Source organism: Cydia amplana, chromosome 19 (genome assembly GCF_948474715.1).
Source record: "Cydia amplana chromosome 19, ilCydAmpl1.1, whole genome shotgun sequence".
NCBI classification, from domain to species: Eukaryota; Metazoa; Arthropoda; class Insecta; order Lepidoptera; family Tortricidae; genus Cydia; species Cydia amplana.
This window is the reverse complement of record NC_086087.1, coordinates 514,520-586,608: the sequence shown is the minus strand read 5'-3', so window position 1 is coordinate 586,608 and position 72,089 is coordinate 514,520. Positions and strand designations below refer to the sequence as shown.

The 72,089-nt window shown below is 40.0% G+C and overlaps 3 protein-coding genes across 4 annotated transcripts; 2 read left to right on the top strand and 1 right to left on the bottom strand.

The window, feature by feature from the left end:
- The first annotated feature begins 31,585 nt into the window (after window positions 1–31,585).
- On the top strand, window positions 31,586–36,215 carry LOC134656771 (poxin-like). Its single transcript, XM_063512296.1, has 4 exons — window positions 31,586–31,731; window positions 32,440–32,553; window positions 34,878–35,069; window positions 35,946–36,215. Exons 1-4 carry the CDS (start codon window positions 31,588–31,590, stop codon window positions 36,213–36,215), a joined length of 720 nt encoding a protein of 239 aa, XP_063368366.1. The 5' UTR covers window positions 31,586–31,587.
- A 1,864-nt stretch (window positions 36,216–38,079) lies between these two features.
- Window positions 38,080–48,647, bottom strand: LOC134657295 (peroxisome assembly protein 12). Its single transcript, XM_063512878.1, has 7 exons — window positions 48,403–48,647; window positions 48,098–48,206; window positions 46,654–46,856; window positions 45,678–45,901; window positions 42,620–42,761; window positions 39,597–39,682; window positions 38,080–38,201 (listed from the first exon to the last, which is right to left on the bottom strand). Exons 1-7 carry the CDS (start codon window positions 48,520–48,522, stop codon window positions 38,090–38,092), a joined length of 996 nt encoding a protein of 331 aa, XP_063368948.1. The 5' UTR covers window positions 48,523–48,647; the 3' UTR covers window positions 38,080–38,089.
- A 567-nt stretch (window positions 48,648–49,214) lies between these two features.
- Window positions 49,215–71,413, top strand: LOC134657234 (uncharacterized). 2 transcript variants are annotated; one of them, XM_063512805.1, is made up of 12 exons: window positions 49,215–49,506; window positions 59,213–59,275; window positions 60,642–60,808; window positions 61,073–61,196; window positions 61,464–61,585; window positions 61,678–61,895; window positions 63,726–63,752; window positions 65,330–65,462; window positions 66,181–66,309; window positions 67,408–67,579; window positions 67,838–67,924; window positions 71,321–71,413. In XM_063512805.1, exons 1-12 carry the CDS (start codon window positions 49,318–49,320, stop codon window positions 71,411–71,413), a joined length of 1,524 nt encoding a protein of 507 aa, XP_063368875.1. In that variant the 5' UTR covers window positions 49,215–49,317. The 2 variants fall into 2 exon arrangements, with proteins under 2 accessions (XP_063368875.1, XP_063368876.1); XM_063512806.1 differs by lacking the exon at window positions 63,726–63,752.
- Window positions 71,414–72,089: the final 676 nt, after the last annotated feature.

The window sequence follows — 72,089 nt, the reverse complement described above, 5'->3', positions numbered from 1 at the left end:
TCGGCAGTTCAATATCAACCGAAGTCCTCCTCCGTTGGACTCGTTCTAGTTATGTTCGCCCTTTGTTAATAACGTAAGAATATCGACGAAGAGTCGGCAATCAAGGAGTAATATTTCAATAAACAGTTTTTATAACGTAAAAAATGTATCGAAATAAATAAAATCAACCGAAAACGTGAATACTATTATAAATTTCAAAGTTTTTAAGATAGTTTTCTTAAAATTTGTAGTATGATATATATATAAAGCTGCAACACGACTGACTGATGATCAATTGATCTCCCGGAAGGGGGTTCGGGGGGTATTTTACTATGGTACGGTCGTATAGAGGGCGGCTCGGTGACCTCCAGAAAAATCTGACATTTGGTCTACCGCTCTCGGTCAGAAAAATGTTTGACGGCCTGGCCAAACGGTCAGACCTAGGTGGGGGGTGCTCGACCAAATGTCATAGAGGGACCCTCGCAGTTTTCGAAGTCGCCATTTTTTTTCCAAACGGGCCGACTTTTTTTTTTTAATTTTTTCAAGTTTGTCCTAGCGCGCTGAAATTTTGCTCCCGGAAACTCGGGGTCCCCTAGATTCCTATGAAGAAAAAAATTTTTGAAAAATGTTTCAATTGTGGAAAATCTGGCCACTTTTATTTTGTATGGCAACTTTTAAACGGTGCCAGATAGGTGGGGGGTGCTCGACCAAATGTCATAGAGGGCCTCGAGGGAAATAAAACTGCATTTAAAAAAATTCAAAATGGCCGACTTTTTTTTTTTAATTTTTTCAAGTTGGTCCGAGCGCGCCGAGATTTGGCACGGCGGGAGATAGAGGCCTCTAGATTCTTATGAAAAAAAAAAATTTTTGGAAAAATCCCAAGATGGCGGAGAAAACGGCAATTTTTATTTTGTATGGCAGCTCTTAAACGGTGCGAGATGGGTAGGGGGTGCTCGACCAAATGTCATAGAGGGCCCCGAGACAAAATAAACTGCATTTAAAGAAAATCAAAATGGCCGACTTTTTTTTGTTTTTTTTTTCAAGTTGGTCCGAGCGCGCTGAGATTTGGCATGCGGTGAGTCTGGGGCCCCAAGATTACTATGTAAAAAAATTTTTTTGGAAAAAGTCCAAAACGGCGCGGACAGGGGCAAAAGTCAAATTTCCAAGTAGGTTAAGCGAGCCCGAAGGGCGAGCTTCAGCCTGGGAGGCCGAAGGCCGACCCCGCGGAGGGCCGTCAGGCCCGGAGCTTCACCCCGAACGTGCAAGCGTGCCTCACCCCCAGTAATTTTGGGCGAGGCCGAAGGCCGAGCTGCGGGAATGACGAACCAAGCAAAATCCTATACAAAAAGTGTGTTAAGCGAGCCCGTAGGGCGAGCTTCAGGCCGGGAGGCCGAAGTCCAAAAGAGTGGAAAAAGTCCAAAACGGCGCGGACACTGGCAAAAGTCAAATTTCCAAGTAGGTTAAGCGAGCCCGAAGGGCGAGCTTCAGGCCGGGAGGCCGAAAGACGACCCCGCGGAGGGCCGTCAAGCCCGGAGCTTCACCCCGAACTTCCAAGCGTGCCTCACCCCCAGTAATTTTGGGCGAGGCCGAAGGCCGAGCTGCGGGAATGACGAACAAAGCAAAATCCTATACAAAAAGTGTGTTAAGCGAGCCCGAAGGGCGAGCTTCAGGCCGGGAGGCCGAAGGCCGACCCCGGCGGAGGGCCGAAGGCCCGGAGCCTTCACCCAGACCCCCAAGCGTGCGACCCCCAGTAATTTAAAGCGAGGCCGAAGGCCGAGCTGCGTGAATGAAGTGCTTCCAAGCGTTCTACCAAGTCAACTGTGTTGATAAGCGAGCCGTCGGGCCGAAGGCCCGGCGGCGAAGCGTCGAGGCTCGCGAAGGCCGAAGGCCGAGCTCCGCGTAGGGCCGAAGGCCCGAAGCGTCACACGAGAGGGGGAAGTTGGAGCTCAAACACGACCCAATAGTAAAAGTGGCTTAGACAAGCGAAACGGCGGGCCGAAGGCCGAAGGCCGTAGGCCCGACGTAAGCTTGTCAAGACACTTTTACTATTGGGTCGTGTTTGAGCTCCAACTTCCCGCTTACGCTCCCAAGCAAAACCAACCATCCCCAAGTGTTTTAATAAGCGAAGCGGCGGGCCGAAGGCCCGACGCTGAGCTTCGAAACCCAGCGAAGGCCGAAGGCCGAGCTCCGCGTAGGGCCGAAGGCCCGGAGCGTCCCTTGCGAGTCCCCAAGCACGCGAGGCCGAAGGCCGAGCTGCGGGAATGAAGTGCTCGCATGCGGACCTTTTCTTTCTAGCAAAAGTACAACTTTATTTCTTTTTCCCTTTGGAAAACAAAACTACAGCACAAACAACAACACATCAACAACAGCACCAACAACACAACAACAACACGCACACCGCGGGGCCCTCGGGCCCCGCGCACAGGGCAAAATCTAGTCTATATTATATAAAGCTGCAACACGACTGACTGATGATCAATTGATCTCCCGGAAGGGGGTTCGGGGGGTATTTGACTATGGTACGGTCGTATAGAGGGCGGCTCGGTGACCTCCAGAAAAATCTGACATTTGGTCTACCGCTCTCGGTTAGAAAAATGTTTGACGGCCCGGCCAAACGGTGAGACCTAGGTGGGGGGTGCTCGACCAAATGTCATAGAGGGACCCTGGCAGTTTTTGAAGCCGCCATTTTTTTTTTCAAACGGGCCGACTTTTTTTTTTTAATTTTTTCAAGTTTGTCCTAGCGCGCTAAAATTTTGCGCCCGGAAACTCGGGGTCCCCTAGATTCCTATGAAGAAAAAAAATTTTGAAAAATGTTTCAATTGCGGAAAATCTGGTCACTTTTATTTTGTATGGCAACTTTTAAACGGTGCCAGATAGGTGGGGGGTGCTCGACCAAATGTCATAGAGGGCCTCGAGGGAAATAAAACTGCATTTAAAAAAAATCAAAACGGCCGACTTTTTTTTTTTTATTTTTTCAAGTTGGTCCGAGCGCGCCGACATTTGGCATGCCGAAAGATAGAGACCTCTAGATTCCTATGAAAAAAAATTTTTTTGGAAAAAGCCCAACATGGCGGAAAAAACGGCAATTTTTATTTTGTATGGCAGCTCTTAAACGGTGCGAGATGGGTGGGGGGTGCTCGACCAAATGTCATAGAGGGCCCCGAGACAAAACAAACTGCATTTAAAAAAATTCAAAATGGTCGACTTTTTTTTTTTTTTTTCAAGTTGGTCCGAGCGCGCCGAGATTTGGCACGGCGGGAGATAGAGGCCTCTAGATTCCTATGAAAAAAAATTTTTTTCGAAAAGTCCCAAGATGGCGGAAAAAATGGTAATTATTTTTTTGTATGGCAGCTCTTAAACGGTGCGAGATGGGTGGGGGGTGCTCGACCAAATGTCATAGAGGGCCCCGAGACAAAACAAACTGCATTTAAAAAAATTCAAAATGGTCGACTTTTTTTTTTTTTTTTTTTTCAAGTTGGTCCGAGCGCGCTGAGATTTAGCATGCGGCGAGCCTGGGGGCCCAAGATTACTATGTAAAAAATTTTTTTTGGAAAAAGTCCAAAACGGCGCGGACACTGGCAAAAGTCAAATTTCCAAGTAGGTTAAGCGAGCCCGAAGGGCGAGCTTCAGGCCGGGAGGCCGAAAGACGACCCCGCGGAGGGCCGTCAAGCCCGGAGCTTCACCCCGAACTTCCAAGCGTGCCTCACCCCCAGTAATTTTGGGCGAGGCCGAAGGCCGAGCTGCGGGAATGACGAACAAAGCAAAATCCTATACAAAAAGTGTGTTAAGCGAGCCCGAAGGGCGAGCTTCAGGCCGGGAGGCCGAAGGCCGACCCCGGCGGAGGGCCGAAGGCCCGGAGCCTTCACCCAGACCCCCAAGCGTGCGACCCCCAGTAATTTAAAGCGAGGCCGAAGGCCGAGCTGCGTGAATGAAGTGCTTCCAAGCGTTCTACCAAGTCAACTGTGTTGATAAGCGAGCCGTCGGGCCGAAGGCCCGGCGGCGAAGCGTCGAGGCTCGCGAAGGCCGAAGGCCGAGCTCCGCGTAGGGCCGAAGGCCCGAAGCGTCACACGAGAGGGGGAAGTTGGAGCTCAAACACGACCCAATAGTAAAAGTGGCTTAGACAAGCGAAACGGCGGGCCGAAGGCCGAAGGCCGTAGGCCCGACGTAAGCTTGTCAAGACACTTTTACTATTGGGTCGTGTTTGAGCTCCAACTTCCCGCTTACGCTCCCAAGCAAAACCAACCATCCCCAAGTGTTTTAATAAGCGAAGCGGCGGGCCGAAGGCCCGACGCTGAGCTTCGAAACCCAGCGAAGGCCGAAGGCCGAGCTCCGCGTAGGGCCGAAGGCCCGGAGCGTCCCTTACGGTTTCCCAAGCACGCGAGGCCGTAGGCCGAGCTGCGGGAATGAAGTGCTCGCATGCGGATCTTTTCTTTCTAGCAAAAGTACAACTTTATTTCTTTTTCCCTTTGGAAAACAAATTACTACAGCACCAACAACAGCACCAACTACACAACAACAACAACAACAAACAGTACGCACACCGCGGGGCCCTCGGGCCCCGCGCACAGGGCAAAATCTAGTTACTTAATCTAAATACGGATATTAAATTGGACGGATATCCGGATATCCGGATTGTAAGCCCTAACTCAGACATAATCAAGCGAATTCATCAACTAGTAGCGACATTTATCGCGCCACTCAAGTAATAATACCGCCCGGTTGCCAGCACTCGGCTGCTTTCACCTCGGTACCATATAAGCCGGCAAGGCCCTTAGCGGTGGTTCAAGCTTCGGCAGGAACCTAAATATCCGTTTTTTACCCTTCGGGGGAAAACGGTTCTATTTAGGTCTCCGTGCCTTCGTTTGAACCACTTATACGTGTTTAAACCTCTGCCGGCGCGGGCCCGGGCGTACTGTGACTGTTAATATTTATGCAAAAATCACATAATGAGAATATGGGCCTGAAATCTATTCCGTATTGACATAATAAAGGATTGTTTGCGTCAACCTTTAAGTAGATTTTCATCATATGAATTTACCGATAGATGAGACAATTCTTAGCACTGACTTGCCACATAAGTTAAAAAATTAAAAAATTCTTCTGTGTAAAAAAATCAATAATCTCATACAGAAAGAACAAAATCATATATATCTAGTCAATGTCAAGAAAACTCAATTCAAAATTAGTACGGCGATCAGCGGCCAGCACCGCATGAAGGTAGCACCATGGAGGCGCTAACATACTCCCCCCCTCGAGGAGGTAGAGCCTCGAGGACGAAGAAAGCTTCTTCCGGTTTGGGTAGTGGACATAGACGATGAACTGCTCTTCGTATTATGCCACGTGCCGTGCTAACATCCGCCACTCTGGATACGTTGTCTTGTCCGGGGTACAACTTAACTATTCGACCCATTCTCCATTTCATTGGAGGGACGTTTGTCTCTTTAACGACAACCACGTCGTTAACTTGAAGTTGTTTTGTGTCGACCTTCCACTTAATCCGTTCCTGTAATTCGGCCAGAAACTCCTTATGCCAGCGATTCCAAAATTGCTGCCGCATTTGCTCGATGTGCTCGTATCTGCTTAGCCGATTTGGGTTTATGTCCAACACGTTGGGAGAAGGTAAAGACATCAGTGATTGTCCGATCAGAAAATGACCTGGCGTTAATGGCTCCAGGTCGTTGGGATCTGTCGATAAATAGGTCATCGGTCGAGAATTCAAGATGGCTTCAATTTGAGTGAAAAGCGTTGACAGTTCTTCAAACGTCATGTGGGTATTGCCAAGGATCCGCGCCATATGGAATTTGGCTGACTTGACTCCGGCTTCCCATATCCCTCCAAAATGTGTAGAATAAGCCGGCCAGAATACGAATTTTATACCCTCATTAGCCCCCCACGAAGCTACAGAATTATTGCTAGACTTCAGAAAGGAAGCAAGTTCGTTACTCGCACCCACAAAATTTGAACCGTTATCGCAATGAATCTCGGATGGATAACCACGACGAGATATAAACCGTCGGAGACATTGAATAAAAGCGTCAGTCGAAAGACTACTTACGAGTTCTAAATGTAAAGCCCTTGTCGAAAAACAAACGAAAAGAGCTAAGTAAGCCTTGGTTATCTTACAGCCTCGTCCTTTACGATCTGTAATCAAGAAGGGTCCCGCAAAGTCAACTCCACAAACCTTAAAGGGCAGACTTGGCGTAACTCGGGTTTCAGGTAAGTTCCCCATTATAGGATGTACGGTTTTTGCTTTCATAATCCAACACCTTTTACATTTATTAACCGTACTCCTAGCTAAACCTCTCCCACGTATAGGCCAAAATTCATTGCGTAGATTAGTTAGTATTAGCTTAACAGATCCGTGCAAAGTTCTATTATGCTCATGTTGAAAAAGCAGCTTCGTAAATGTGTGTTTAGCATCTAACAATGCGGGGTGCTTTTGCGTGTAACTGACTGAAGAATTCTGAATACGACCACCAACACGTAGTAGTCCGTCCTCATCTATAAATGGTGTAAGCTTAAGTATTCGAGACTTTAAAGGTAAAGTTTTACCTTTTTGCAGTGTGCAAAGATCATCACCGAAAGACTCTAGTTGAGATTGCTTTGTCAGATATTTTAAAGATGAATTCAATTCCTCTGTAGTTAAATAACTACAACGTTTAGACGCAGGATTTCTTAAATTGTAGATATATCTTTGCACATATGCAAAGACTCTTTGCAAAGTCGTCAGCTTTGAATATCTTTCAAAGTCTACGACACCGTAGTTTTTATCTAAGTTATTATCGATAAGAGTAAACGTTTTCATTTCGGGTATGCAACTTGTATCGCTGATGGACTGATTCAGTTGTGGCCAGTTTGACATATGGTCATTAAGAAAAGAGGGACCCTGCCACCAAAGGTCGGCGGTACAAAAATTTTGAGGGTCAACCCCCCTTGATGCCAAATCAGCAGGGTTCATCTCTCCTGGCACGTGTCTCCATGAACTATTTTGAGACAATTCGTGAATCTCACCAACCCGATTTGCTACGAACGTCTAATACCCTCGTCCTCAATACCCAGCGACTGTGACATACCAAGGTATTTATAGGTTTCTGATACAGAGATAGATCTGAAAGCCATTGTCTCAGAGAGTTGTAAATTTTTAACCGCACATTTATCGACACCAAACTCCATGTTGATGGCACTACTGAAGACTTCGGTAGTTTTCAGTAGGTCCAACAAGTCTTGGCTATTTTGTGCAAATAATTTGAGGTCATCCATGTACAAAAGGTGAGAAATGACTTCACCCTCTCTCCGAAGCCGGCAACCTAGTCCCAAATCTTTGAGCAGGGTGAGGTTCATGAGGGGATTCAAAGCTAGGCAGAACCACAGGGGACTCAGACTGTCACCCTGAAAGATTCCTCGCTCAATCCTTATAAAATCCTGCGGGCCAGAGCGGTCATCCCCGCCTCCTGGTTGACGAAGGACTGTGGTCCACTGCCTCATACACGCGCTTAGGAAGGCTCTCGAAGCTGCATCAACTTTATACAGCTTTAAGTCCCTCCCCAGCCATGAATGAGGCACCGAATCATAGGCCTTCTTATAGTCAATCCAAGCGGCTGAGAGGGCCCCCTTGTTCCGCCGGATTTGTTGGCATATGGTCATGTCTATGAGGAGGAGCTCTTTAGTACCACGGGACCCAACCCTACATCCATTTTGAGCGGAAGCCAAAATATTGTTTGCGACAATGTGCGCATTGATTTTTGCTCTCAAAATGGATGTAAGGAGCTTGTAGAGTGTAGGCAAGCATGTGATGGGTCTGTAGTTTTTTGCTTCCGTGGTACTACCGGACTTGAAGAGCAGGAAGGTGACACCAGTTGTTAAGGAAGGTGGGAGAGAACCAAGCTCGAGGGCTTGTTGGAATTGTGCTGCCACTTATTATTATTATTTATATATTTCATTTATATTTGCATATATAAGTATCTCAAAAGACGTAGAAGATATAAGGTCACAATAACTAAATAAAAAATTGATCTGTCGTGAAACTATCCAGTAGGTAGACAACTCATTCTGCATAGGATAATATTTAGTTATATCGTACTTATTTTAAATTCCTTTATTGTTTTAAATATTTACTTTCTGTACCTACTTGCGTACATGCTGAATAATGTTTTGAAGTGAATGCGTGTCTAAACTAAATGCGTGTAGGTATACCTACTTCAGTACGGTCCGCCGTGCGACACAAAACTATATTATATTAAAACTATATTTTATTTATTTATATATTTTTTTAAATACAATTATTGGTCAAAAATGGTTGATAAGTTTATTATTCTATATAGTAGAATAACTGGGCTATTCACATGTATTTTGTAGTTTTTTTTAGAGCAGATCCTCATAGTTTTAATTTTGTAGAGGATTTTCAAAAATAACCCCAGCTGTCAAATCAAAGTTACAGAGCCTCGATCATCGCCGACGAGTCGCATGTCTATTGGTGTTCTATCGGATACATTCTGGAGAATGCGCACAAGAGCTGCATGACCTAATTCCACCTTCCCCTTTCCATCATCGGACGTCCAGGCGCGGGGAGCGAATGCACCCGTTCGTGGTTAACATCCCATTTGTCCGCACAAAACGATTTGCCTCGTCTTTTTTGGTAACGGACAGCTAAGGAATGGAATGCGCTCCCGTCATCCGTATTCCCTGAGAAATATGACCTCGGTATCTTTAAAGCTAGAGTGAATAGGCTATTACTGAACCGGTGAGCTCCATCTTAGGCTCTGTCTTCACTTTCCATCAGGTGTGTCTAGAGCCAATCGCCGATCAGTTTATCATAAAAAAAAAAAACAAAAAGTGTAAAGATTTTTTTTGAATTCTGAATTTCTCGATTTTTTTGTATGGGTGAGTGAAAGTTTAGTCACAGAAATGAATTCTCCATCCTCGAATTATACGAAAAAGACACCAAACTTGATATAGTTGCTAGATATATGCAGATATAAAATTTAGAGTGAGGCGCGCCGGAGGCACTTTCCCCCCCCCCCCCCCCTCCCCTGCCCACCTGCTGGGAGTGACCTCTCGGCAACCGGGCGAAATTAGCTCAGATCACCCCCAGGAACACCTGTTCCAAGCGGTTTGCTTTGTCTCCAAAATGCAAGGTCCCCTTAGAAAACGGGATCTAAGATCTAATACTACTAGGCCTACATGAATAAAGTATATTTTGACTATTGACTATAGAAATAAATTAATAATGATATCCTTTATATGCATAAAACATACTTATGTTCAATAGACATTTGATTTTAAGAAGTGTGAAAAACTGAAAAATAAAAACAAAGAAAAATATATTCCTATTAGCAAAATAGCACGATTATAGCAGCTTCACTGTTACGTTGAGTAAGTAATCTATCGTAGTAAAACTTACGTAAGTTTTGACACATCAAGTTAAAATTGAGGTGAAGAATATTCTTGCCCAATAAAATACCTTACTGTGGGTTGTTTACATTTTGTTATGATATCGGGTGAATTTAAATCGGCGATGCCGATATATCGGCCTGCCGATTATATCGGCCGATATATCGTATCGGTATCGGTATCGTTACATCCCTTTGTCAAATAACATAATAAAAACAAAAATTACAAAGTATTCTAAATATTAAAGTTGATTCGCTACTTGCGTAGTTTTTTATTTTCATTCATTTACGTTAATATTTCGCAGTCAGAAATTCTTCTATATTATAGAACGACCGCTCAACAAGCCAAGTTTTAAGTTTGTTCTTAAAGAGTAACAAATTAGGTGCGTCTGTTATTATTGCTGGCAGGTTATTATACACGGAGGGGCCCATGACGTGTATAGTTTTTGCTCTCTTTGCTAAGCTACGGGGCACCGCTGCTAGTTTTTGTCCGTATCGTGTAATCCGGTCGCTATTGTCGGCCCGTCTGGGGTATTTATCTCAATTCTCTCGCGTGTATAAGGCTGTTTGCAGTATCAATAGACCCGGCAACGTGATAATAGGTCAGATGTAATGTAATATGTTTTTTTAATGTGGACAAATACCCAAATATTGACATTATTTAGATTTAGACATTAATAGTTATTGACTAGGTATACCAGCTTTATTTGTACATAGCCCATTACATAAGGACAACATATTCCGTAAATATGTAAGAAATTATGTACATGATGTGTTTATTTGTGAAAATAATTTAATATTATTTCGAATCGAGCACTCCTCTGCCTAAAAGTAGCGTCAGAAGTGAAGAAGACAATACACTTCACGATTTAATGTATACGTTATTAACTAGTAACAATGCTCAGCTACCTAGCAATAGTTTCAACTAAGCCGATACTACATCCTAAAGAGGTACCTTAAGTCAACGCACAGTATCATAGATATAAAGATACACCAAGTCAATAACTATTATTGTCTAAATATTGACAATATTTGGGTATTTGTCCACATTAAAAAACATATTACATTACATCTGAACAATGATACATCTTACCATTTACATTAAATTGATAGAATACGTTAAACCAGAGAGGACCCAAGCTTTTCCTATTAGTAACAAATTTAAAATAGTTTTTTGGATGAGCCGACAGTGCTATTATTTGTGTTTAAGCAATAGACAAGTAGTATTTAATTAATATTTTTTTTGTGAAATAATATCATTACATAATACAACAAAACCTTTTTATCACCTAGTGGGTTGTTGTATCATCAGAGGTAGTCTGAATGGGTATGATGTAAAATTCACTTGATGAGGTTTACTTTACAAGCATCAGAACTTCTACTTCAGATAGTGGTTACACAAAAATGTGTACAACCTACACGTACCTACTTATAATTCATAATGAATTTATTTGCGTAAAATAGTACATACAGGTTCATATAAGATTATGACTTTAATAATCATTTAAGGAAAGGTCAATCAACTAAAATCCAAACCGTTGTTTTATATAAAAATTCAAGTACTTTTATAGTCGCAATATTTATCTTCTGTGGCAAGTCAGTGCTAAGAATAACCTCATATATCGATAATTCTAAATGATGAAAATCTACTTAAAGGTTGACGCAATCAATCCTTTATTTATTATGTCAATACGGAATAAATTTCAGGCCCATATTCTCATTATGTGATTTTTGCATAAATATTAACAGTCACAGTACGCCCGGGCCAGCGCCGGCAGAGGTTTAAACACGTCTCATAAGTGGTTCAAGCGAAGGCACGAAGACCTAAATAGAACCGTTTTTCCCCCGAAGGGTAAAAAACGGATATTTAGGTTCCTGCCGACGCTTGAACCACCGCTAAGGGCCTTGCCGGCTTATATGGTACTGAAGAGAAAGCAGCCGAGCGCTGGCAATCTCGTAAGTGGTTCAAGCGAAGGCACGGAAACTTAAATAATTGGTTTTAGTCATCGCGTCCTGTTTGATACTTTGTCAGATGATAGTTTAGGTGCTATTGTTAATAAAAAACATCGTCAGTCGGTTGTATCGCGGTGGAATCACCGTCAGCTGGTCATATACAAATACAAATACAAATACAAATAATTTATTGAGAAAAGTATAGTACAGTGGTTGCTCTTAAAGACTAAGAATTTATAAAGACAAGTGATTTACAAATGCCTGAACTAGGATTCCCTGTGTTTCAGGCAGCGAAGGACAATATTAACTATTTATTAATTATTCACTTAATTATAAACTATAAGTAGTACACAATATAAGTCTTATTACCTAAACAAAAAAGTAGGTTCTTAAGTATTAAATATCAGAATACAGTAGGCAGTAGGTAATCATTTTATGACTATTAGTAAGTTCTCTGTATCATCGTACGTCATTTTTTGAAAGGCGCGTCATAGAGTATTCTTGCAACAAGCATAGCTAAGTGGGTATAAGTCTAGTGTTGCATTTAACCTGTTGTACAAAAATGGGCCCAAAAAGACAAAGAATCTAGATGAAAATACGTATTTTCTTTGTACGGTTTGCATGCATATAATATCTTTGCGCCTTTTATTTCTATAATCAGTGTTGAAAGGAGTTCTGGCGTGCTGCTTTAGTACTGTGCTTAATATATATAATTGACGAACAGTTAGTACTTCACATGATTTATAAAGGAGGTCAGTAGGGTATAGGAATGGGCGGGAAGTGGCTACCTTTAATAAGGCTCTTTGAGCTCTTATATGAACATATATTAGATTTTATTTATTTATTTGCTTGATATGTTCATGTGACCAGCTGACGGTGATTCCACCGCGATACAACCGGCTGACGATGTTTTTTATTAACAATAGCACCTAAACTATCATCTGACAAAGTATCAAGCGGGAGGCGATGACTGAAAAAATATTTTTTTTACATGTTCATGTGACCAGCTGACGGTGATTCCACCGCGATACAACCGGCTGACGATTTGTTTTATTAACAATAGCACCTAAACTATCATCTGACAAAGTACCAAGCGGGAGGCGATGACTGAAAAAAAAAATTTTTTTTACATGTTCATGTGACCAGCTGACGGTGATTCCACCGCGATACAACCGGCTGACGATTCTTTTTATTAATAATAGCACCTAAACTATCATCTGACAAAGTATCAAGCGGGAGGCGATGACTGAAAAAAAATTTTTTTTTTACATGTTCATGTGACCAGCTGACGGTGATTCCACCGCGATACAACCGGCTGACGATTTGTTTTATTAACAATAGCACCTAAACTATCATCTGACAAAGTATCAAGCGGGAGGCGATGACTGAAAAAAAAATTTTTTTTTACATGTTCATGTGACCAGCTGACGGTGATTCCACCGCGATACAACCGGCTGACGATTCTTTTTATTAATAATAGCACCTAAACTATCATCTGGCAAAGTATCAAACGGGAGGCGATGACTGAAACCAATTATTTTAAATTTTAGATTGTATTTATTTATTTGCTTTATAAATTCATGTGACCAGCTGACGGTGATTCCACCGCGATACAACCGGCTGACGATTTTTTTTATTAACAATATCACCTAAACTATCATCTGACAAAGTATCAAGCGGGAGGCGATGACTGAAAAAATATTTTTTTTTTACATGTTCATGTGACCAGCTGACGGTGATTCCACCGCGATACAACCGGCTGACGATTTGTTTTATTAACAATAGCACCTAAACTATCATCTGACAAAATATCAAGCGGGAGGCGATGACTGAAAAAAAAAAATTTTTTTACATGTTCATGTGACCAGCTGACGGTGATTCCACCGCGATACAACCGGCTGACGAGTTTTTTTATTAACAATAGCACCTAAACTATCATCTGACAAAGTATCAAGCGGGAGGCGATGACTGAAAAAAAAATTTTTTTTTACATGTTCATGTGACCAGCTGACGGTGATTCCACCGCGATACAACCGGCTGACGATTGTTTTTATTAACAATAGCACCTAAACTTTCATCTGACTAAGTATCAAACGGGAGGCGATGACTGAAAAAAAATTTTTTTTTTACGTGTTTCGGTGGCTGCCATTCCTCAACCCACCAACGTAGCGGCAGCTGACGTCCACGAGGGTTCATCATATATGGCCGTTAACCAGTATACGAGTTTTCACCCGGGAGGCGATGACTGACGAAATTTGCGCCTGGCTCATGGACCAGAAGGTTGTCTGGAAGAGATCGCTATTTAGCGATAAGTCCGCCTGTTGTTACCTACATTTTTGTACCTGTTCATACTTTTGTAACATTTCTTTTGTAGTGTGCAATAAAGCATTTTATTATTATTCACTTTATTTATCTTTCATCTTAAGTTAGGTTTTTTATAATATGAATATAAAAGTAAAATATAAAAACACTTACAAAACAATAAAAAATACATATAAACACATTATAAAAAACCTAACCTAGGGTGCCGCCAGCAGCGGGGCAAGGCCCAAGCTGCCGGTGGTCAGGGCCGCAGAGAGAGGAACTGGCGGACTATCCGCGCCGTTTCCAAGATCACCGCCTTCTGCATCTGGCGCCTTCTGGCCCTTGATCCAACCACCTAGCGAGAGTCTCTCAAGATGTTGGTCGAGACTCTTCGCTATTAGACCGTTCACTGAAACGATTATCGGGACAATGATCGTCGAATCAACATCCCACATGGCGGTTATCTCGTGAGCCAAGTACTTACTGGACTTGTCCTTCTCGGCCTTCACGAGATTCTCATCATGGGGGATGGTGATGTCAACGAGCACGGCCCGACATTGCGATCGATCTATTATCACAATGTCAGGCTTATTGGCTACAATAGTCCTGTCAGTGATGATAGATCGATCCCAATAGAGCGTGGCACGACCATTCTCGACAACAGGCGCAGGTAAATACTTGTAGTACGGTACTTCGCGGTCCACAAGACCATATAGAAGAGCAAGTTGCTGGTGAATAATCCTGGCTACGAGCTTGCACAGATTATGTCTGTGCAAGTACTCCCCGTTAGCAAGATGAGAACAACCGGAAATGATATGCCTGAGTGACTCTTCAGGACGGCATGCCCCACAAATGTCGACCGTACCGTCCTTCAGGATATATTTCCGATAGTTGTTCGTCATCATTACTTCGTCCGCAATTGCACAGGCAAAACCCTCGGTTTCTCCGAAGAGATCCCCGAATCGTAACCAGTTCACCGACCCGAGCAGGTCCACATCGGGTCCCGTGAGGGCCTTGTAGAACCGCCCGTGTAGCACCTTACTCTCCCATGCCGCCTTGCGATCCGCAGTACTTAGTACCACAGGTTTGCGCCAGTTCTCGTTTGCCAAGGAGAGCGGCGTGAGGTTCCTGTCTACTGCCACCACAACACGATGCATCCCACACTCGTTGTTAAGGAAATAATTCCTGAGATTGTACACCTGGCGGTTGTGGAGATCCTTAGCGTTTAGGAAGCCTCGGCCTCCACACTTCCGTGGGATGTACAATCTCATAACTGACGAGCGTGGGTGTAGCATGCGATGCATGGTGAGCAGTGATCGGACCCTCCGATCTAGGGCGTCCAGTTCGGTCTGAGTCCACCTTAGTATGCCAAAGGAGTATGTGAGTAGGGGCATTACCCAGGCGTTGAAGGCACGCACTTTGTTGCCTCCTGACAAAAGACTGTTAAGGACTTTTGTGAGCCGACTGAAAAAGCGCTCCTTCACCGACCGTCTAATACCCTCGTCCTCAATACCCAGAAACTGTGACATACCAAGGTATTTATAGGTTTCTGATTCAGAGATAGATCTGAAAGCCATTGTCTCAGAGAGTTGTAAATTTGTTGAATTTACAACCCTACCCCGCTCTACATGTATAACCGCACATTTATCGACACCAAACTCCATGTTGATGGCACTACTGAAGACTTCGGTAGTTTTCAGTAGGTCCAACAAGTCTTGGCTATTTTGTGCAAATAATTTGAGGTCATCCATGTACAAAAGGTGAGAAATGACTTCACCCTTCATTCATTCCCTCACCGAAGCCGGCAACCTAGTCCCAAATCTTTCAGCAGGGTGAGGTTCATGAGGAGATTCAGAGCTAGGCAGAACCACAGGGGACTCAGACTATCACCCTGAAAGATTCCTCGCTCAATCCTTATAAAATCCTGCGGGCCAGAGCGGTCATCCCCGCCTCCTGGTTGACGAAGGACTGTGGTCCACTGCCTCATACACGCGCTTAGGAAGGCTCTCAAAGCTGCATCAACTTTATACAGCTCTAAGTCCCTCCCCAGCCATGAATGAGGCACCGAATCATAGGCCTTCTTATAGTCAATCCAAGCGGCTGAGAGGGCCCCCTTGTTCCGCCGGATTTGTTGGCATATGGTCATGTCTATGAGGAGGAGCTCTTTAGTACCACGGGACCCAACCCTACATCCATTTTGAGCGGAAGCCAAAATATTGTTTGCGACAATGTGCGCATTGATTTTTGCTCTCAAAATGGATGTAAGGAGCTTGTAGAGTGTAGGCAAGCATGTGATGGGTCTGTAGTTTTTTGCTTCCGTGGTACTACCGGACTTGAAGAGCAGGAAGGTGACACCAGTTGTTAAGGAAGGTGGGAGAGAACCAAGCTCGAGGGCTTGTTGGAATTGTGCTGCCACTTATTATTATTATTTATATATTTCATTTATATTTGCATATATATCACGTCCAGAAGTAATATATTAATGTAATCTACAAAAAGAAGCATAATAACTTATAAGAAACCATCAAAACATACTTAAAAATCCTAAAAGCTGCATACTGCTCTTACAATGCAGGTACGCCGCGCGACATAAATATTTTTTTTTACAGAGTTATAAAAGAAAAATGATTGAGAAGTTTACTATTCTATATATAAGGATAACTAGGCTATTGACAGGTATTTTTTTGTAGAGCAAATCCTCGTAGTTTTAATTTTGTAGAGGATTTTCAAAAAAAAAAGTGTAAAGATTTTTTTTGAATTTTGAATTTCTCGATTTTTTTGTATGGGTGAGTGAAAGTTTAGTCACAGAAATGAATTCTCCATCCTCGAATTATACGAAAAAGACACCAAACTTGATATAGTTGCTAGATGTATGCAGATATAAAATTTAGAGTGATGCGCGCCGGAGGCACTTTTGCCCCCCCTCCCCTGCCCACCTGCTGGGGGGGACCTCTCGGCAACCGGGGTAAATCAGCTCAGATCACCCCCAGGAACACCTGTTCCAAGCGGTTTGCTTTGTCTCCAAAATGCAAGGTGGTGGACCTTAGATCTCTTGCTAATCAGAGCTCGGCGGGGGTGAGCTATTTTCCTTATAATATGACGTAAGACTTGTCAAATTATAAGGTAAATAGCGCACCCCCGCCGAGCTCTGGACATTATACTTGTTTATAAGGAGTACAGGACACAAGAGACAGGGTTTTATTTATTTATTATTACTTATTAACAAGAGTTTGTTCCGATAAAATATTTTAATGGACTTATAATATTCAACAGTTCATTTTATTCATAATATGCTATTATGAAATCCACATAATATATAAAATCCACATGTTAAGATGATTGATAGGTAATCAATGTAATCATGTGAGAAGAAAACTGGAATTTTATTATTTATTGTCAAGTATCTATTTATTTAAAGAAGTTACGAAAATTATCTTGTTGATGGGATTTAGAGAATATGTTAAAAATAGTCATACGTACTAAAACTATTTATTTCAAAGAGAAATAGCAGTGTATTTAATTTTTATATTATAAATATAATATAGGAATGTAGGGTAATTGTGTCAGATACCGTCCAATTATAGGAGATGTCTACTTTGAAATGCTAAAAAAAATATTTAAGTAGTCTTACTTAAATGTGCTATATTTGTTTGTATTGCTCATATTGTCTATTTTAGGTTAATATTACGTGACCTAAAATAATATTTACGGTTTATTTCATAAAAAATATATTATGAAAAAGTAGGGTTATTTCAGTTTCCGTCCGCCTGTGAGCTACTTTTCGTCCACGTATGAGTCAGTTTTCGTCCACTGTATGAAAAAGTACTGTAGGGTGCATTATTGCATTGAAAATCAATTATACCTATCTTTATTTTTTGTTTTTATGTTATATAGATAATTCTTAGTTAGTTACTAGTTTCTGCCCGTGACTTCGACCGCGTAGAATGGTTATTTTCGTGATAAATATTTATATATATTTCCTTCCTCAGGACTCAGACCGACAAACAGTGTTACATTCGCATTTATAATATACAGGGCGTCCCACGGCGATGCCACATGGAGGGAAAGTACCTTAAATATCATAGATAGCATATTTTGCTGAAAGAAGACTTCATTTTATTTTTAAAACTTAGTTAAATTGCATTCATACTTTTTTTTATAAATTTTATGGAAAAAAAATATCGCGTCATTGCAGGAAAAGTACCTTAATTGTTGTAAATGAACATCTTACATGCCCATACGGGAATGTCATTATTCTAATCAAAATTTCACATCAAATGAAAAAAATAATGGTCTTCCTTTTGTTTCCAACACTATGTTATTTGGCAAAAAAATAATTCTCACATTGAAGCCTTTCGATCGGTATGACAAAGCTACAAGGTATTTTTTTTTTCTCGTGTAGCGGGTTCGATTCCCGGTTTAACCATGAAATTATTTAAAATGCAATTCAACTTGTTTTTTTAAATCGAAATAATGTCTTCTTTCAGTAAGATGTTCATTTACAATAATTAAGGTACTTTTCCTCCAATGACCCGATAATTTTTTTTACATACATTTTTTTTCAAAAAAAATTAAAAAAGTATGAATGCAACTTTACTAAGTTTTAAAAATAAAATGAAGTCTTCTTTCAGCAAAATATGCTATCTATGATATTTAAGGTACTTTCCCTCCATGTGGCATCGCCGTGGGACGCCCTGTATAATATCAATATAATAAGGAATCATTTATTTTTAAGCTATGTACGTTACTAGTACCGACTTAGTTTTGTTGTATATAAGGTCGTTGCGTTAGTTTTCATCAACTTATCGGAGCTGCCAGAGTAGCTGGACAGTAAAATTTATCATGAAATACCCACTTAAATATATGATAGTTATTTGTTTTCTTGTGTTAATTTATGTATAGGAAAAACGAATGCATTATTAAGATAAACACCAGTTATAATTATAATACCTACCCACTTTTAATTTATTAATTACAGATATTTAACTCGTTTTTCTTAAATTACTAACAATCTAATACAATCTATTTATCAACTTTAGATAATATTATTATTTGAGAAATTCAGAGTCTCAATATACATGGTCATTCAATAATTTATTTTTTTGTAGGAAAAGATCTCTATGCGTCATTATTTCCGCCGCTGTATCTGATGACAATTTCCTTGATAAAATTAATGACGGAATGAACGTAATAATCGCGGCAGTAGTACGGCGGTGAACGTCATTTATTTTATTACGGAAATTGACAGATACAGCAACAGTAATGCAGCTGCAATTATCAGTCGGACGCCTTCCTTAACCCTGGCCACAGACAATCGGAATTTTCATTCGATTTCCGTATGGAATGACATGTGGGAACGGGACGTCGCTCTACAAATGCATAGCGCTGTCTCGCTTACACATGTCATTCCTTACGGAAAATTCCGAACGTCTGCGGCCAGGCTTTTAAAAATACAGTTCGGATTCAGGGCTTCAACCGCGAAAATCGAAGTTCGCAAATTGCGGGCATTTTTCTCTGTCACTCTAATTACGCCGTCATTGGAGTAAAAGAGAAAGTGCCCCGCAATTTTGCGAATTTCGATTTTGGCGGTAGCCCCTCTGACTACACCAGCATTATTGCAGCGTGACAATACTGCCGACTGCATTATTGCTGCAAATGTCAAAAATCCATGCAGCAACATGGGTTTTGACAAATGCGACAGTAAGGCCAAGCGCGCACCACGACTTTTTGTCGCACGATAATTTAGTCGCAGAAATGTAACGTAAAGTCCGTCAACCAAATCTTGTCAGTAGTAAAAGGCGGCAAATTTGAAAAATCGCGGGTTAGCAACACTGTGTTCAAATAATTCCAAAACGCGTGTCATCTGTGTTTTATCTGTGGAATGTGGATCGTGAAAGACAGCCGTCACCTTATTTGTTTTCATTTGGTTTTCATTCTGAATCGTTTCTGTTTCAAGTAGTGTCGAGTCGCTCACTCGTGAGGCACCTCATTTGTACCACTCATTTTGTTAATTTGTCGCAGTACTTCGTACCGCAAAAATGTCTTACTTCACTCCTCTATTCATTTTACTCATTTACTCGCGCGCATCACAAACACCTCTTGCCACCATCACACAAATCATTCACACACTTCAAATTTCAAAAAACTCTTATCCGTTTAAATTCACTCGCGAGTCTCCCAAAAGTTCTATTCTTAACCTCCAGAATTGCACTCCAATTAAATATTACTATTTATTTATTTATAAAGGAAGTGACGAATACATAAATATGTATATACATAAAAAAATTGTCGCTGTTGGAATTAATGGATAGGAATCGATGCTGAAAATATGCTAGTACCTCACCTCATTTGAAGTAAGACATTGTAACACCTCATTTTAGAAAATGAGGTACTCATACAAACTCATTTTAAATTGATGTCCTACCCATCACTAGTTTCAAGAGATATTTCTGCTGTCACCATTAAATACCAATACATTAAATAAGAATAAGCAAAGCTAAGGGGCCTACAATGTACAATCATGCTCGTTGATGGTAAACATTACTAAAAATTGAGGTTATGACAAGTATTGGAAGAACTCTTTCGAACTTTTAAGATTATGTTCAGTTTTTTTGTTTTAGGGTTAAAAGGCATAAATAAAATTAAAACGTATGCCTAAATCTATCCAACAAGACCATAAATTGTGTCCTGGAAACCGTCCATAGGCCCACATGTCTAATATTTTCAGAAATCAGTTGTGACTATTTACAAAGGTGAACCTTTTAAACAGTATTAAGAGCCTTGATTATATCGCCGTTCTTTCGCAATATCTACCTAATCCATACATGTTTGTTGCAGGATTAAATCTTGCCCAATATAAGGCGTTCGTAGTAGGTAGTATCTTTTCAGACAATACTTACCTATGGCGGTTTATGTACGTGTACAACGCAACCAAGTCGAAAAGTGGCCCTTATCTTATTTACCTTTAAATTAAATAAACACCCAAATATCAGTTGTTTTATTTTTAATATGTATATTGTACAATATATACCAATCAAAAAAATTACACAGGTATGTCATATTCATCCAGAACAGTACACTAATTTACATTAACAAGTGGCATATTATATTGTAAATAACAAATATAATAATAGGCCTTTACCATCTGTGTCAGATGTTTAAGCAGCATCCCGGTTACGACACTTGTGTTCGTGGCTGTAAAGCCCTATACGAGAGAGGATCCCTCGGCCACACACGCAGCAGGTGTATGCTCCCCCAGGTGGGCGGGGGTTGGAGGCCTGCTCGTGGCGCCTCATGCGTTTTTCTTTTGATAAGGAAAACCAGGCATCGTCGTGCTTGGATTGACCATCATGAATAGCACGACGCCACATGGGTCGGTCTTCGGCCAGTTTCTGCCATTGGTTGCATGAGATGTTAAAAGCAACCATGTCACGTTTCGCGCAATCTTTAAAGCGCAGTATTGGCCGCCCGACCGGTCTTTTTGCATCCGCAACCTCTCCTAGCAAGATTTGGCGTTTTGTGGTTTGGGTTTTGGCCACGCCAAATAACAAATATATGCACTATCTAATTATCTGCATTTTGATATGATTTTATTTTAGTAAACTTAGAAGACATAGATAGGGAACAAAGAGAATATAAGCACTACGATAGGGAGTTGTTTTTGATATCTTCAAATTTGTTCATCATTTTGATTAACATTGTTTTAACATCGCTTTTAAATTGTCCGTCCATGTTTCAATTTTTTTCAATAAACCGCGAGTGACAATTTGAATTGACGTACGCAGGGCGCGCTCAGCGGAAAAAAAACTGTTGGTTCGATGTACATTGCTGCTTTTCTTAGCGCAATACTGCTCTTTGAGTGTTGCCCTACTTTAGTTTGCTTTACATTGCTACTGACAAGATTTGGTTGACGGACTATATGTGTTTATATGTCAGTGCGCGCATATGCGACAAAAAAATCGCAGCGATTTTAAAATTGTGATTTGTCACATTTTTCCGCGACTGCTCGCGACGCCATTGTCACAAAGTGAATTGCAGCATACGGAGTTGTATGGCCCCGCGCGCACTGCGATAATAAAATCGCACCCCGGACCTCAGTCGGCATTTCGCTCTCCAAGAGTCAACATATCGGAACCTGCTTCTCCAATGGAGTCACAAGATGAGACGCTAGATGTTGACCGTTTAATTATAGAAATAGAAGGAGATCACCTTTGTGGTATAAATACTCAGTCATACAGCGATTGCATATTGTTTCACGCCTGGCGACTGGTACGAAATCCATGTCGAGAATGAACAAATCGTCGACTTTTCATCGCAGTGCGCGCAGTGAATTTTCTGCGATAAATTACAGCGCGATTCTAAAATCGTCTCGCAAAAATTAAAATCGTGGTGCGCGCTTGGCCTTACAGACGCCCGGACCGTGACTTTGCGGTCCGGCGCACGTTCGATCGTGTGTAAGGTGATCCGCCGTATGTACGTCCATTAAAGCCGTGTAACAGACAACCGCACCCATGAGTGAGAGCGAGAAAGAGATGGCTTTTAAGGACGCAGTTTTATAAAGCCCCACATTCACACTCCTACCGTGTAGGCCGCCTCGTAGTCCGCCTCGTTGGGTAGGATTGTGTATGGGGGTTGTGGACTACGAGCCGTCCTACAAACGGCTAAACGGTAGGACGGCTCGTAGTCTACAACCCCCATACACAATCCTACCCAACGAGGCGGACTACGAGGCGGCCTACAAGGTAGGAGTGTGAATGCGGGGCTTAAGTGAGAGCGAAAAACAGATACTTATTAAACCAGCATCCACACGGCCTGGTACAGCTATCAGTTCATGCTGTAGGATATAGAGCGAGATAGGGAGACAATTATATGTCTCATTCTTGCAGGACTATTTTGTAACATCGTGTAAATACTGCTTAATAATCATAGACATTTCAATTATTTTAAAGCCCGCTCCACACTCGTGCGCGAGATATTAAGGAGGGAAAATCGTAAGATTTGACATTTTTTATATTAAGATTCGAGTAATGCTTGATGCTTAAATAATTAATTGCCTATTTTAACTTATTTCCTCGCATATTTGGGGCAAACCACTATGCTCCGGTGGGAATAGCAATTCGTGGAATCGTCTCATTGTCGGACTCAGTTCAATTCTTTCATTTCGTCGAACAAAATCGAAACTCATCCACGAATTGCTATTTTCGCCCTCAGTAATCATGTAATAATAAATCTCGTCTACACCACTCATAGTACATGGACGGAAACTGAAACAATATTTAAAGCTATTTTTAGTTTTCGACCACGTATTTTAAACATGATTTTAATCAAGCAACACTGACAAAATCGTGGACGAAAACTAAAATGTATAATCTTATAAGCAAGAAACATCATTTTAAGAGAAAATATATAGTAGTTTATAAGTCTTTTGAAGTAAAACGATCATAACAAATACTCACCTAGCTGTTCCAGTTACCGTCCGTGTGGTCGGAAACTAAATATTTTTCAAAATTAGTATGTCAGTACTCGTCCACTAAATTTATCAAAGATTATTATGAAAAAACTATAAAAAACACTTAAAATTGCGTTTACTATACTTTTAAGTTGCAGTATGTGCCAATAACGTAACTTAAACTAGTTAAATTAATTAATAAACTTACCGTGAACATTTGCCGCCAACACTTTTTTTTTCTTGCAAAATGACGTTTTCAAGCTCTGGATGCAATGCCGCCACTTACATAATTTTTTTTAAAGCCGCTATTTGTCAAATAACACTTTTATTTTGGTAAAAATATTGCTTAGACATTATGGATTGCAACAAATCCAAACATGTGTGAGAAGGCTTGTTTATATTCAAATTTTCCGCAATTCTTTGTAGCAACTCCGCCAAGTGGACGGAAACAGGCACTGGACGGCAAACAGACACAATTACCCTATGTTCTCTCTACCTGCACGAATATGATCAACTCTTAACATAAGTAGGTATACGAATTAATTATTAGGTTGGTATGTCATGGCAAAAAGTTTTTTTTTTATAAATTACAAAATATGTACCTATTGTTTATTTAAGTATTATTGTCATAATAACATAAGTATTTATTTTTACAAAATGACTTTCTCTTAATAACTATGATACCTATATTTTTTTAACTGTTTTAAAAAGCGATTACACATAAATTGCACACACAAGATTTAAATTAAACACTATCACTCGTTCAGTTAATATTTTTAAGGACATTAATTGCCTCCTTTGAAATGAAAATGTATAATATCCTTTCCCTAAACTTTACTACGAAATACGATCACTAATTCACTAGACAGACAAATAGTTTATTTACAATTTTTTTTTCAAATTTGCATAAAAAATTAAACTTAATATAAATTAGGTTTTACAAAATTAAGCTAATATCCATCGGCCCCAAACTAGGCGCAGCCTGGGCTATAACCGCGATAATCGAATTTCGCAAATTGCGGGGATTTTTCTCTTGTACTCTAATGAAGGCGTAATTAGAGTGACAGAGAAAAATGCCCACAATTTGCGAACTTCGATTTTCGCGGTTATAGCCCTGTATCTCGGGAACCGGGAAACTAGGTTTTACTAAGAGATTTAGATTTTAGACTAAACTTACCTTTTATTGAAGACCTTTTATTGTACCTAATGGATAGGGTTAGATTTAACGTTTTCATAGAAAGAAACCGAAACTAAGTAGGTAGGTAATAACCCATTTTCTATTGACTATATAAACTTTTGCACAATCTGGACAAAAAGACTGAATGTTACGTTACGTCACTGTTCAGATTTATACCATTCCCTTTAACAGTAAATTACATCTGACATAGACAATTTTACGTCAGAAAAGGGTACCTAATGCAAAAATACCTAATAATAAAATTAACGCAACTATTACTTAACCTTCATTTTAAAATGAAAGCATTTGAAAATAAACCAACGTCACAAGAAATAAAAAAAAGTATTTTCCTTAAATAGTCTCGTCTAAAGTCTATTTTTTTATTCGGTAGACTAAAATGACATTTCATAGTATGAAATGACATTTTATGTTCATACTATGAACTGTCATTTCAGTCTACCGAATAAAAAAATAGACTTTAGTTTAGTCTATGCCCGGGGAGTCCCCGTCGGCAACCGCCGCGCTCTTGCTGCATTGTGTTAAGGACCATTTTCCGTTGATTCATTCTCGCTTAATCTCGGTTTCAACGTGGTCATTAAATCTGTTTTCAATCTGGTTATCTGTACCTGTAGTTTGGTTTATTTGTTGTTTGATATGTAAGTATTAATTTTTTTTATTTATTTGTGCTTTTCCTGTTTTCTGAATATTTTAATAGTATAGCTAGAGATGACGAAAGGAGTTTGTATTGGATACCTACTTTGATTTTAATTGCTTTTAAAAACCTGTTATACCTACCTACTATAAAACGGATAGGGCAGAGCTGCATGATGACCTGATATTGCGTATAATAATATTGATTCATCTAAACCAAAGTGCATCATATATTTCCATTGTTTAAAAAATACAGGGTAACGGTAACGCGTTTGATATCTAATCCCGTAACATCTACATAGGTATGTAATTGTAAACCTAGAAGCATTTTTGTATTTGTGGGAAAACATGTTTATTTATTTCTATAGGTAGGGGAGCGTTCAAGTATTACGTAACGCAATTTTTGGACATTTTTGACTCCCCCTCCCCCCATTTAACGCGCCGTAACGTTTTTCTGTACCCCCCTCCCCCCCTAGTAAAACGTTACGTAACCACCAAGTGACCATTTTTTTACCTAAATGCCACAATTATGTGGCGTAAAGTACCGTAAAGTGGCGAAAAGTTCTGAAGGGTTAAAAAGCGGCCAAGTGCGAGTCGGACTCGCCCATGAAGGGTTCCGTATTTAGGCGATTTATGACGTATAAAAAAAAACTACTTACTAGATCTCGTTCAAACCAATTTTCGGTGGCAGTTTACATGGTAATGTACATCATATATATTTTTTAGTATTATCATTCTCTTATTTTAGAAGTTACGGGGGGGGGGGGACACACATTTTACCACTTTGGAAGTGTCTCTCGCGCAAACTATTCAGTTTAGAAAAAAATGATATTAGAAACCTCAATATCATTTTTGAAGACCTATCCATAGATACCCCACACGTATGGGTATGATGAAAAAAAAATTTTTGAGTTTCAGTTCGAAGTATGGGAACCCCAAAAATTTATTGTTTTTTTCTATTTTTGTGTGAAAATCTTAATGCGGTTCACAGAATACATCTACTTACCAAGTTTCAACAGTATAGTTCTTATATTAGTTTCGGAGAAAAGTGGCTGTGACATACGGAGTATACGGACGGACAGACAGACGGACAGACAGACAGACATGACGAATCTATAAGGGTTCCGTTTTTTGCCATTTGGCTACGGAACCCTAAAAATCGGTCCCCTGGCCACGACATTGCGCGACTGGCTTCGGCTAAGCCGAAAACCATAGGTGGGAACGAGAGATCCGATCGCAGTGTCTCGCTCCAACCTAAGGTTGTCGCCTTAGCCGAAGCCAGTCGCGCAATGTCGTGGCCATGAGCTAAGGTTGCAGAGGGCCTACCGCGAACCGCGTTCGACGTGTTGCCTCCTTGTCACACTTACGTACGAATTTACAAGTGCGACAGAGAGCCAACACGTCGGACGTGCTTCGCGGTAGGCCCTCAGGCTGGACGCAACGCAACCGGCGATTGCCAACGCCGCCGTTGTCGTCCAAAACAGATTCATTCAACTCTGGGCCCGATTCATCTACCTATCTTAAAGTTCGAATATGGCTGTCTATATAGATATAGAGGTATATGTGACGTTCCATGTGTAAAGGTACCTTATGGCGGTTGGCATCAGAATTGGAGACTTGTTAATAACAGCATAAGCGCCGAAGACCATAATAGGTCCCTCTACCCTTGGAACGTCACATGAGTCACATCACTCACATCCATATATATTATAACTCGTTAACGTAGTTACTTGATTATGATTACTTACAAGTAATTGCTCACATGAATTCGGCTTCACCTGCGCCGGATCGGCCGCTATCAGCCGCTGATAGTGATAACAGTGGTTTATCAATCTCAGACATCGCCACACGTATCTCCAGAACAAAAACTATCAAACCTGTTCGCGATTGAGCTAAAAAGTATACAGGTTAGTGCTTAACATTTTAAATTCAGCTATTAGTCGGACCAAACTCTGCATATATGGCATTTGACAAAGTATTTCTCAATTTCGTCCTGTTTTAAATAGATGGTAATTTTAAAATTTTGCTCAAAAATACATTACAAGCAGTTAATTATATAATTAGTGAAGTAATATTGTATCATTATAATATCTTTTATCTAGCGGTACGTACCTAAATGTATTACCGATTACGACAACCAAAGTTGGTATACCTAACTTTTATGTATGTTTTCGGTCAAGTATATTTTTATAATATAAACAACAACACAACAAGCATACAGCCCGCCTGATGGTAACCGGTCTGCAACTCCAGGGTTGTTACATGCGCGTTGCCGATCCTATTTTCATTAAGGATAGACAGACGGGACGATATTCTCTATTAGTCCATGCTAGGCAGGTATGGCAGGAAAAATGATCCATTTTCTACATAACATAGGTACAGTAGTATTACCTAAATATAATAAGTTATAACTATTAGGTACATACAGTACCTTGCGTCTATTATTAACCGACTTCAATTTCATAGAAGGAGGAGGTTCTGTATTCGGGTTAGGCTATTTTTTTTTTACGTACGTTCACCGATTACTCCGACATTTTTTGTTTTTTTTTGTTTGAAAGGAGCTACCTCCAAGTTGGTCCCATATTAATTTGGTTCTGTTCTGATGATGGGATCCATGAGGAATTGAGGGAACTCCTCAATTTTTAAAGGCACATGCATGGTGATTTGGGTGTTTTCTTAAGCAACTCGAGCATTTTCTCCCTAAAACCACCAATTTGATGAAGTAGACCTGATGATGATGATTGTTTTGATGATAATGATGATGATTTTAAAAAATGTAGTATGTTCAGCGATTAATCCGGCACCTGTGATCCGATTTGAGTAATTCTTTTTTTGTTTGGAAGAAGTTACCTCCAAGGTGTTTCCGTATTATTTTTGGTTCTGGTCTGATGATGGAATCCATGAGGAATTGAGGGAACTCCTCAATTTTTAAGGGCACGTGTAAAGTGATTTCGGTGTTTCCTAAAGTAACTCGAGCATTTGCTTCGGAAAACCACCAATTTGATGTAGTGCGACTGTAGCCTTACCATGAGTTCGACACTACCCCTGATCAGTAGCCATATCACAAGTTTGGCATTGACATATTCGCTATTAACGTCTTCGTAACTTACTTTTTATGCATCTTGCTCGCACTAATATGCCAGTACGAGCGAGATGCAAAGAAAGTAAGTTACACACACGCTAGCGAATATATTAATGTCAAACTCGTGGTAAGCTGGTAAGGCTACTGATCGGGGATTAGGGTTAGGGATTAAGGGGTCGGGGACTGGCGGTTGAAGGGCTGTTGCTTCAGGGTCGAGGGGTTCCTGGATCAGGGGTTGATGGGCTGTGAGGTTGAGTGATCGGGGGGGTTGAGGGATTGGGTCAGTGGCGGGGCGGAGGATGGATTTAGTGTAGTGATAGTGACAGGAATTATAATTTCCCAGACGGACTCGAGAAAATTCCTGATTACATATTTATTAAAGTAATAGGTACACGAATTTAATGTTATACGTGATCTCGTTTTTAATTCATGCGTCGCGCTCTTAACAATGCGTTAAAACTAAAAATGGAAAAATAAAAACTTTTTACCAAAAAAAGAAAACCGACTTCAAAAAGGATGAAATAAAATATTATCCTTTTTGAAGTCTATGCGTTACCAACTGATATGTTTGAAGTCGGTGCCAAGCCAAGTAGTAACAATACCAGTCAAAAATAATCAGCTTTATGGCTATAAATCCCATTAGAACTGTACTAATAATAACTATTGTAAATGTGCAAGTAATTCTGTCTGCCTCTTTGTCGCCTTTTCATGGCTAAACAACTGAAATGCTTTAGGTGAAATTTGGCAAAAAGGTAAATTCCTTGAATTGTTTTATATTTTGAAATGTAGTCCTCTGGATAAGGGACGGGAAATAACTCAGTCCCAATCCCACACATTTGTAAGAAATGTTCTTTAAAAAATACGACGGCAAAAAAATGCATTGGATTTACACTATGTGCCGACAAACATGGTACGGACTGCGCCAAGAAGGTTTGATCGTGTGTTCTTAGGTACAGTCGACGTCAAAGATATGTTTACACTTTTGCACCTTACTCCTTTGTAATAAGGCGAAAAGTGTAAACATATTTTTGACGACAACTGTACCTACATAAAGTACGTTCATTGTCGTCGTGTAAGACAATCCAAAGTACATCCTTATTGAATCGCACCAAAATCATGGATGGCAACAAAATTTGGCTTGGCACCGACTTCAAACATATCAGTTGGCAACGCATAGACTTCAAAAAGGATAATATTTTATTTCATCCTTTTTGAAGTCGGTTTTCTTTTTTTTGTAAAAAGTTTTTATTATTATACAGAGCCCACTGTGTCCCACTGCTGGGCAAAGGCCTCCCCCCTCTCCTTCCAGTCGTCCCTGTTCAGTGCTACATCTGGCCAGCCTCTCAAGAAGGAGTCCAGGCCATCCCGCCATCGCCGACGAGGCCTGCCGGCTCCCCGGTTAGACTCGTGGGGCTCCCACTCTGTGGTTAACTTGGCCCACAAGTCAACCGGCATTCGGCAGACATGACCAGCCCAGTCCCATTTTAACTTAGCCGCTTTCCGAGCTACGTCTATTATTCGAGTCTTAGAGCGCAGCGTGGTGTTTCGGACTCGATCCCTTAATTTTACACCTAATATGCTGCGCTCCATAGCTCTCTGGCAAACCCCGAGTTTAAACTTCTGAGCTTGCGTCTATGCATTATTATAAAATTAGGCAGTAAAATATGGTACAATAGAAGTTAAAGTAATATTTCACCACTATGATATCGGTGAGTCGCTATCAGCTGATTGGTCACGTCACAGGGGCTGTGGCTGTTTACATGATTGATGAGGTAGAAAAAATATATACGAGACATTTATTCGTGATAATCACAAACATGTACGTACATATATGTACAGACAAGAAATGGAGCCAATTGGGTCAAACAAGTATCCATATTTTTAAGTTCCCACACTATAGGTAACCTATTCCTATTCTTTTTATGCCGTTGAAATTTTCTTGATTTGTTAAATTAAAAAAATATATATCTCGGTACTATACCTACTTAATTTCTAACAATTTTCTTTGGGGAACGAAATGTCATGTTTGCGGCAAAGGAATATAATTTATTTCGTTTGAAATTTTAACTATTTTGTTATTCGGACTTTGTTTGTAGTAGCGGGTGCACGTAGTAAGCGTTTTTAACCGCCTTAAAAAAAAGCGGCCAAGTGCGAGTCGGACTCGCCCATGAAGGGTTCCGTATTTAGGCGATTTAAGACGTATAAAAAAAAACTACTTACTAGATCTCGTTCAAACCAATTTTCGGTGGAAGTTTACATGGTAATGTACATCATATATTTTTTTAGTTTTATCATTCTCTTATTTTAGAAGTTACAGGGGGGGGGGACACACATTTTACCACTTTGGAAGTGTCTCTCGCGCAAACTATTCAGTTTAGAAAAAAATGATATTATAAACCTCAATATCATTTTTGAAGACCTATCCATAGATACCCCACACGTATGGGTTTGATGAAAAAAAAAATTTTGAGTTTCAGTTCGAAGTATGGGGAACCCCAAAAATTTATTGTTTTTTTCTATTTTTGTGTGAAAATCTTAATGCGGTTCACAGAATACATCTACTTACCAAGTTTCAACAGTATAGTTCTTATAGTTTCGGAGAAAAGTGGCTGTGACATACGGACGGACAGACAGACGGACAGACGGACAGACAGACAGACATGACGAATCTATAAGGGTTCCGTTTTTTGCCATTTGGCTACGGAACCCTAAAAAGGTTCTCAGGTTGACCCGTATCATAGAGAAAAAAATACATAGAGTGCTCACTCCATACATCAGTTTTAGTACCAAAAAGACTATTAGCATCTAGCATCGAGTAGCGGAACTATCAGTACTGCTACTTGACAATAGATGTAGCACCGTGCGGAAAGTCTTATGCTGTTGAGATAAGACTTTCCGGTCGGTGCTACATCTATTGTCAAGTAGCAGTACTGATAGTTCCGCTACTCGATGCTAGATGTAGACACTGAAATTAATAGTCTGAACTGATGTATGGAGTGAGCACTCTATGTATTTTTTTCTCTATGCCCGTATGTATTGTATGTATGTATATTTGTTCGCGATTATTCATAGGTACTGCATGCATAGTTTCTGCACTTTCTGCTATCGCACACTAGATGTCGCTGTACCGCCCGCAAACTGGCTAACGGTTTGCCATTGAAAAAAGCCAGCATGTAATTCGGAATTCTAAGACAGTATTTAAGGTGGTTCTTCCACAGACATACAATTCGCGCTCGCGCTGGTTCTTCTTATGCGGATGAAAAACTCCGCCATCTTTTGGTCAGTCGGCATGACTAATGTATTTTTGTAGTCTGCGTCAATGACGCTGACAGTTTTGGAACTAAATGCTACCATAGAGAAATAAGTACCCATCATAGTTTGCTCACTCCATACATCAGTTTTGGTAGCTAAAAGACTATTATTTTCATAGTCGACATCTAGCATCGAGTAGCGGAATTATCAGTACTGCTACTTGACAATAGATGTAGCACCGACCGGAAACTATTGTTGTTGAGCATTATACTTTCCGGTGTATGCAGTGAGCAATCTATGTATTTTTTTCTCCGTCTTAGGTACAATATTTGTTTATATTTATCAGATCAAGATGGCGAAGCGCACAGTACTGAACGAGGCCTACAAGGGCCTGGTAGAGTCCATGTCTATCCCGGTAGAGCTGCACGAGCGCGCTGGCCGCAAGTTTGCCAGCTTCGGAGGCGTTTTGCCAATACACTGCGCTACTGAGGAACAGGTACTTACTACTAGCGTCCTCTTGTGTCGAGTAGGAAAACTAAATGAAGAGTACAATTTTGTTTAGCTACCGACTGGTTACAAGTTTTCCAGCTTCAACGACATTCTACTAATAGACTGCCACGGAGGAACAGGTACTACTACCGCCATCTAGTAGCGAGTAGGAAAACTGGATGTTCTTCTAAATAATTATAACATTAAAAACTAACTAGAATAATGTTATAAATGCTTGGAATATTCTGTGTCAGTTTTTGCCTACATTAGCGCTTTCTTCACAATTTGGCTGGTTTCGGCGGCGTTCTGCCAATGTAATGTGCTACTGAATACTGAAGAACAGATTATTTTAGCGCCCTCTAGGAGCGAGTAGAATAACCAACAGTTCGTAATATATCAATTTGAACATACAACATGCTGGATGAAGCTTACAAACGTTTGATATATCGCAGTCTAGTCCGAAGATCAAGCTGGTATGCGGTAGCAAAGAGATAGGTTTGGTGAATTTCTGCAATACATTGCGTTAAGCTACTACTAACTACTAGCGCCATCTAGTAACGAGTAGGAAAATTATGTGACCTCTAAGATAATGCGTTTTACACTCTGAGATGGTGTAAAACGCATAAGAATTCGCCTACAGTCTATTAGAAGCACTGCCGGTAGCGGCAAACTGCGCGTATCGCGCGTTGTCTTTTTAAAATATTTTTTTGCGCAGGTGTTGGAGCGGGCAAAGACGACCCACCATTACTGCGATGTGTTCACCGACGAGGTGATGGCGCCACTAGCGGAGCTGGCGTACGTTCGTCTAGACGAGAACACTGCTGAAAAGGTGGGTCTAATTCACTCTGTTACATATATTTGATACATACACAATACACATCATAAATCGCATGCCATTTCTTTCAAGGCCCGTAATATAATAACTATGCACTATTCGCAGCGACAAGTTTGTCCTATAATGTCTAATCTACTATTTCGTCTGTAACTTTGTTACGGGTTCAGCGGGGAGCCCTATAGTGGTATAAAATAAAATAAGGAATTACTGTATTTAAGGGTATATTTCTTTCACCTTACAATTTGCTACGCCAGCTTAGCGGTAGGATTAGGTTAGGTAATAACTAATAATGGTAGTAAACTAGCTCAGTCTTAATTTAAATTTAGAGCACAGGGGGTGAGTCTGTGTTTCAGGATGCTGGAAGACCTCGGTAAACTATTTGGTAAAGGTAATTAAATGTTGGGCGCCTTAATAAAATATATTATAGGGAACACTCTGACCTCGGGTTAAAAAAAAAGCACGAGAGTTGGGCCCTGCAGCCGCGTGGTGGTGAGCTCAACCACCCCGGTGCCACAGCAGCCGCCTCCGAACGTCCATGCCAGTTAAGTGGTCAAGGGCAGCACCAGCTCAGCGCGGCCTGGAGCACAACCTCGCTCATGCCGACGCCCTTGACTAACTAGGGAACTGAAGGGGTAAACGAAACCTCCTCTTGAAAGCCCTGGAAATAATTTAAAAACAATAAGTATGAGGCTTTGCCGATCCTCGACGAGGGTTAAAATTCGCAAGAACGGTTGAGCAACTTACCCAATGCAGAAAAGAAGCCGGCTTTGTAAATCCGTGCCTTCATGTCTATGCATGGGGCCTTCAGAGGTTATGATAAGTAGAACATAATATTCTCCCTGAAAATAAGTAATAAAACAATAAGCACTGAACACGTCTCGAACAATTTGATACGTAGATCAAGAAAAATACTTACGATTAAGCGGTTTAAGCCGCGATTTAAAAAACAATGTGGCACACTGGCCTTTGAAGAAAACGGAATCCTCTCGCTACAACATCTCATCCGAAATGCCGATGACAGCTGACAGATCGAATCACAGATACTCCCACCGCTGCGTCTCGTTGCGCGTACGACGCAGATACAGCGACCGAAACTCGTTTCAATAAAAAAAAATAATTTCCAAAAAAGGAAAGAAGAAAGTTATAAAATATTTAATTGTGTTTTAATATTTGTAAATTAATAAAAGTAAACCTTTTATTGAAGAAAAATCAGACAGCGAGCTACTCACGCCCTCTGTCGATATTTTCAGCAACTAATTAGCTTTCGGACCGACGTTAATACGATCAATGCAAGTATTACCATCGCCCAACGCTAGATGTCCTATGAGGTCTAAAAAAATATTGTTACAACTTTCTGTTAGAAAAGGGCGTATTACTGCAATGTTCTGACGCCAGAGTGCAGCACTAGCACCCATCGTAAACCATAGAGTAACTTTTATACATACTGCGCCTTAAACTGCTTTTTGACCAGTTTTCACAGACAATAAAATATGACATTGATACATCAAGGCGGTTTGTTTACAAAGGGCCTAGCGGGAAACGCGAAATCGTAACTCAGCTATCTTTATCGCTCGAATATGCAAGAGTGATAGAGAGGTTAGATAACAAATTTTCGACTCTCGTTTGTGGTAGACCCGCAGATTGTGAGTATTGTGGTAGTGGCGCCCCCTATGTATAGTTTCGCGTAATATTCCCTATTCTCTTGATGAGTATTAGGATGGTATTAGGGCTGATTTAGACGGCGCGCGAACTCGCATGCGATTTTAGTTACATTGCGGACTGTTGGTTACGTCTAATTCAACCGACCGAACAAAACCCGCAATGTAATGAAACTCGTATACGATTTTAGTTACATTGCGGACCATTGAGGTGACATCAATTCACCCGACCGATCAAATGACTCGCATACGAGTTCTCGCACCGTCTAAAAGTCCTTAGTTTCCTGTGGAAAGAAAAGTACAGTCAGCGATAAAAGCTTGTACCTAAAACATAGAGAAAAAAATACATAGAGTGCTCACTCCATACATCAGTTTTAGTACCAAAAAGACTATTAGCATCTAGCATCGAGTAGCGGAACTATTAGTACTGCTACTTGACAATAGATGTCGCCACCGACCGGAAAGTCTTATGCTGTTGAGATAAGACTTTCCGGTCGGTGCTACATTGTCAAGTAGCAATACTGATAGTTCCGCTACTCGATGCTAGATGTTGACACTGAAATTAATAGTCTGAAGTGATGTATGGAGTGAGCACTCTATGTATTTTTTTCTCTATGCCTAAAATGAAAATTTTGAATTAACAACTTACTATATGTACAGGTGTTTATAAACCGTAGCAAGCGCCTCCTCCTCACCTCGAGCGACGGGCAGCTCGCGCAGTGGCGGTGCGCCCCGAGCTTCGAGTCCGCAAACCAGTACATCGCGGGCACGCCCGTCGTCAACCAGGAGGGCGCGCTAGTCTCCGTGGTTACTGCCAAGAGGGGCAACCACTATGCCGTGTCTTCGTTTGAGGTTAGTTCCAAGTCAAAAATTTTTTTTTTTTTTTTTTTTTTTTTTATTATTCGTGAATGAAGCATAATAATTTTAGCACTTGCTCATGAATATCTATAATTGATTCAATTTCGAATCCTTAGTCTAATTTTTTGGGATCACATCGGTTCTATCCGTCTGTTACGGCCATTTTAATTTTGTATATTTTTTTTATCTATTCATAGATAGTTCGATGAAAACTGATGATGGCCACTCGTAAAAGTAAAATCTCAATGTAGATTTAATAAAAATAAGTTGTCTTCATTCAAATTACTCTTCCTGTGCATCTTTAGCTACCTACACACTTATTCATCGTCGGCATAGAGAAAAAAATACATAGAGTGCTCACTCCATACATCCGTTTTAGTACCAAAAAGACTATTAGCATCTAGCATCGAGTAGCGCAACTATCAGTACTGCTACTTGACAATAGATGTAGCACCGTGCGGAAAGTCTTATGCGGTTGAGATAAGACTTTCCGGTCGGTGCTACATCTATTGTCAAGTAGCAGTACTGATAGTTCCGCTACTCGATGCTAGATGTAGACACTGAAATTAATAGTCTGAACTGATGTATGGAGTGAGCACTCTTGTCTTACTATATTTCTCTGTCGTCGGCTAGCTCTCTAGGCGGCTCAGTTCTGTCCGTCACGTCCCTGCCAAGTCGTCTGACAAAACCATTAGGTAACACTGATTTAAACTTTCACGATTTTTACACATTTGAGTCTTCTCCGAGACCACGGGGACAACGCCGTCCTCGAAACGTCGGAGGTAAATCTTAAAACTTAGATACGCGATTAAGTCCCGTTGTATAATTTAATAAAACCATTAGGTACCAACATTTTTTAACTGGTCCCAGGGCGAAGGCGGCTACTTCGACACGACCCTCCCCTGGAAGCTGCTGGACTCGCCGGGGCTCATCTACGGCGACCAGAGCTTCCCGTCGCGCGCGGCGCTGCGCGCGCACGTGGCGCTGCTCCCCCCCGCGCACCGCGCGCCTCCCGCCCCGCCCGCGCCCGTGCTGCACCGCGGCGCCACCCCGCGTATAGCGCTGGTCGCCGGGAACGGAAGACAGATGGCGCATATCTACTTGCAAGGGGTGCACGCCGACGGGGTTCAATATTTGTAGACTATTGTCATAGAGAAATATAGTAACACAAGAGTGCTCACTCCATACATCAGTTCAGACTATTAATTTCAGTGTCTACATCTAGCATCGAGTAGCGAAACTATCAGTATTGCTACTTGACAATAGATGTAGCACCGACCGGAAAGTCTTATCTCAACAGCATAAGACTTTCCGGTCGGTGGCGACATCTATTGTCAAGTAGCAATACTGATAGTTCCGCTACTCGATGCTAGATGCTAATAGTCTTTTTGGTACTAAAACTGATGTATGGAGTGAGCACTCTATGTATTTTTTTCTCTATGCTATTGTATACCGACGAAGCAAACACGAGTAAATTTGTAAATACACAAAAGATCGATGAAAATGGGTCGCTTTTCAATCGACATTTACGTTTTCATTGCGCTTTGATGTACATAGTTTTTTAGTACTTATCATTATATAAGTTGATAATTAATATATTTTTGAGTCTTACGACATTAATTGCGGAATTATACTCGTATTTTTTTTTTGTTGGCCTAAATAGGCTACCTATAATATTTACTAATAAAACTAGATAACTGAAAATATAGATAGGTACACAAAGAATACTTTTTATAATCACCAGTTTTTAATAATTTTAATAAAATCAACTTATTACCATCATTTACCGTCTAGCTTTTTCATTTAAAAAATAAAGCTTTACCTACAATAAATTAACATCTTATCCTAAACCTTATCCCAATTCCCAACTAAATAAAGCCCATATTAATAATCAGTCTTTGTAAACAATTTTGTATTATGTAATACTAATTAACAATAATGATTTATAATATAACATGATTCATTATATCTTGATACGCATTAGCGAAAATAGCAAATATTCAATATATTTATGAAATCATATTTTTTTATCCTGTTTGAATCTATTTATCAGTGTCGAATCTAGTCCAACATCCAAACATTGAATTATATCAATATTTTTAATGTTTAAAATCCCACATTTTTTTCTAAACAATCACTTGTTTCACACTGTTTTTAACGCTAAATGTATGTTTTTTTAATGCCACATCGGTGGCATACAAGCGTACTGCCCGCCTGAATGTAAGCATGCCTGCCTGCATCACAAGAGATGTTACATGGGCGTGACCCTATCCTCCTGAGACTTAACCTTTTGGACGCCAATGACCGATATATCCGCACCGTAGGTTCAACGACAAAGACCGATTAATCGGTCACAGACCACAGAGCAAAATCGACCTACGTGCATATAGATAAAGTTCAACTTCAGTTTTGACACTTCAATCACGTGGCGTCTGAGTGACAGCCTTTGTGTTTGACACGGCGTCGAAAAGGGTAATGTACATTACAATGTACCTACATATTCGTGCAATCTAATTTGAACCTTTCGTGAACCTAATAAAGTAGCATTTCTTTTGTTTCATTGTTTTTAAAACAAACCAAATTCGTCGTAATTTACTTGGGTTGGTCTCGGACTGTCTAGAACACAAAATGACTAGTGTTATATTTTGCCTATATCCGTTTTAGTCTACATCGCAAACGGTCTAGAACACAAAATGACTACAATTATTTAGACCTTTATTTACCTACATTTCGTCGGTTTATCTTTGCGTTAGCGATGTCGACGAGGCCCCGCTGCCGCGGGGCTCCTATTTCTGTGCGGTTTGGCCTTCGGCCATTTGAAGATACCTAACGAACCTAACCTACCTATATGTGGTCATTTTGTGTTCTAGACCGTTTGCGATGTAGACTAAAAGAGATATAGGCAAAATATTACACTAGTCATTTTGTGTTCTAGACAGTCCAAGATCAAAGCTATAGAATAAGGTTCAAATTGGAAAACTTTATATGATGGGGTCTTACTAGGCTATACTAGATCAGTCGATGTACATCCTGACTAGATCCGTTTCTCTAGCGGGCAGCCGCGTGGCGGGACAGGCGCGGCGCGCGCGCAGGTGCCGCGATATACAACTGTAGCAGAATATCAACCTGAAATGAAAATACCGACGTCAAGTTTCCTTCGGGACAACAGGAGACAGTTTTTAAGCTCTACCATAGAGAAAAGTTTTAGTACCAAAGACTATTAGCATCGAGTAGCGGAACTATCAGTACTGCTACATCTATTGTCAATTAACAGTACTGATAGTTCCGCTACTCGATGCTAGATGTAGACACTGAAATTAATAGTCTAACTGATGTATGGAGTGAGCACTCTTGTCTTATTATATTTCTCTATGGCTCTACGTATAAATATCTTACCAAATATTATAATTTGAAATCCTCTACACACAGACAAGACATCCTCTAGACTAAGCATAGTAACGCTACCCTCCCTGCCACTATATACAGTAGTTTTACTCCATCTTCGAGTCAAAGTGTCAGAATCCCGTGCCGTGATTGGTCCGTGTCTTTGAACGGACCAATCACGGCACGGGATTCGCTCACCTCGTCCCCCCGCACCCCCGTATTTTTGGCAGCATCGGTTTCATGAAATAATTGCTCTAAACTCCGTCTAGAGGATTCCTAGTCTATGCCGCTACAGGGCATTTTTACAGAAAGGTTATAGAAACCGGCCAAGTGCGAGTCGGACTCGCGCATTACGCAAAAAAATCACGTTTGTTGTATGGGAGCTCCACTTAAATGTTTATTATGTTTACTGTTTTTAATGTTTGTTGTTATAGCGGCAACAGAAATACATCATCCGTGAAAATTTCAACTGTCTGCCCTGGTGACAGACAGACGGACAGCGGAGTCTTAGTAATAGGGTCCCGTTTTTAGGGTTCCGTAGCCAAATGGCAAAAAACGGAACCCTTATAGATTCGTCATGTCTGTCTGTCTGTCTGTCTGTCCGTCTGTCCGTGTATGTCACAGTCACTTTTCTCCGAAACTATAAGAACTATACTGTTGAAACTTGGTAAGTAGATGTATTCTGTGAACCGCATTAAGATTTTCACACAAAAATAGAAAAAAAAACAATAAATTTTTGGGGTTCCCTATACTTAGAACTGAAACTCAAATTTTTTTTTTCATCAAACCTATACGTGTGGGGTATCTATGGATAGGTCTTTAAAAATGATATTGAGGTTTCTAATATCATTTTTTTCTAAACTGAATAGTTTGCGCGAGAGACACTTCCAAAGTGGTAAAATGTGTGTCCCCCCCCCCCTGTAACTTCTAAAATAACAGAATGATAAAACTAAAAAAAATATATGATGTACATTACCGTGTAAACTTCCACCGAAAATTGGTTTGAACGAGATCTAGTAAGTAGTTTTTTTTTTATACGTCATAAATCGCCTAAATACGGAACCCTTCATGGGCGAGTCCGACTCGCACTTGGCCGCTTTTTACCCTTTGGGTACGGTACCCTAAAAGTATATTTACCCGGAGACGGGGAGTGCCGTGGGGGTCTTCCAGGGCTGCAGGCAGATGGGGCACTTGTTCCGCCAGCGCTCCAGGGCAGGGTCCCGCTATCAACAATAGGGAGGATGACACATGTTGAATTTTATAACAAAATCTAGTAAAATAGATAGCAAACGAGCAATTTATCACAATAATGTGGATATTAAAATAAAATATTGAAAAATTACAAAATTACAGGACCTGAAAGTTTCAAAATTTAAGTTTATTTTTAACTTCCAAAAACGATAAAAGTAAGGGTACCATTCGATTCCTTACATTTCATCCAAAAAAATATTGTATAGCAACTATATATATAAACGCAATATTTCACCGACCAAAACGCAATTTTCTTGTTTTGTCCATACTACAAGATGGGCGATGACGTCACGGCCTCTGGCCGTTTTGTATAGGGCGTTTCGCGAGTGAAGTGCGACTGTCGGACTTTGACTACAATTTCTGACTTTTGTGTTACTTTAATGCAATGGGTCCCATATAGACATTTGATCCTAAAAACAAACCCGATCGATTGATACCATAAAAAAAATTAGTAATGTAGCCTATTATATACATTCATTGCATCCTTTAGAGTTAGACCAAGATAATACTCAGTGGCGGATTTGCAGTCTTTGCCGCCCTAGGCTCAGACCCTGTAGCCGCCCCTTTCTCAGTATCGGCACCCATCATACTGACTGCATTTAGGTCAGGCAACGAAAAGGTATAGAGGGAAATGCTTGGACACATTTTTTACTAAGTAACTTTGTTTGGACTCGTTATGGGGTGAAAATATCAAAAGTCGCCGGCCGTAGCCCTTGAGCGGGGGTGGGGGGTTTGATTTAAAGGTCCCATTTTTCGGTTTTTCGCTTATAATATCTTAGAAACTATGCGTCCTTGTGACATGATCATTATACAAAATGAAAGCTGATTAAATTTGCTACAAGTTTTATTATACAGTCGAGTTTTTCGATAGGTATCTTGTTTAGTTTTTGAGAAAGCCGCTCTTGAATGTCTATAATTTTGCATTAAATTTCCATCAATAATATTCACAGTGCTCACGAGGAAAGGAACCCGAAAGAATTTAACAGTGTAGCAGATCTGCGAAATTGACTCCACACTCGCGTTCGCGGCTTCGTGCACGAGTGTGGAGGGCCCTATACAAGCCCCCCTTCAGACTATTGCGCGTGAATCGCGGCTCGACTTCGCGGAGCGAATATATCGCGACGTTGACGTATGACTCCACACTCGCAAAGTTCTCGGTGATTTCGCAGTTTAGTTCGCGCCAAGATGGCTGAAAAGCATCAGCTGATCGACTTAACTGTAATTTATCTACGGCAATGATTGCTGATGCTTATGATATCGAAAAACTGTACTAAATAAAACTTGTAGCAAATTTAATCAGCTTTCATTTTGTACAATGATCAGTCGTTAGAACACATAGTTTCCGAGATAAGTATAAGCGAAAAACCGAAAAATGGGACCTTCAAATCTCCCTCTTTCCCCGGCTCATTAGCTACGGCCGGGGACTTTTGATATGTTCACCTCCTAAGTAGTTCAAACAAAGTTACGAAGTCAAAAATTGTGTTCCAAGCACTTCTCTCTATACCTTTTTTTGAGAATTCGTTGCCAGGTGCACGACTGGTGCTGCCCTCATTTTGGCGGACTTTCTACGTTAAATCTTATGGAGTAAAATTAGTTCAAGCGGCTGCCGCTAGTACTAATGGCGGACATTCCATAAGATTACCTGTGTTTGCGAAGATCAGCGCCACTTCCCCCTCCACCGACTTCGCACCTTGCCAATATATGAATAATTTTGTGTTATTTCTTGTTATCATCAGCGATTTTTTGCCACAATTTGCCGCCCCTAATATCTCGCCGCACTAGGCTCGAGCCTACTGTGCCTTATGGGAAATCCGCCACTGATAATGTTGTTATTATTCATTAGTGGAAACTGTGTGGCTTGTGAATGTGTTATCTGATTTACTATGTGTGTTGTTTTTGCCTGTTTGTTTCCCAAAGGTTTAAATAAATAAATAAATAAATAATACTGCAGCTATTTTGATAGCATAGACTCTGCAAGTGTTATTTATAAGTACGTCATAGTTTCATATAAGTTTGACGTTTAATTCAACACTTGCAGTCTATGCTATCCAAATAGCTCACTGTGACCACTGAAAGTGTACTGACACCATAGAGAAATATAAGTAAAGAAAGAGTGGTAACTCCATACATCAGTTTTCATACCAAAACGCGAGTTATTTCGTAGTCGACATCTAGCGTCAAGTAGCGGACATTTTCAGTTCTGCTAGTTGACAATAGATGGGCAAACAAAAACTTTAATGCTTGACAATTTTTAGCTAATATTATAATCTGATTAACCGGAACTCCATTTTCAACTCTTGCTTATAATATTAGTTGTAAATTGTTTTAGCAGGTAGTACATTTTTCGTCAGCAGCGACACTTGTGACATCTGGCGTCAAGTAGCGGTACTGATGACGCTACTGACAGTGTGGAATAAGATAAGATAAGATAATATTTATTCATTTAAAACTTATGCTAATTTGATTGATACAATGGTAATTATCCAATTTATGCTTAAATACTAGTACATTCATAGATTCAACTTAAAATAAGTAAAGGTCACGTTAAGAACTATAAATACCGGACAAATGTGTATTTTCTGTCGCTAATGGAAATTTGATAACAATACCTAAACTAAGTAAACATTTACTTGTGTCTTAATGACACAATGACAGCAAGGGCCACAGACAATCCAACCTCTAGACATAGCATAGTCGCGCTACCCCCTCTGCCACACATACGGTAGCGTTACTCCATCTTCGAGTCAATCCCGTGCCGTGATCTGTCCGTGTCTTTGAACGGACCAATCACGGCACGGGATTCGCTCACCTCGTCCCCCCGCACCCCCGTATTTTTGGCAGCATCGGTTTCATGAAAGAATTGGCCTAAGCTCAGTCTAGAGGTTGGATTGTCAGTGGCAAGGGCTGACCTGCGGGGGCTGCGGGCAGGCGGGAGTGTCGCGGGCCGGGGCCGCGGCCTGCCACCAGCGCAGGACCTGCACCGCGAAGGCGCCGTACTCCACGCAGCGCAGCGCCAGCCCGCCCAGCATGGGGAACGTCACCGCCGCACTACTGTTTAACACAACCATGTTTATTTTAACACATTGCCACCCAGACAAACAAGCTATCCGCGCCAGGCCACAACAATACATATAAAGCTGTAGTACCATGGTAGTACCACGACCCCGACTATCATACCCAGATAAGTAATTAATGTAATAACATAAGTATAAAATAATAAATATTAGCTTTTAATCTTATGCGTTGAACATAAGTATCAAAATGCGTTTATTTTAAATTATGTACCTACACATATGCCTGCACTGCACCTCCTAGTTATAGTTTAGTTTTAAGAAATTTGCTGTGCCCTAACAGGGTTCATGTGTGAACTTACCCAGATGTAATATCTGTCCTGTACTCGTACCACATGATTATTATGCAATAAATTATGAATTATTATGAATTATCGGGTCGTCCGGCCGGAACGAAATTATAAAATACCCGATAGTCGAGTTTTCGGCACTGAATGTGTTAATAAAGGAAATAAGTCTTTGGTACACGCTTTTATCGCTGACTGTACTTTTCTTTCCACAGGCAACAGATACTCATTCAATTCTAAAAACCTCAAAAACAATTAGGTTGAGTTGTTTTATCACAAAGTTCCTATGGCCAGTATGGCCACCTCCTGTCTCCATCATCAGGTCAGCTCGATAGTACCATAATATTGCATTGTCATCCGATTTACATATACTATCAAAAATGCGCGTTTTCCCAGAGATAAGACCTAACTAGATCGATTTTTTGCCCTCGAAAACCCTCATATAGCAAATTCATCGAAATCGTTAGAGCCATTTCCGAGATCCCCGAAATATATATACAAGAATTGCTCGATTTAAAGTATAAGATTATGTATGAAAAATTTCAGCTCACTCGGAAGTTGGAGAGTATTATTTTTCTTTGACTGTGGGACGGAGGGGCGTCTCTCAAGGTCAGCCCTAGAGACGCAAGGGAAGGCGTAGGGCTGAATGCGCCTCTAAGATATGCCGCTAGTTGGGTTAACTTGACGAGTGAGATGACCAGATGAAGTTAGACTTACCCAAACTGTCCCGACACTAGACTATGCTGCTAGTTAAATCAGTTTGGCGAGTGACCAGGATAGTGCTTACCCAAACTGTCCCGACACCAGACTCCTGACCAAATCCCCCCACGTATCGTCCTGTGCTTGTGGGGGCGCGTCTCTTAACGTCAACCCTAGGGAGGGCTGGACGCGCCTCTAATATATGCTGCCAGTTGGATCAGTTTGACAGTGACCAGTACTTACTTACCCAAACTGTCCTGACACTATACTCGTACTCCTGACCAAATCCCCCCACGTATCCGTCCTGTGCTTGAGGGGGCGCGTCTCTTAATGTCAACCCTAGGGCTGCCAGGGATGGAGTAGGGCTGGAGGCGCCTCTAAGATATGCTGCCAGTTGGATCAGTTTGGCGAGCCACCAGGATCTAGACACGCGGCAGCGTGTCCAGCCAAGTAGTACTTACCCAAACTGTCCCGACACCAGACTTCTGACCAAATCCCCCCACGTATCGTCCTGTGCTTGTGGGGGCGCGTCTCTTAACGTCAACCCTAGGGCTGCCAGGGATGGAGTAGGGCTGGAGGCGCCTCTAAGATATGCTGCCAGTTGGATCAGTTTGGCGAGCCACCAGGATCTAGACACGCGGCAGCGTGTCCAGCCAAGTAGTACTTACCCAAACTGTCCCGACACCAGACTTCTGACCAAATCCCCCCACGTATCGTCCTGTGCTTGTGGGGGCGCGTCTCTTAATGTCAACCCTAGGGCTGCCAGGGATGGAGTAGGGCTGGAGGCGCCTCTAAGATATGCTGCCAGTTGGATCAGTTTGGCGAGCCACCAGGATCTAGACACGCGGCAGCGTGTCCAGCCAAGTAGTACTTACCCAAACTGTCCCGACACCAGACTTCTGACCAAATCCCCCCACGTATCGTCCTGTGCTTGTGGGGGCGCGTCTCTTAACGTCAACCCTAGGGCTGCCAGGGATGGAGTAGGGCTGGAGGCGCCTCTAAGATATGCTGCCAGTTGGATCAGTTTGGCGAGCCACCAGGATCTAGACACGCGGCAGCGTGTCCAGCCAAGTAGTACTTACCCAAACTGTCCCGACACCAGACTTCTGACCAAATCCCCCCACGTATCGTCCTGTGCTTGTGGGGGCGCGTCTCTTAACGTCAACCCTAGGGCTGCCAGGGATGGAGTAGGGCTGGAGGCGCCTCTAAGATATGCTGCCAGTTGGATCAGTTTGGCGAGCCACCAGGATCTAGACACGCGGCAGCGTGTCCAGCCAAGTAGTACTTACCCAAACTGTCCCGACACCAGACTTCTGACCAAATCCCCCCACGTATCGTCCTGTGCTTGTGGGGGCGCGTCTCTTAACGTCAACCCTAGGGCTGCCAGGGATGGAGTAGGGCTGGAGGCGCCTCTAAGATATGCTGCCAGTTGGATCAGTTTGGCGAGCCACCAGGATCTAGACACGCGGCAGCGTGTCCAGCCAAGTAGTACTTACCCAAACTGTCCCGACACCAGACTTCTGACCAAATCCCCCCACGTATCGTCCTGTGCTTGTGGGGGCGCGTCTCTTAACGTCAACCCTAGGGCTGCCAGGGATGGAGTAGGGCTGGAGGCGCCTCTAAGATATGCTGCCAGTTGGATCAGTTTGGCGAGCCACCAGGATCTAGACACGCGGCAGCGTGTCCAGCCAAGTAGTACTTACCCAAACTGTCCCGACACCAGACTTCTGACCAAATCCCCCCACGTATCGTCCTGTGCTTGTGGGGGCGCGTCTCTTAACGTCAACCCTAGGGCTGCCAGGGATGGAGTAGGGCTGGAGGCGCCTCTAAGATATGCTGCCAGTTGGATCAGTTTGGCGAGCCACCAGGATCTAGACACGCGGCAGCGTGTCCAGCCAAGTAGTACTTACCCAAACTGTCCCGACACCAGACTTCTGACCAAATCCCCCCACGTATCGTCCTGTGCTTGTGGGGGCGCGTCTCTTAACGTCAACCCTAGGGCTGCCAGGGATGGAGTAGGGCTGGACGCGCCTCTAAGATATGCTGCCAGTTGGACCAGCTTAGCGAGCGAGGTGACCAGGTGGATGGTGGAGTATACGTGGATGGCTGCGCGCTTTGCTGTTGCTGTGTGACCCTGTCAGAATATATGTTGATTTTCTTTTAATTTATTTATTGAAGTGAAAACTTCTTTAGCGGCGCTGGGCACTTTTTGAGGTGGGGAAAAAATGATAAACTCGAGACAGCGTAAGGCGATTACGTGACCGTAAGGGGCGTAAAGCGATCACGTGACCGTAAGCTTCGTAAGGTGGCCACTCATAATTTAGATGACATTTAAATCAAGAAAGAAAAACTGAATGTTATTTGACATTTATGTTGCGGACTCTATGTTCAAATAATTTGACGTTGTCATGGCAGTATGTAAATAAACATGTCAATGAAAAAGTGTGATCTTATTTGAGAATGATAATAATATATAATAAATAAATAGAATACCTCCGCTAAACGTATGTATCGTGTCGCGTCGAGTAACATAGTGAGGTGAGTGTTCACTTCTATCGGCACTCCCGGAGTGCAACCGTTGTTGCTTGTTATTTTAGTGACGCACTACTATTATAGGCTTGAGAAATTCCTCATTAAGAAGAAAAAATCATGTGGTATATTTGCTTGTGAAACATTTTTGGATATGTGGTGTGTGTCATTGTTGTAACTGTTGTAAGGGGTGAGGTAGATAACTAAGATTAACCGAAAATTCATGTTAACTGAATTCAGTATAATTATACTATTGTCATTTTTACTTAACTGCAATAAATTAGCTAAGAGTGACTTAACCAAGAAAACAAAGGAAACATCTAGAATGAAATGAGTGACTTTGTCACGAAAACATACCTTCCCTAGTATACCATCTTCATGCTCGTCCCTCCAGCGTGTCACGGCGCTTTCAAGCTTGTCTCGCAAGTAAGGCAGCAGCACCAACAGTGCCAGTGAGCCAGTTTCAGCGCCGCGGGGTAAGCGAGACCCAGAGTGGAACTCTCCGCTAGGAGATAGTGGGGCTCTCACTAGGCCGTAGAAGCTCTCGGAAAATGATGCAGCTGAAATCGAAATATGGTCCTGAACTATTGCAATGTTTGTTGTGAATATACGTTTTTATTGCATAAAACATGGTAGCATACATGTGTGAGGTATTTATATTATGTATACTAACATCTACTAAGTTAATCAGCTGATGATTGTTTTTAGGGTTCCGTAGCCAAATGGCAAAAAACGGAACCCTTATAGATTCGTCATGTCTGTCTGTCTGTCTGTCTGTCTGTCTGTCTGTCTGTCCGTCTGTCCGTCTGTCCGTCTGTCTGTCCGTCCGTATGTCACAGCCACTTTTCTCCGAAACTATAAGAACTATACTGTTGAAACTTGGTAAGTAGATGTATTCTGTGAACCGCATTAAGATTTTCACACAAAAATAGAAAAAAAACAATAAATTTTTGGGGTTCCCCATACTTCGAACTGAAACTCAAAAATTTTTTTTTTCGTCAAACCCATATGTGTGGGGTATCTATGGATAGGTCTTCAAAAATGATATTGAGGTTTCTAATATCATTTTTTTCTAAACTGAATAGTTTGCGCGAGAGACACTTCCAAAGTGGTAAAATGTGTGTCCCCCCCCCTGTAACTTCTAAAATAAGAGAATGATAAAACTAAAAAAAATATATGATGTACATTACCATGTAAACTTCCACCAAAAATTGGTTTGAACGAGATCTAGTAAGTAGTTTTTTTTATACGTCATAAATCGCTTAAATACGGAACCCTTCATGGGCGAGTCCGACTCGCACTTGGCCGCTTTTTTGTCCCTCTCTATAGCATAAGGACAAATAGGGACAAACAATGATCATCAACTGATTAAGTTAACAGCCGTTTATGATGAATAACGCCATAAGACTATTACTGTCTGTAAGAGTTATTATTCCAAGTTATTTATGGTTACTTTTTATACATTAAATACAATATTTTAAAAATGCAAATACCAAGTCAACTAAGTCCCGAGATTCACTTGTAAATTTACTTACGTAAGTAGAAACAAATCTATTTGTTAGAATGAGATAACGATATTCATCTCTCATTCTGTAGTATAGCTGTGTCCCTACTTACGTAAGTAAAACTTACAAGTGTATCTTGGGCCTAAGGCCCTGTTTACACATTGGTTAGTGCTTATGCTTAGTGTCAATTTTATTGATAAACATCTGCTAGTAAACAAAATGCAAGTAGCAGAGTTCAAACTCAAATACCGGTTCCTAAGTGTGACGCAATACATAATGAAAAGTACTTTGCTTACCATAATGCTTGAGGTAGTGGTATTGTAGGAAGCCCTCGAACAGCAGGAAGAGCTCATCGTACCAGCGCTCGCACCAGCCCAGCCGGTTGGGGTACACTGTTGCCAAATACTGCAAGAAAATTAAATTTTGCACTTTATATATGGCTTTAAGAAAACCTACATATATGTTGGATACATGAGACTTATATAACTGATTTATAGTGTGATTAAACAGCTTAAAAAAATTCTTACAGTTTTGTCAAAAGTTCTTTGTAACTTTTAATAATCCAAACAAAAATTGTATTTATAAAAATGAAATTACCGACCTCTACAAGTTTCCCAAAAGCCGGCTTCACGGTAGCCCCGAGCGCTTCCTGCGCCACCACTTGGAACACAGACGGGGCTCCTTGCAACGTTCTCGTCAAGTGCGCAGCGTACACCGCCATGGTTACAGGTTTTACACAGTTTAGTATCCAGGAAGTTTACTATAAATATTAACAATATTGCGTGTTCTGGTTTATGTCTTTGTAAGTAATGCTCTCGTCAGAAAGTAGTGGAAGACAGTTTCTCTAATTTTCCTTTAGTAAGAAGTAATAAAAACATTAAAAACAAAAAAAAAACATCACAAACACAAACCTGGAAAATGTTTTCATGGCACTAATATATGTCTTTCTGAAAAAGCTTGGACTACCCTTTTACCATAATTAATAATACACTAATATAATGGGCAAATAGCATGAAAATTAATTTACAAATTTAATACAATTTCTTGTTTTTAATTCGATTTGAGGTTATGTTATTATCTGTCTAGATGTCAAAGTCCGTTTAGTTTCGTCTACTACTACCACTATCAACGTCAACCATAGATGGTAGTATTTCAACGTTTAGTAGTTACGTTTCATTTCTTCTACTGTTTAAAATTACATTTTTATTTTTATTTTAAATTGCCTTTAAAATCTTGGACACTTTAAAGTCATGTATGCAATGCAAAGAGTAGTATAATATATATATTGCCATGCAACGCAACGATGTCTTTCTTCACTTGTTTAAGGACTCAAAAACGTTTCTCGCACCGCTGTTAAACTCAATAAACGCCCCATGTCGCTCAGCTGACAGCTGTCACATCACGCATATCTGTCACCGCGACGTCACTGCCTGCATTGGCACTTAGCAATTCGCAAAAAAGGACACACTCGAATCCACTTGTGGCCTTACCTCGCGTAATTTACTAGTGTAGTGCGATGGGAAGTCATCACAGCCATGAAGAGAAGGGTGAGAAGCAGGAAAAGGGGGGAAGCGGGCTGAACACGCCGCGAGGGGGTTCTCGGCGCGGGACCGTCACATCTGTGCCAAGATCAGGATCTGGAGCTGATATCCAGGAGCCAGAGAAGCCTCAGACGTCCATGGTGCCCGTGGAGAAGCTTGGGAAGGTGAGCGAGTGCTAGCGATGGTTGTCAAGGCTGTTTCATGGTTGCCCTGTCACCGCGTGACGGAGGTTTGCTTTGGCTTATAAAGAGTGGCCTCGGAATGTCTGCTGTTAAATATTTACGTCTGTCATCCTTATTACGGTTATTGATCCTTAACTGAGACATTTCGGGTGGTATTTTAGAAGTTATGGCACCAAATGTGTCATCAAAATAGATAATTTTAAGTGCTGATAATATGGTAGCAAGGAATGTTTGTAAACAATCAAGATAATAAATAGTTAATATGATAATTTCTACAGTAATAACACATATTGTGTCCTGTCTGAAGCAAATTTTGTATACTTAAATGTTTGTGTTTGAATCTCCAAGATAATATTGAATTTCTTTACAAATAAAATTAAAATAAATTTAAAAACAAAACAAAAAACATTAAAGCCAGTGTAATCATAACAACTGAAACATATCTAACAACATCTACAACTACATAAACAGTAACAAAAGTATATATGAATATGAGCAACCACCGCTTATAACTTATCAGTTGTGTAAACATTAGGTATGCAGAAAACCTGCTCTACATTATCTGTTCTAGAAGGAATATTTTTTTCTTTAATTTTATTGATCAAATATTGGCTAAGCCAACACTCCACAGGGTAAAATAACTTGAAAAGACTTTAGTAAGTTATAATTATAAATGTAATGGTTAAATACATTATACTGTGTATTATTATATTATTTGTCTATAGTTCAAGTAAAAATTACATGTTGGATTAACAAGCTAAGTAGTTATTGTTCAATAAAAAGCAGTCAAACTTTTGATACATCTTGTTCAATGTAGATTCTGAATGGATGACATAATGTTTTATCGTAGAACATTTCCACAACCGGCTCACACCTCTATTGAACCAATTAACACTTTACACACGACCAAAACAATTTGGACTGTGATGAAAACAAAATAGAGCTCAATATTGATTTGCAAGAGCAATGTTGTACGGGAAATAAAGTAAATCTGTGTGGTCCTTTAGTAAGGTACAATACAAATGAGGAAATCAGATAAACGTTTGCATGCTGTGTGGTTTTAAAGGATCTTTTTTTCTATAAATGCTCAGCAAAGATTTAATTCCCTGCCTAAAAGGTAAATTTAGACGGCAGAAGTACCTCGCGCGCGCCGCTTCTGCCGAGGCACGCCTTGCGCGTATGCTCGATCTTTGTGGAGCTGGGTGGGCAATAATTTACAAGTCAATTTCAAATATTTTGTTTCAATACCCACATGCCTGTGGAGTGTGGATGCTTATATATTTATGAGTAAGCTGTTTAAAATCTACATATTATTGATAATGACTGCACTAAGATGTTAAATCTTAGAATATATCTTGACAGCAGCAAGAGATAAGACTTATCTTATAAACAAGACATAAACCAGGATGATCTACATGAGTCATACCTAAAAATAATATTCTCATGTGATTGCAAATACCTATCAAATTCATGCTAAATTGACCTTCCACATAACTTGTTCAAATATATACTCTTATATTATAGGCTTATCTTTCTATAATAAGTATTGTACCTACTTATTGAAGATTTATGTACCTAACTATTAAAGGAAAGAAAAAGTATACAGGTTGAACTTATTCTAAACTTGTTTCCTAAAATTTAAAACTATGATTTAAAAACTAAAACTACTTAATTTTAGAAAAGATACTCTTCAAACTGCTGGATCGATTTTTATCAAACAAATCTAAAAACTACCGCAAAGAAACTCGCTTTCACGTAATAAAAACCGCATTAAAATCGGTCGCGGTACGACGCCACAGACAGACAAAGGCAGTGTCGACACTGATCCCACTAATATTATACCTCATGCTGTAACTGGCCCCAGGCGTAGCCAAACAGTGTAATCCATATAAAAAAAAAACAGACAGACACACAGACCGACATTGGCGTCAAACTTATAACACCGCGCTTTAGCTTTTGCTGTAGCTTGTTATAAATATCAGAATTATTGTCTGATAGTTCTGATACTGATACCGTAGCCCTATCATAATTAGCACGTCATCAACCTCGCTGTAATCTGTCAAGCTCAAGACTCAGGCGCTTTATCATTGTCACCGTAATCTGAGTTAATTAGAGCCTGATTTGTTTAGTCAGTGATCATTGCGTTCATGAGACAGTGCGTTATTATATTTATTTTCTAATTAGTTTTTTCGGGCTTTTAACAGTTTTAACACATTTACTGCCAACGTTGACGTAGCGCTACGCTCGTAGTCGATCCCAGCGTTTTCCTGTTTTGTAGAGGAAAGCGACTACGAACAGTGAATCCGCCGAGCGGGTTCCCGGCACTCAATGTGTTAAAGTTATGAAAACAATTATTTTTATTACTTATATCTTTAAAAGAAACAGACTTTTACAATAAAATATTATTTAGGTATTGCTTACGTTATCTGTGATCCAAGTTGGAAATAAAAATAAGTTCCAACGACGATTATAACAAGATAAACGCTGGCAACGCGCATGTGACCACCCTGAATGTGCAGACGTCCGTTTGCTACGCTAACCGCCTACTTCAGACGGGCTGTATGCTCATTTGTCACAGTCAGATAAATATAATTGGCTTCAGTATTCGAAATACCGTGTACCGTGTTTATTGTACGGGGGAGACTGGGGAAAGATGGATCGTTGGGAAAAAGTGCGCGTGCACTTTCAAGTCCAGAGCTTGAAGTTTTCCGTCGTCGGTATACAGGAGAGCAGGATCAAGAGGAGGAAGACTGCTGCTCCTACTTGCAAGGTACATACATACATACATACATATAATCACGCCAATTTCCCGGAGGGGTGCCTACCCACCACGACCACTAGAGACCACGGATTTCCAGTTGCTACGATCCTGACATATTCGTACCTCTTTCGCTTCCGTTACTTTCATAACATTCCTCATACACGCTCGCCGGTTTAGGGTGCTCTTGCAAGGTACATACTGAAATTAATCCCGAATTAAGAAGAAGAATGTGACGGCAGTTAGAAAAAGATCGGCAATCCAAGAAATAGGTTACCTACACGTTTTTTTCTCGCATTAAAATCGAAAGAGCTTGTGATTCTGGGCAGAGATTAACGTAAAATTACTCGAATGTAAAAAGTGGGCAGTGTCAATACCGATTAGGCTAGGAGGCCGTTACCGGTGACAGATGTCATCTCCATACAATTTACAAATAATATTGGGGTGACATCTGTCACCGTACCCATGCTGTATGAACCGTCATCAAATGTCAATCGATACCAGGAAAAGTGATGAGTGTTAAATGTTCACGATTGTACTGTAAATATTTGGGAGACCTTTCCTTATTGTCATCAAGGTTTCTAAGCTGGTTGTGATTTATATTGGTTAAATAAGTGCGATATGAACGCACGCCCCAAAGGTCTATTTATTTATTTTATATTTTATTTATTTATTCATTCATTTACAATATAAATTGTGTTTGAATTACAGATATTTACAAAATTAAACAACTGTACCGATATTCGGAACCTAAAGTAATATATTGAGAGTGGCAACACTGTAGTTAGTCGTATTGTCCTTTTCTAGCATATACGTCCATCTCTCTCCCACACCCCCACCACTTCAGGCAGTTGCGTTTGACAATTTTGACAGTTACAAACAAACGCAAATTACGTAGTCATTGGCTTGCTGTTTTTCCATCTGGAAGGTCGTGAAGCTAAACTGCTGGTGAGTTTTTGAATTTGTACCCCAGTTTAGCTGACTATATTGAAAAACAGTTTCTAACGGCTTTTGCCGTTCGAAATAAATATTTAAATTTAGCTGTCCGTTAAACTATCTAGCAAATAAAAATGATCCGGAATAGTGATGTGCAAGTATTTTCAAAGGCTGCCTGCGCGCACCGTGGCTATGCCAATGAAAATACTAAAACACATGGTAGAAAACACATCGAGCTGGTAAAGCGTGCACGTGTCACCATTATAATTTAATTTTATTAAGTCTCTTCCGAGTCTTGTTAGTTTAAATCTTTGTGTGTGTATAATAACGGTTGAAATTATATAATACTTAAATGGTGATGTGTGGAGGTATACCCTTCAAGTGATTTGTGTTTTCGAATACGAATGGATCGGATAGTTAATACGTGTTACGTAGAACCTACGTATTAAGGTAGAAGCTTATAGACGTGTAGGTTTTTTATCTGTCCAAGTATCTATCAGCAATTTATCTTTTTATCCCGTTCCGGGTTAATATAAGCCTACTTACCTACCTACATAAATAGTACACTTAAATTAAACGTTTCAAATAAAATCGGAAGCCTGTGACATGGAAGGGCATTAACGATACGGGAATCTTTAGATTGATTCATTGACGAAGACGCATGGTTTGGTTCATATTGTCAAATTATATTAGTTAACTGTAGAGTTAAAGTTTAGTTTTGGCAAATCTGCGCGTCACCGTGAATGACACTTTCTAAAAGTGCCTGTTAAAGCCGGCGTAAAGCCTTTCACCTTGTCGAGCAAGGAACCCGCAACTTAGGGAATATTACCCATAAACTCAGGGTATTTGATTTGAATGATACTTATTCTTAAACTTACGTCTGTTATGGTTCCACCTGCTAAGGTGCGCCTAAGAGAATCTTTTATTCGTTCACAAACTAACGTCAAGTTATTTGTAATGAAACCAATATATTATGTACCTATGTAAGCCTGCGCAAGGCTGCCATGTTTCCACCTGCGTAAGGTGTGCCAAAAGAATCTTTGATTCGTTCACAAAGTGACGTCAAGTTATTGATGATGATATTATAACCTATGTAAGCCTGCGCAAGGCATGTCAGACATATTCACAGAAATATAAATGATATGGTCATAACACAGGCGTGCGAGTAGACCACAATCACAAAAATATTACAAAGATTAAGTTGTAAATATCTCTTTTTAGAGAAAGTAAAAATGGTTTAAAATAATGTTTTGGGTAAAAATCAGTCGAAATAGGCAAGGCTTCGTTATTAGAGTTTTCATTTTTGTTTACCAATCTATTTCAAGGGTCCCGAACACCCTATTGGCTTAACCCAAAATTGGGCTAATTAACTGTGGTAAAAGTGAAAACTGCTTTCCATTTACATAACATTTCTAAAATTATAATAGGTAAAATAAAAACCTAAGATTCCAGGCCTATCTCGACTCATTTTTATTTTAAAGATGAAAAAATCTTTGCACCCTAATATAAAATTGTGGTCTGGAGACGCTAAGCCTCATAACTTGGGTGGCATAGATAATACTAAGAGATTTAGTCACCTAATTTCGACTATAAGCCCAGGCAGAATATTGATAATTAGAATAAGGAGTGGTCAATTCTCCAAGGTCCATATAATCTGTGGACTCTAATTAAATCAGGCTCGGTAAGCTCACGACACGACAGAGCTTACGATTCCATTCTGAAATAAGCTATGTTTACAATATATATTACCCATGGTGTGAAACAAACAGCCTGCTCAAGGTGTACAAAGGGTCCGTTTAACGGCCCTATAAATATCTAAAAACCTTTGAAGTCTAGGCCTGCTACAATATGGCAGACTAGAAATAAATACATATGATCCCAATGTAAGAGCAGCTCACAGTTGCATAAATTATGTTTGGCTGGAGAGCACTTGTCTTTCAGTTAACATGTTTACGAGTACCTACCTATGTACACGACATGACCAAGGTTACCTACCTTTTTACATAATTATTATATCCCTGACTGCCATGGTATATGCAATTTTGCATACACACAACATGTTTGAAATAAAATATACAAAACTGGCCTAACGGGCGTTTATGAATTATGTATTTTACACCCTTGTGTCTGTATTGTGACCCTGGAAGTTTTAAACCACCTGTATCGTAAGTGCTCCTATGCACGGATTAAGTTTATAATAAACTACCCATGCCCTAACCTCAAGGGCAAGTGCTTCTATGCACGGACCAGATACTGTTATCACTTATTTCACTTATCATGACTAGTCATAGTTTGATACTATCTACACGTTTAATAAATTTAAGACCGTGGAATGTACCCACTACAAAAGGTTTTTAAAAATAGTGACTGAATGGTTTGCACGAACGGTTCTAGCACAGTTTCTGGGCGGTCACGTCTAGGGCATGACCCTCTAGTTCTCAATTTATACAAAATTATAGCATTGTGATACTGTTCGCTTTGCACAATAAAATAGGGGAACAGGAACACGCCTTGCGAAAAGGCGAAGCTATTTTGAAACGCAAACCTTTCAAAAATAGATTGAAATATATAAATAATTATGTTTTTGGTGTGGAACATGTAATTGTACACCCAAACAAATGCAATCATTTATTCTATGTTAGCAAAACTCTGCCAAAGTGTTAGTCTGTCTCTACAGTGTAACCTGAAGGCATCAATGCACATGAATCTCTTGAAACATGGTGGATTAACTAATTTACACCCCGTCTGTGTCTTGCTCCTACCAAATCCACAAGTTGAGGACCTCAACCTATCTAGGCACCCTTCTTGCTTGAGACCTGAAAAATAATCTCATGCAGTCAAGTGTCGGAAAACCAGGTCCACACTCTTAGCACTACCGTGAATATATCTAAGAAGTCTGTATACTGCCTTCCAGGGGGCGGGATGTTAATAGACTAGCCTATATAGTAGGCCAGAGATATAGTATACAAAAGCACACTGGCCCAAATCCAGTAATATTATATGCATTTCAGAATACAAAATAATTGACAATTCTGCGTATATTTGATATCAAAAAGTTACAATTACCTACCCTTAGGTTATAAGGAGGATAAATATACATAAATATCAAATAGATTCGACAAAGTGTTGACCCTAGCATTGGATAAAATAGGTTCCTCTTAAACGGCATCTGCGCTGTTGGCTTTGGGCCCACGGGTGCCCGGAAAAAGGTCGGGGACCCCATGGTTCCGCACAGTTATTGCAAATAATGTAAAATCACAAATTAAATACAAATTTTCATTTTGGTTAAAAACACATATGCGATGAGCTAAGGTTTCGAATTAAGTACCTTATTCTTAATCTGGAAAGAGAAGACTGAATATTCAGAATTAAGCTATGTCTATGAATGGTTTACATAAATTAAGCCACTTTAGCGTTCAGAAACAATAAAGTTTATGTCTACTAGTAGGCACCAGATGAGGTAAACTACTCATACTGCATATATAGACAATAATGAGTACAATTAAGGTCACTTGATGATAGCTAAACATGAATATAAGCAGAATGAGCTGCACCTATACAAATATCATTGATAAAGCTCTGTGGCAATTCTACATTAACCATTTGAACGCCAAGAGCACCAAAAAGCGTCGTAACTAGTGCCCACATGAGTATTATGATATGGCTTAAGCTCTCAAAGTAACCTTCACAATTTTAAGTAAGGTTTGTTTAGGTCCATTAGCTCGCGTTCGCGTTAGTAAAGCGTACAAACGATTAAATGCATTTTATAGCTATAACCAAGTATATAGCTCACACTGGCTCACAATCATTAAAAGAATTAAGTAAAATCATTAAAAGTATTCCCTATGACATTTTATTAAGTACCTACCCAATATTAACTTTGTGGGTAGTGATAGTGATATAACGAATATTTAAAATGTTCGTCTACTTGATCCTGAGGGATTCTGGAAATAAGAAAGGTCTTGTCCTTGTTATATCCTGCAACTGCTTACCTTACTAGATAATTATTATCAAATTTGTCAATAATTGGGAGTTATAAATAAAAACTACTCGAGTACTTTATGATTTTTATCTTTTCATATTTGAATTACATCACTCCATATCACAGATGTTGTATGCTCCCTGAAGAGTAGACTGACTTATCTTCTTTTACATAGTTTCACATACATATAATTAAGTACTATAGCACCCTTGTGGTGACTCACTTATTTTCGTTGAAAATTTATAAGTACCTACATTAAATACGTATATAAAATGTAAAGTTAGTATCATAATGTAATGGTATATAAAATTGTATGCTTTACTAAATACCTCTCTCTTCACAGGTGTTAAAAGTGGTTAAAATAAAGGGTGTACTAGATAATTAATTAAACACTCCTAATATAATAATATTACATATACATAATATAATCACATTGGCTTGGCGTCTTCCCACCACCAGGCGATAACAAACACGTCTCAATATATTACTTTAGGTTCCGAATATCGGTACAGTTGTTTAATGACAGCGTTTTACACAAAAATAAAACGCTAATTAAATAACTTACCATATTCGGAACCTAAAGTTTTAATCCTGCCTGGTGTAAATATGTATAATTTTGAGACAATGACTACGTAATTTGCGTTTGTTTGTAACTGTCAAAATTGTCAAACGCAACTGCCTGAAGTGGTGGGGGTGTGGGAGAGAGATGGACGTATATGCTAGAAAAGGACAATACGACTAACTACAGTGTTGCCACTCTCAATATATTACTTTAGGTTCCGAATATGGTAAGTTATTTAATTAGCGTTTTATTTTTGTGTAAAACGCTGTCATTAAAAATTTATTTCCTTTGTCTTAAAACTACCTATTAAACAAAAGTATTCGAGATTCACAATCAAACCCTCGCGGCGTAGTCTTTAAAACATTCTTCTCCATTTTAAACTAATTTCAAACCACCTTCAACAGTTCCCTATGGTTCCCTAGCTATAGGGTATATGGCTACTAGTGTAATCAGTTTCTTTTTTCGAACTTTCTATTTCTACTATGGGATCTATATGAAACACTACCTTGTTACGTCACGATCAAAATTACCTACTCTTTATAGTTTTACACGGGCTTTAAAATAGAAATTGTGTCTAAAAATAAGTTTGCTGTACTTTTCTATCCACAGCACAACTAATACTCATCGAGACAATTCTAAAAACCCCAAACACAATTAGGTTTCGTTGTTTCATCACAGAGTTCCTATGGCCACCTCCTGTCTCCATCATCAGATCAGCTCGATGGTACCATAATATTGCATTGTCACCCGACTTAGATATGAATGCAAATTTTCAGCTTCATTGTAAGTCGGGATGTGGGTCAAATTTAATTTGCAAGATTTGACCCGTACAAACAAAGTTAACTACATACATACTTACATAGATACATTGCAAGTTAAATAAAAGCTTGTAATAACTGTTGTCTACGTTTCTCTATTAATCTTCTGGTGCTTTATTTCTTGCATGGTGTAAAATAATTTATTTTAAATACATTCAATTACCCTATTCTGTTCCCTGGTCTATTAACCCTTGATAGTTCTTACACGACTGAAAACAACATTTGCGGCTACTTAAGTTTCCGTAAACTGTTGATTTCTACGGCGGTCGGCTCTTGTCAAAAGTTTGGCGACCCTGTACTGTGCATTCTAAATACGCCGTGATTTTTTGAACTCCTTTAATTTCAAGGGTGCAGCCTGAGATTAAATTGTGTTAATTTCTTAAAGACACTGGTATTCTAATTAACTCCATTTTGAAGATAATGAATCATTTATAGTCATTCGCATTCATAATCTGATAAGGCCCTTACGAGCGTGTACACTTGCATGTTATTATTGAACAAAAGTGTCACAGTTTGAGGAGTAGGTACAATCTATGTTTTTATTGTACAATTAATTGTTGGCTCGTGTTACAGGCCACATCCGGTATAATATTACCACTGATAAACATTTTCTGTCTCTCTCTTGTCCACAGCTTCTCGCACAAAGATCTCAGAAAGAAGATGGAGTTAACGGCGTTACAGAGAAATCGTTTACAGTAAGTACTTAACATACACGTAACACATTTTATTGCTTGTAATTTGTAATTATGAAACCACTAGATTTTTATATCCTCCTAAGGCCCAACGAAAAATTGAGTATGCCGTCAGTACGGCCCGTAGTCCTACCAGTAGTAGGTACTTGTTTTATACTCATTCAGACCCAAGTACTTAAAAGACTCTTTTAGGGTTCCGTACCCAAAGGGTAAAAACGGGACCATATTACTAAGATTCCGCTGTCCGTCCGTCCGTCCGTCCATCCGTCCGTCTCTCACCAGGCTGTATCTCACGAACCGTGATAGCTAGACAGTTGAAATTTTCACAGATGACGTATTTCTGTTGCCGCTATAACAACAAATACTAAAAACAGAATAAAATAAAGATTTAAGTGGGGCTCCCATACAACAAACGTGATTTTTGACCGAAGTTAAGCAACGTCGGGCGGGGTCAGTACTAGGATGGGTGACCGTTTTTTTGCTTGTTGATGGTGCGGAACCCTCCGTGCGCGAGTCCGACTCGCACTTGGCCGGTTTTTTTTAATGTTATTGTACTTATACAGCACCTTGTACAGCACTTTGATTTTTTTACGAACTTGTTAAAGGGCTCACAGACAAAACAAAACAGTCCTTCAGAAGTTCGTACACGCCAATTTCGATAAGCGCAAAATTTGAAAACAAAAGGACCGTGGTACGCTATGACTACACAATTGTTGTAGGAGCTGGGTCTGAATAAGAAAGTTAATAAGTACTATGGGTAGGACCTTGGGCCTTAGGAGGATTACACTTTTTAAGGAGTTAAAAAAACTGTTGATGTAGTGATTAACTTCTGCACACAATGACCAACTTAGGTTAGTTAGGTTATATTACTATTTATTCAAGTTCAATCCTTTGGTATTAGTTAACCATTAAGAACTGAAATTTAAATATACCTTGACTTTAAATCTGCCCTGTGATAGGGGGGGGAGGGGGGGGGTATTACTGCAATATTCTGCCGCCAGAGTGCAGCACGAGCTCCCATCGTAAACCATAGAGAGAAACACATGATACATACTGTGCTTTAAACGGTTTTTTGACAAATTTTCGCAGACAATAAAATAAGTAGGTATGACATTGCTTATAAATCAAGGCGGTTTGTTTACAAAGGGCCTACCGCGGGAAACGCGAAAATCGAAACTCAACTATCTGCCTCTTTATCGCTCGAATATGCAAGAGTGATAGAGAGGTTAGATAACAAAATTTCGATTCTCTCGTTTGCGATAGACCCTTAGATTGTGACGGATTGTGGAAGTGGCGCCCCCTACGCAGAGTTTCGCGTAATATTCCCCATTAACAGAGTCTAAATCTAATAACAGAATGCATGTTGCAGAAATACCTGTTCCCCATGTACCCTGAGCTGGCCCACCAGTTCTACGCATACATCCACAAAGTGGGCAAGTCCAAGAACCAGCACATCCCCACGTCCGTCTTCAGGGTGCAGTGCGAGAAGATACTGGGCATGTTGGACGATGCGGCCATTATAGAAACATACGTCAGGTAATACTATTAGTGCGAGTAGGGTTTGCAATCCGGATCCGAAATGTATGAAATTATCCGGATCTGGATCCGGATCTGCGGATATTCCCATACATTTCGGATTCGTCGTGCAAACCCTAAGTGCGAGCGAGCCCGAGAACCAGCATTCCCGCGTCCACCAAAAACTGCAGCCATCCCTTAAGTCACAGGATTTGTTCAATTTGTTTTATGTACCTAATTAAAATATGTGCTTTACTGACTTACTTATTATTTATTTGTAAACAGAATGTTCTCTGTGGAAGAAGAAGAAGAAGGCACAGTATCGGCAGCCGCTCTGCGAGCCCTCCTCTACACCAGCTACAAACTATCCATGGACCACTACCCTGATGGACCGCAGACCTGTCTTGCAGTAAGCTTAACGACTTACTGATCAGTAGTACAGGCAGAAGCGACGACATAAAATAGTAGATTTCGACTTTTAGTTTTAATTTTGGTACTTGGTATGTCTTTCTTTGGTTTACAAATTCTGTCACCCCTAAGAAAGGTATGGGTTTTAGGTTTTTAGCTTCAATGCTACTGACAAATGGTCAATTAGTTCAATTACACTAGATGTATCTTAAATTTTCGGATAAAAGTGGGAGAGCGTTCTATAAATAGTTCCAACTTTTCATTTCAGATAAACAAGGTATTGAATTCCGTGGTGAACGGCTGCTTTAACAAAAAGGACTCGCATTCCGTGGGTTTTGTGGTGCGCTGGCTGGAGCAGCATTGCCACCGTCTCATCTTTCCTGTTCACAGGTAATATTCTTAATGGACACATATTTAAAGACATGAACCATAACCATTGGTATTTACCAAGCAACATTTACAAACATCCCGTCCTGTTGCAGATACTGCGTCCACATGCTCGCCACCCGACACCGCGACATTTCCGCGCACGTAGAATCAGACGGAGCCGGCGCGGGACTCGAACTGGCTACCCCTGTTCTAGAGCGAGCAAGGGCTGGCGTTGGAAACTTGCTGCCCCCTAGTGGGGCTTGGTTGTTGGCTGGTACCGCCCCTCCACTCTACAGTAGACCGGTACAGCCTCCCCCGCTACCACAACAGGGTTAGTAACGTAGAGTCATATGTAGAGTAGCAAACTAACGTTACAGCTGCCCCTGGTGCAACAAGGACGTTAGTATACGTAGAGTCATATGTAGAGCAGGAGCGAGGCTAGAACTGGCTACTCCCACACCCCACCGCTATGGTTGACCGTTACAGCCGCCCCCGCTGCCACTTCACGGTCAGTACCGTAGAGCCATATGTAGAGTTACAAACGAACAACATACGTGCAGCGGACGGAGCAGGTACGGGACTTGAACTAGCCATGCTTGTGTTGTGTTAGACCGCATACACGCAGTGGAATCGAAATATATAGCGTCAATGAGCAAAAAAACTCAAGGAGCTAAGTGGATCTACTTTGACTAGAAATGATATATCAAAAATTACAATAACATGTAGAAAATTTAAAACATTACATAAAAAATAAGCGTTTTAATCAGTAACTACAGCAAAAAAAAGCGGCCAAGTGCGAGTCGGACTCGCCCATGAAGGGTTCCGTATTTAGGCGATTTATGACGTATTAAAAAAAACTACTTGCTAGATCTCGTTCAAACCAATTTTCGGTGGAAGTTTACATGGTAATGTACATCATATATTTTTTTTAGTTTTATCATTCTCTTATTTTAGAAGTTAGGGGGGGGGGGGAGACACACATTTTACCACTTTGGAAGTGTCTCTCGCGCAAACTATTCAGTTTAGAAAAAAATGATATTAGAAACCTCAATATCATTTTTGAAGACCTATCCATAGATACCCCACACATGATGTGAGGTTTGATGAAAAAAAAAATTTTGAGTTTCAGTTCGAAGTATGGGGAACCCCAAAAATTTATTGTTTTTTTTCTATTTTTGTGTGAAAATCTTAATGCGGTTCACAGAATACATCTACTTACCAAGTTTCAACAGTATAATTCTTATAGTTTCGGAGAAAAGTGGCTGTGACATACGGACGGACAGACAGACGGACAGACAGACAGACAGACAGACAGACATGACGAATCTATAAGGGTTCCGTTTTTTAGGGTTCCGTAGCCAAATGGCAAAAAACGGAACCCTTATAGATTCGTCATGTCTGTCTGTCTGTCCGTCTGTCCGTCTGTCCGTCCGTATGTCACAGCCACTTTTCTCCGAAACTATAAGAACTATACTGTTGAAACTTGGTAAGTAGATGTATTCTGTGAACCGCATTAAGATTTTCACACAAAAATAGAAAAAAAACAATAAATTTTTGGGGTTCCCCATACTTCGAACTGAAACTCAAAAATTTTTTTTTCATCAAACCCATACGTGTGGGGTATCTATGGATAGGTCTTCAAAAATGATATTGAGGTTTCTAATATCATTTTTTTCTAAACTGAATAGTTTGCGCGAGAGACACTTCCAAAGTGGTAAAATGTGTGTCTCCCCCCTGTAACTTCTAAAATAAGAGAATGATAAAACTAAAAAAAATATATGATGTACATTACCATGTAAACTTCCACCGAAAATTGGTTTGAACGAGATCTAGTAAGTAGTTTTTTTTATACGTCATAAATCGCCTAAATACGGAACCCTTCATGGGCGAGTCCGACTCGCACTTGGCCGCTTTTTTTGCCATTTGGCTACGGAACCCTAAAAACTGGCTTTTTAAAATGAAATCAAGCTACGTTTACTGCATTTTAACGAAAATTATTATTTCTAAGCTTATTTATAGTTTATTGTTCTACGTTTATTTAATTGTGTATTAATAATATTTTTTGAACGAAAATGTTACATTTATACATTGATTACTTGAGTTTATCGGAAAATTGTGACACTTAGATCTTATAATTAAGTGAAATACTTGTGCTCTACAGATTTGGCCTCAACAAGCGATCCACAGAGTAAGTTGGGCCTGTTAGAGACCCACAGAATGCTGTCGTAGCACTACCTACCTCAATACGGAATCCATGGCTAGCACTGGACTACGATTTATGGGGAATGGGAATCTTCAATTTAAAACTTGGTTTAACCGTTATAATTTGTAAATATATGAATCATTTGTTATTTTCACCTCAATTACAGAGTTTTTTATTGGAGATTCTTACAATTCATTCGTAGTTTTATTTTATTAAGCATGGTCACGCTCGAGCATTAGACTGGCTAGAGAACTCATATCAAGAGAATGGATGTTTATACCTATTTGTTTTTAAATTCTTGTCTCAACTTTTTTTAAATAACTAGAAACTTTGATTAATTTAAAAATTACACAGAGTTATCATACCAAAAAAAATGTAATATTAAAATAGAATTAAAACTTCATTTATTCCACAAATTTTATAATAGGTAATGTGATTAATGTGACATTCAAAGTATTTCAAAGTGACTGTACACTGCAGCACTGTAACTGAAGAAAAGTATCACTTCTGTATTGTCTTTCATCATTCATTAAGCATCTTGTCATGACATATTAACAGAATCGCGATTAAAAATATGCAAAATGCTTCGAAAGCATGTAACATGGAAGCTAATTTCAACTATATGTACTTTGGAGAAAAGGATCTAACCCATAGCAACCCATCATAAACATTAAAATCTGTTATAAACTAAAATCATTCGAATAACAAATTTTTTGATCGTAAATCCTTTTTGGGTAAGTGTAATTCAATTTGATATAACGTTCAATTATCACACGAATGTGTTTACATTAAATTTAATGGAATGCTCGAAGAATTCTTTTAACATACCTTGTACTTAAATATATTATTTATGGCATGACTGATTAAAAACGACACATTTAAATTACATTTTTAATTCTATATCTTATCACAGTGCAAATGTGTCCAATCATGGGGGCCTAGCTAATATGACAATTGTTAACAAAACTTAAATCATGTATTTAATTTAATAGTCAAGTAACTTTGAGTAGCATATCTATCATCCCGTACATTTTGATTTTTCGTTATGTTTTTGTGTATGTAGGATTGTTATCGTGGCTAGGTTTCCTGATGTTTCTTGTTTATTTTATTTTAAGATAATAAATAACCCAGTTATTCTCTGATCTATCAGTATACAGTAAGTGCCCCAACTTGTAAGTACCCACCACGTCGCCATACTCTGTATAGAAATGTGGATATTTATGTTAGGGCACCGACTATATTTACCTACTTATGCTACATTTCACTAAACAATGTGTCTAGGTTTTTGGAAAACATATTGTCTGGCCATTGGCCAACCATTTTGGTCCCTACACAAGACATAAAACTAAAAATTTAATTTGTACTTCAAGCCAGCAAAAGAAATAAAGACAGCAATGGTTGACCAGACCAAAATACCTATAAGTACTTTAATATCTTATTAACTCCTATTTTCTTTTCATTATGATTAGCTGTGTCCCTTAATGTTGTCATGTGTTAGTCAGTGTTTAGTATATTTTTTAAATAATCATGCTTGTATAACTTTTCGTGGGCGTTATTTGCAGCGGGTGCCCTAGCATCAACAGCATGGTTGGCGCGACTGGTGTGTGCGCTACCCTCCCACTGGGCCCCGTTATACAACTCCAACGAACACGGATTGGGTGCTAATAGATTCCTACACCACACACTCAACTACAGGTACGACGCTTGCACTGTTCGCCAGTGTATGGTATTGTGGTTGACATGGGCTGTTGTTAGCTGGTATCCTAGCGACTAGTGTGTGCATCTCAGTCGATGTAGGCTCTAGACTCCTCAAAATACCTCTTTAGTCACCGCAACTATCACCTGCAAATATGCTGGCTAATGATGATGATGAGTGTGTGCCCAACCGTCCCACTGGGCCCCGTTATACAACTCCAACGAACAAGGACTCGGCGCTAGATTCCTACACCATATGCTTAACTACGGGTACGAATACTTGCATTGGTCCCCTCTGTCAGTTTGTATCTGATGTTTTGTTGTAAAAGTTTTTGGCAAAAATTTCATTTTTGGTACACGCTTTTATCGCTGACTGTACTTTTCTTACGACAGAAAACTAATACTCATCGAGACAATTCTACAAATCCCTAACACAATTAAGTTGCGTTGTTTCATCACAGAGTTCCTATGGCCACCTCCTGTCTCCATCATCAGATCAGCTCGATGGTACCTTAATATTGCATTGTCACCCGACTTACATGTGTATGCAAAATGTCAGCTCAATCGGAAACCGGGAAGTGGATCAAATTTAACTTGCAAGATTCCATTACATAGTTAGTTACATACAGGTCGACCTAATAAAAGCTTGTTAAAAATGCACCGCTCGCTGTAAATATCTCTTGAATTGTTGACATGGGAATCACGTTCGTTTCCGCAGGGGCCCGACGCTGGTGGTGGTGGCCGGTGGCGAGGACTTGAAGGTGGTCCTGGCCTGTCCTCAAGAGTGGCGCGAGACGCACACATACTGGGGCACAGCTGACTGTGCCCTCATACAGCTTTTCCCCACGTAAGGCTAATTTCAAAGTAAATCGCTCTTTTGCTATGATCCTCAATTAGCACAAAGAGTTAAGAACCGTAAAATTTGATGATAATGCACCTTTTGTTACTCAAATTATTTGAATAGTTGGAATACTCGCGGTAGTTTTTCTTATCGCAAATCAATATTTTTCCGAATTACATTATGGATCATAGGTATTGCATTTTATTTATGCAGATATAATCCTTAATTTACTATTTTAATGATATTTAAGTAAAACAAATTCTTAAACTCAGTTGGATTCAATAAGTGTTATTTTAACACAGGGATCGAATACCGGTATTGTTTTCATACAAATACCGGTGTTCAATTTCGGTATCTCAGTTTTTTATGTATTTTTTTGTATTTATTTAGCTAGTCTGATAATTTATTGTCCCTACCTAAATACCATTTTAGAAAATCGAGGCAATATTGCGCATTTAGGTCGTAATTTTTTTTTTGTTATATGGGTAACGATACCTATTTTAACAGTGATGCTTCTTCTTAATATTATCTTCTATTTGTCATTCGACAGCACCCAAAAGCTATAATAGGGATGATGACACATGTTGAATTTTATAACAAAATCTAGTAAAATAGATAGTAAACGAGCAATTTATCACAATAATGTGGATATTAAAATAAAATATTGAAAAATTACAAAATTACAGGACCTGAAAGTTTCAAAATTTAAGTTTTTTTTTAACTTCCAAAAACGATAAAAGTAAGGGTACCATTCGATTCCTTACATTTCATGCAATAAAATATTGTATAGCAACTATATACATAAACGCAATATTTCACCGACAAAAACGCAATTTTCTTGTTTTGTCCATACTACAAGATGGGCGATGACATCACGGCCTCTGGCCGTTTTGTATAGGGCGTTTCGCGAGTGAAGTGCGACTGTCGGACTTTGACTACAATTTCTGACTTTTGTGTTACTTTAATGCAATGGGTCCCATATAGACATTTGATCCTAAAAACAAACCCGATCGATTAATACCATAAAAAAAAATTAGTCATGTAGCCTATTATATGTACTCATATAAACTATTACCATTATACATATTTTTCTAAATATTTCAGGTTCTCAATAGTGGAACACGCTCCTAAAATGATCTACCTGAACACATCGATCCGCGGCTACCCGAAGGGCCTGCGGGCGGGTAGCGACCCGCGCAAACCTTTACTTATCATCGAAGAAGGCTTCGACAAGATGTCCTTCAACAGCGTGCCTTATTCATTGCGAGCGATCGAGGTTAGTCTATAGTACATTCTGCAGAAGTCGGTACGCAGGCGAGATAAATAAAATACTCTACACAACTTTGTTCTTGAGAAAATAAAAGTGCTTGTGGATTATTTTGAACACTTGTTAACCACTTCTATTCCGCGCTGGTCTCTGCATGTCATAGTCGAGCATTTCCACTAGTTTGTTCTGTACAAACGTTTTTGTTTTAATGAGTGTTTTAGTGACCAGTGAAATTGAGAAATGAAACAATTTATTTATTTATTTCAGGTGTGGGGCTGCGGCGACCAGACCTCAAGAGAGAACCAGCTCGAAGTGAAAAAGTGGCAAGTGAGAGAAGCTGAGAGACAACGACAGGTAACACTAAACACTAATAATCACTTTACATTATTGAACACTACTCGCCACTTTTACGCACTAACTTCCACTATCGTACTTTCATTATTATTCATATTCACATGATATTCACTAATCGTCACTTATGTTATGGTCACTAGATATTTGACATAAAGGACTAGTTGCGCCAATCACAATTGACGAAATGATTAACCCAATCAGCAAAGAAATTTAAAAATTTCCACTGAACAATTGATTGATGATTTTTTTGTTTTTAGGGTTCCGTAGCCAAATGGCAAAAAACGGAACCCTTATAGATTCGTCATGTCTGTCTGTCTGTCCGTCTGTCCGTCCGTATGTCACAGCCACTTTTCTCCGAAACTATAAGAACTATACTGTTGAAACTTGGTAAGTAGATGTATTCTGTGAACCGCATTAAGATTTTCACACAAAAATAGAAAAAAAACAATAAATTTTTGGGGTTCCCCATACTTCGAACTGAAACTCAAAATTTTTTTTTTCTTCAAACCCATACGTGTGGGGTATCTATAGATAGGTCTTCAAAAATGATATTGAGGTTTCTAATATCATTTTTTTCTAAACTGAATAGTTTGCGCGAGAGACACTTCCAAAGTGGTAAAATGTGTGTCCCCCCCCCCCTGTAACTTCTAAAATAAGAGAATGATAAAACTAAAAAAAATATATGATGTACATTACCATGTAAACTTCCACCGAAAATTGGTTTGAACGAGATCTAGTAAGTAGTTTTTTTTATACGTCATAAATCGCCTAAATACGGAACCCTTCATGGGCGAGTCCGACTCGCACTTGGCCGCTTTTTAGGGTTCCGTAGCCAAATGGCAAAAAACGGAACCCTTATAGATTCGTCATGTCTGTCTGTCTGTCCGTCTGTCTGTCCGTCTGTCTGTCCGTCCGTATGTCACAGCCACTTTTCTCCGAAACTATAAGAACTATACTGTTGAAACTTGGTAAGTAGATGTATTCTGTGAACCGCATTAAGATTTTCACACAAAAATAGAAAAAAAACAATAAATTTTTGGGGTTCCCCATACTTCGAACTGAAACTCAAAAATTTTTTTTTCATCAAACCCATACGTGTGGGGTATCTATGGATAGGTCTTCAAAAATGATATTGAGGTTTCTAATATCATTTTTTAGGGTTCCGTAGCCAAATGGCAAAAAACGGAACCCTTATAGATTCGTCATGTCTGTCTGTCTGTCTGTCTGTCTGTCTGTCCGTCTGTCCGTCTGTCCGTCTGTCTGTCCGTCCGTATGTCACAGCCACTTTTCTCCGAAACTATAAGAACTATACTGTTGAAACTTGGTAAGTAGATGTATTCTGTGAACCGCATTAAGATTTTCCCACAAAAATAGAAAAAAAACAATAAATTTTTGGGGTTCCCCATACTTCGAACTGAAACCAAAATTTTTAGGGTTCCGTAGCCAAATGGCAAAAAACGGAACCCTTATAGATTCGTCATGTCTGTCTGTCTGTCTGTCTGTCTGTCTGTCTGTCCGTCTGTCCGTCTGTCTGTCCGTCCGTATGTCACAGCCACTTTTCTCCGAAACTATAAGAACTATACTGTTGAAACTTGGTAAGTAGATGTATTCTGTGAACCGCATTAAGATTTTCACACAAAAATAGAAAAAAAACAATAAATTTTTGGGGTTCCCCATACTTCGAACTGAAACTCAAAATTTTTTTTTTCATCAAACCCATACGTGTGGGGTATCTATAGGGGATAGGTCTTCAAAAATGATATTGAGGTTTCTAATATCATTTTTTTCTAAACTGAATAGTTTGCGCGAGAGACACTTCCAAAGTGGTAAAATGTGTGTCCCCCCCCCCCTGTAACTTCTAAAATAAGAGAATGATAAAACTAAAAAAAATATATGATGTACATTACCATGTAAACTTCCACCGAAAATTGGTTTGAATGAGATCTAGTAAGTAGTTTTTTTTTTATACGTCATAAATCGCCTAAATACGGAACCCTTCATGGGCGAGTCCGACTCGCACTTGGCCGCTTTTTTTTCATCAAACCCATACGTGTGGGGTATCTATGGATAGGTCTTCAAAAATGATATTGAGGTTTCTAATATCATTTTTTTCTAAACTGAATAATTTGCGCGAGAGACACTTCCAAAGTGGTAAAATGTGTGTCCCCCCCCCCTGTAACTTCTAAAATAAGAGAATGATAAAACTAAAAAAAATATATGATGTACATTACCATGTAAACTTCCACCGAAAATTGGTTTGAACGAGATCTAGCAAGTAGTTTTTTTTAATACGTCATAAATCGCCTAAATACGGAACCCTTCATGGGCGAGTCCGACTCGCACTTGGCCGCTTTTTTAAATATAGATTGATTCAAGAGGAAGGTTTATGTATAATTTGTTAACCCGTGCAAAGTCGGGCGGGTCGCTAGTTTTACATTATGTTCTACATATCCGCTCCTTATATGACTGTGGCGCCGCCCTAGTGGGTGTGGGACACATTGCTTAGTGACAGTTGGCAGGTGGCAAATAGTATGAAGATAGATATGCCAAAAACCAAAAACTGCATATTTTCACCATGTATTATTGAATTAAAGCTTATTCACAAGAACATATGGTAGGTACAGTACAGTACGTTGCGTGCATTGGCTTCGCTTGTCACCCCACCACCAACGTCGCACATTGTCAGTAACGTGTTTTAATTTTAATTTTTAGGGTTCCGTACCTCAAAAGGAAAAAAACGGAACCCTAATAAGATCACTCGTGTCTGTCCGTCTTTCTGTCCGTCCGTCTGTCACAGCCTATTTTCTCCGAAACTACTGTAAGTTTGTGACCCAAAGATGGACGTGTAACGTAAATAAATGAATTTTTAATATGGAGGCCATTTTTGGGGGGTAAATGAGAAAATTAAAAAATAAAGTATTTCTAACTATATTGTGTTACATATCAAATGAAAGAGCTCATTGTAAGAATCTGAAATGTATTTTTTTTATAATTATAGGATAAATAGTTCAGCGGTTATTCAAGAAAATAGGCAAAAAATGACCATTGCCCCCCCCCCCCCCCCCCCCTTATCTCCGAAACTACTGGGTCTAAAATGTTGAAAAAAATACACAAAAAGTTCTTTACCTGTCGATGACAGGAAAACCTATTAGAAAAGTGCAGTCAAGCGTGAGTCGGACTTAATTACTTAGTTTTTGATGCTACCCCTACGGGTTTTTTATAGACATTTCACTCACATGAAAAAATACATTATTAAAAATTGTGTAATGTACGGAACCCTTGGAGCGCGAGTCCGACTCGCACTTGGCCGGTTTTAATAAGCAGAAACGTCTGCGAACGATGCTATTAAGCTTGGGATAAATGTATGAATAATATTTGTGTTTTTATTGTGTCCAGGTAAAGCTATCTGCCGCCGACTGGATCGAACACCCCGACCGCTATCTACTCGAGCTCGCTGGCCGACCACAATATAATAACTCGGCCAGCTAGGACCACAGACAAGACATCCTCTAGACTGAGCATAGTAACGCTACCCCCTCTGCCACTTATACGGTAATTTTACTTCATCTTCGAGTCAATCCCGTGCCGTGATTGGTCCGTGTCTTTGAACGGACCAATCACGGCACGGGATTCGCTCACCTCATCCCCCCGCACCCCCGTATTTTTGGCAGCATCGGTTTCATGAAATAATTGCTCTAAACTCAGTCTAGAGGATTCCTAGTCTATGGCTAGGACAATGGTTAAAGGCCCATTTACAGAGTTTCGTGTTTCTTTTTATCATGGGTTCGAAATTATCCAGATAATTATAGTCTTTTTGATAATTATCGAAACAATTACCAAAAATCCGATAAATATCCTGACGATAATTATCAGGCATAAAAATCACGATACTTATCGCGATAATTATCAAGATAACTATCATTGATAATTATCCTTTCGAACCCTGTTTTTATCCCATTGTTAAGAGTGGGAAAAAAAGCACAACGAAACACTATGGACGGTGCGAGAAGGAAAGAGACGGTGGATGTTCTCATGCAAGTTTTTGCACCATGTATCTGGGCTTTAAGCATCTAGTGATTACACAAAGGAATACTAATGCCATATAAAGTACCTAGTGTAAAATATTGTGGTCGCAAAACTGCGGGCTCAGCACGGTTCCATTTTT

What these genes read in the sequence shown, in the direction of transcription:
- LOC134656771 (XM_063512296.1), top strand. Translation starts at nt 31,588, where the DNA reads ATGGCGAAGCGCACAGTACTGAACGAGGCCTACAAGGGCCTGGTAGAG. An exon ending in ACGAGAACACTGCTGAAAAG is followed by an intron (nt 32,554 to 34,877) that starts GTGGGTCTAATT and finishes CTATATGTACAG; the next exon opens with GTGTTTATAAACCGTAGCAA. An exon ending in ATGCCGTGTCTTCGTTTGAG is followed by an intron (nt 35,070 to 35,945) that starts GTTAGTTCCAAG and finishes AACTGGTCCCAG; the next exon opens with GGCGAAGGCGGCTACTTCGA.
- LOC134657295 (XM_063512878.1), bottom strand. Translation starts at nt 48,522, where the DNA reads ATGGCGGTGTACGCTGCGCACTTGACGAGAACGTTGCAAGGAGCCCCG. An exon ending in CCACTACCTCAAGCATTATG is followed by an intron (nt 46,857 to 48,097) that starts GTAAGCAAAGTA and finishes TTTCGATTTCAG; the next exon opens with CTGCATCATTTTCCGAGAGC. An exon ending in CCTGCCCGCAGCCCCCGCAG is followed by an intron (nt 39,683 to 42,619) that starts GTCAGCCCTTGC and finishes TATTGTTGATAG; the next exon opens with CGGGACCCTGCCCTGGAGCG.
- LOC134657234 (XM_063512805.1), top strand. Translation starts at nt 49,318, where the DNA reads ATGGGAAGTCATCACAGCCATGAAGAGAAGGGTGAGAAGCAGGAAAAG. An exon ending in TTACAGAGAAATCGTTTACA is followed by an intron (nt 59,276 to 60,641) that starts GTAAGTACTTAA and finishes TGCATGTTGCAG; the next exon opens with AAATACCTGTTCCCCATGTA. An exon ending in ATTCATTGCGAGCGATCGAG is followed by an intron (nt 67,580 to 67,837) that starts GTTAGTCTATAG and finishes TATTTATTTCAG; the next exon opens with GTGTGGGGCTGCGGCGACCA.